This window comes from Anas acuta, chromosome Z, assembly GCF_963932015.1.
Source record: "Anas acuta chromosome Z, bAnaAcu1.1, whole genome shotgun sequence".
Lineage (NCBI taxonomy): Eukaryota > Metazoa > Chordata > Aves > Anseriformes > Anatidae > Anas > Anas acuta.
Window position 1 is genome coordinate 57703919 of NC_089017.1, and position 71716 is coordinate 57775634.

The 71716-nt window shown below is 41.7% G+C and overlaps 2 protein-coding genes and 1 long non-coding RNA gene across 3 annotated transcripts; 1 reads left to right on the forward strand and 2 right to left on the reverse strand.

The window, feature by feature from the left end:
• Positions 1 to 6360: 6360 nt before the first annotated feature.
• Positions 6361 to 22075, reverse strand: FEM1C (fem-1 homolog C). Its single transcript, XM_068666294.1, has 3 exons — positions 21966 to 22075; positions 21012 to 21709; positions 6361 to 11452 (listed from the first exon to the last, which is right to left on the reverse strand). Exons 2-3 carry the CDS (start codon positions 21553 to 21555, stop codon positions 10143 to 10145), a joined length of 1854 nt encoding a protein of 617 aa, XP_068522395.1. The 5' UTR covers positions 21556 to 21709; positions 21966 to 22075; the 3' UTR covers positions 6361 to 10142.
• Positions 22076 to 25336: 3261 nt separating this feature from the next.
• LOC137848395 (uncharacterized) lies at positions 25337 to 31899 on the reverse strand. The gene is made up of 3 exons (XR_011091326.1): positions 31612 to 31899; positions 30743 to 31277; positions 25337 to 30561 (listed from the first exon to the last, which is right to left on the reverse strand). It is a non-coding gene; the product is annotated as an uncharacterized lncRNA (long non-coding RNA).
• Positions 31900 to 41610: 9711 nt separating this feature from the next.
• On the forward strand, positions 41611 to 58233 carry ALDH7A1 (aldehyde dehydrogenase 7 family member A1). Its single transcript, XM_068666770.1, has 18 exons — positions 41611 to 41838; positions 41941 to 41994; positions 42263 to 42328; positions 44004 to 44084; positions 46928 to 47051; positions 47636 to 47768; positions 48359 to 48403; positions 49420 to 49497; positions 50111 to 50208; positions 51213 to 51254; positions 52689 to 52783; positions 53719 to 53803; positions 54106 to 54212; positions 54943 to 55059; positions 55505 to 55602; positions 55767 to 55840; positions 56794 to 56869; positions 57724 to 58233. Exons 1-18 carry the CDS (start codon positions 41665 to 41667, stop codon positions 57776 to 57778), a joined length of 1602 nt encoding a protein of 533 aa, XP_068522871.1. The 5' UTR covers positions 41611 to 41664; the 3' UTR covers positions 57779 to 58233.
• The last annotated feature ends 13483 nt before the right edge of the window (positions 58234 to 71716 follow it).

Consider the following 71716-nt stretch of genomic DNA (forward strand, 5'->3'; position numbering starts at 1 on the left):
CACGCCTTGGGAGGAAACACGTGCAGTGTCACATGCCTAGTGTTAGCACATCTTTCCACAGCACAGGAGGGTAAAACAGGTTCATGAAGCAGCGACCTGGTGGATAAAATAGTGGGACGCAGAGACTGAGAGTGACACATTTTTAAGGCAGCTTTTCAGAAGCCACAAACTGCAAAATCAGCAAGTTTGTAAGTGTAGGACCTCATGTTTAATCAGGGGCAGAGTTTTACATACCTTCTGCATGGGAATAAATCCAACATGACTGACTTTATGACAAGATTTGCTTACAGAATCGCCACAGCTTACGCCAGCAACAAACCCATCCACAGCCTCACGTGAGACAAAATATACCATGTGCAGCGATTTTCAGAGCCCAAATCTCACATTGTGGAGGAGACCAAGCAGCCACATAGCAGCCTTACCTCCCTTGAAGAGCTGGGCCTGGCGGGGACCTGCTGCTTACGGCCTGGCAAGGGCCAAACCTTCCCAGGTGCTCCCCATTTCAACACAGGCTGTAGGCAGCAGAGGGTGAGCAGGGTGCAGGAGCCTCCCTGGAGCAGGAAACAACCATGGAAAAGGGTCATGAGGGATGGAGTGAGAGCAGAACAAGTGTTTTTGGACAGGCACTGCGGCTCAGGCTCACCACCAGGCCTCCCCGGGCATTGCTGGCAGAGGGGACGCAGTTTTGGCCACCAGTGCCAGCCGCATTGGGCGAGGAGCCACTGTTGGAAGAGCCTGGCTGAGCAAAGGGAGCCCAGCAGAGCTGGGAAGCTGACCCCAGGCTCATACAGAGCTGGGAATCTCAGCAGGACTGGGAAAAAAAAATCCTGCCAGAGACACAGGACAGAGCAGACCTTAGAGGGTAACATTTCACAAGCGCCAGATCCATTTTCCCACAGAACAGCTTTCCAGCAGATTCACATTTCCTTCTCCAGTATTCATTCCGCGTAGCGTTAAGCTTTCTGAAACAATAGTTACCATCTTGAAATGCAGGGTTTTGCAAGAGCGCGATTGTGCAGCCTGGCCCTGCTCGTAACACGCACCAAGGTCACAGAAACCAGGAGGCGAACAAGGCCAGCACCCCTGCAGCCGAAACTGGAGTCGCTGCTTCCCCCAGCCCTCCTGGCAGGCAATGACAACCTCTCAACAGAGCTAATTGCAAACAGATTTGGCATGTAGGCAACGCTGATTTGATTTAGTGAAACAACCAGTATGCAGCCAGAGATGGCCCTAGGATTCTCGTTTCGTGCACCTTAGTCTGTTTTCCTGTATATTCTGTGCCACAACGAAGTTACTGCTAACTGTAAGGGCTCAGGATGTTGAGTGATGAGGGAGATTAAACTAAAAAACAGGACAATCCATCAGTCAAATGCTACCACCTTGATGGGCAGGTGGAAGAACTGTATGATATATGACATAATAAATGTGTTATATGTCCTGACTAGCTGCTGGAGCTGCTGCTGGCTAACAAAGCATGGGATGTGATTGAGCTCTTTTTCCATGGTCACAAGTAACCTAACCCCATGCGGACTGCCTCACACGTAGTAAGAGGCAAGCTCATGCTGATCCCTCTACTTCAGTGGAAATTGCTATTAGAGTCCCTGCCTTCTGCCCAGTCTGCTGAGAAAACTACAGAAAAGCATCACCTCCAAGACTGCTTTATTTCTGCTGGATGTATTAAACCAGCCAACATGGTCAGAAATTACTGTGTAAGGACAGACACATACAGTATGGCTGTGCACCACCATCAGCCTCATTACCCTAAGAAAGAATCACAGAATCACAGAATTTCTAGATTGGAAGAGACCTCAAGATCATCGAGTCCAACTCTAACCTAACACTAACAGTCCCCACTAAACCATATCCCTAAGCTCTACACCTAAACGTCTTTTAAAGACTTCCAGGGATGGTGACTCCACCACTTCCCTGGGCAGCCTGTTCCAATGCCTCACAACCCTTTCGGTAAAGAAGTTCTTCCTAACATCCAACCTAAAACTCCCCTGGCGCAACTTTAGCCCATTCCCCCTCGTCCTGTCACCAGGCACGTGGGAGAACAGGCCAACCCCCACCTCACTACAGCCTCCTTTAAGGTATCTGTAGAGAGCAATAAGGTCACCCCTGAGCCTCCTTTTCTCCAGGCTGAACAAGCCCAGCTCCCTCAGCCGCTCCTCATAGGACTTGTTCTCCAGGCCCCTCACCAGCTTCGTCGCCCTTCTCTGGACCCGCTCAAGCACCTCGATGTCCTTCTTGTAGCGAGGGGCCCAAAACTGAACACAGTACTCGAGGTGCGGCCTCACCAGAGCCGAGTACAGGGGGACGATCACCTCCCTAGCCCTGCTGGTCACACTGTTTCGGATACAAGCCAGGATGCCGTTGGCCTTCTTGGCCACCTGAGCACACTGCTGGCTCATATTCAGCCGACTGTCCACCATCACTCCCAGGTCCTTCTCTGCCAGGCAGCTCTCCAACCACTCATCTCCCAGCCTGTAGCTCTGCTTGGGGTTATTGTGCCCCAGGTGCAGGACCCGGCCCTTGGCCTTGTTGAACTTCATGCAGGAAGCTATAGAAACAGAATAAATTTTTGGTGGCATTTTCCTAAAGCAGACTCTTTACATATGAAATTACCAAGGTCACAGTATACTGGGAGCAAAGAGTCTCAAAATCAGCATCCCTGGAGCCAGATGACCTGAGCCCTGCTCCTTGCTATAGCACAAGCTTACCGAGGTTGCTCTGAGAGGGCACTGAGCCTGTGCCTTGGTTTCTGTGTTTCAGTAATGGAGCAAATATATCTTTACATCAGAATGGCAGCAGTACTAAGGTCAGTCCTGCTGTCAGGAGGAAGTACCAGGGACACGTAGAGCACAGCTGATTCATTTTCCAGCAGCTAATTATGTGGTAGATCCACCTTAGCAATCAGGTACATTATCTCATTTTCATTTTCCAGCTCAAAGCATAACGCAAATTGCGGGGTGTTACTTTGGAGAGGCAGTAACCACTTACGTGGAAGAGGGAAAAAAAAAAAAAACACACAGCGTGTGTCATCGCACGTTTAACACAGGAAGGGAAACAAAACTGTGGCCACATCTAACCGGGAAGGAGCAGATCTTTAGAGCAGAGTAGTTGGTGCCAAGGACTGAGTCTGTACTGCACACATTTGGGGTAAAGGAGTGGAAAAGAAGAGGGGAAAAGGGTTTATTTCATAATAACTTTTAATTTAGTCCCGTGAAATGAACACCCATTAGTGGCCAGAGCCTGTTACGTGAGCTTTTGAAGAGCATCTTTCAGCTCAGTTTCATTCAAAAGGAATCCAGGTCAGGGACTGAGACAACTCCGTGATATGAACCAAAACACACCAAGTGAGGACAGTCAGGAGACTCACTTCAAAAGCATGCTCCCAACCTGAGCCATGGCACCAGCGCTGGTCCCAGCGCGATGTGGGGTGTGCTGTGGTTCGGCTCTAAGCTTAGCGCGAGGCAGGTCTGAAATAAGCCATGTGCACTCCCAGTTTAGTGACTCACTGAGCATCTTTCTCAGAGGATGTTTTTTTTATTTGACAGTAGGTCCTGATTTATTTATTTTTTTTCAGCTCCCTGGAATTCACACATTAAGTGTGAAGAAAAAAAGCATGGTAAGTAAGGCTGTCTATTTCCCTTAATGAAAAAACAGAGAACAGCACTTAGTCCCAGAGAGCTCAGTCTTACAGGTTGGCAAAAAGTAAGATTTACCAGATTACAGCTAACAAAGCTGCAAGAAATTTAAAATAAATAGTGAAGCCTGCTAGCCATGAGCAAGAAGAAAGAGAAGGAAAACAGCAATAATCCACGTGGATCATCCACCATTTTGCTTCACTTTTTAAGTTAGGATAATGTTTTATGTCAAGCAAACAAGCAAAATAGTTTCTAACAAAAACTGGAACAGGACAATATAATTTGATTTTTTTTCAAGAGAAAATGGTTTTCTATGTTTACCATAAAAGAGGAAAGACTTGGCAAGTTAAATTTCATGCTCAGTTGCATTTTTTTTTTAAGTATACATACAATATACAATCAAGGGAAGGGAAAAGGAAGAACTAAACCATTAAAAGATTGGCTTAGTCGACTAAATTACTTTCTGTTGTTCAGTCATCCCTCATCCTTACAGTTAAGAAAGCTTGGTTTTGTGTATGTGTCTTTTTTTCCTTTTTTGCCTTATCACCTGAAGGTTGAGAGGATAATTGTATACGTATGAAGGACAAAAAAGTGCTGAAACTATTAAAGGATCAAGCATACAAAGCTGAAAATATTGAATGGGAATTAAGTTCATCATTATTGAAGGACTGGAGTTCCAAATAAACTTCTAAAGAGAAATTTGGCCAGGAACTTACAACTTGATAAATCTTCAGATGTGACAGAAGGAACCCTTTGAACTTCAGAGAGGAACCAGCATTTCTTACAGCCTTGTGGGAGATGTGGTTTCCATTAACATCACAGCCTCACACTTCTGGCAGGCACTCGCAGGGGTCAGAAAGTAATTCTTTCTTCTCCTCCTGCATGCGTAACATCTTTGTCCATAACTTTCTGTGTCCACTCCCATCAACTCTGCCTCCCCTTTCTTTTCTGAATGTCAGAGAGCAACAGCAAGGTAAGTGAGTTTTTTGGGGGTGGTAGTGGTGGTAAGGGATTCTTGTTTTCCACTGTGCATAGTGTATAGTCCTCTGAATATTATGTGGGGGAAAAAAAAACACAAATACATTGCTTTTGGCAGAGTAATATCCCATATGCTTGGCCTCTTTTGCCCTGTTTCTGTGCTGCTTTGTACCATGAACCCTGGTCTTTCACTGACAGCCATCATACATTACTGACAACAAGCATTTTGTATGGGTATAGAGCTTAGGAGTGGTGCTGGCCACCTTGATGAAGCATTTAGCATCATCTGCAACTGCAGAGGGATGAATAACAACATGAATGATCCTTTCTGGTTCTCCCCCTTTCTAGTTAAGAGCATCTATATTCAACTCATTAAGCCATCTGTGAAACAAGTGTGTTACTGAGAGAGCTCCAGATCAGCTTTTCTGATCCAGATCATTTTTGTGGTGGTGTTTGTTACTGACTAGGCCTAAAACTAAAGTTTCGGCTCTCTGAAATGAAGCGTACAATGTCTTTAAGAATAGGATTACAACAACTGTGCCGACAGAGACCTTTTGAAATTACAACGGCAGTGCTCTTCAAAGTCCTCCATTCTTTATTTCCTCTTAATAAGGATCTTCTCATAGAGTACTCCAAGGGTGAGAACACTATTTCTCTATTTTTTTTTTTTTTTTAAATGGTGCAAGCAATAGGGAAGACACTTCACAAGCTTGAATAAAATCAATTTGTTCAACTTTCTTGAAAATGTGTCTGTTGTTCATTTATTACAAAGTCTGGCAAGTTACTATTATGCTATAAGCTAACACTACCATTTTCATGGGAGTTAATAGCATGACTAACTGCATTTTCTAGCAACTGGCCTAGATAATTTCTACAGATATACAGAATGTATGTGTCATTCAGTTTAAGCCTTTTCCTCACCACGACCAATTACCAGAACTTCAAGGTTTGGGTGGATCACCATTTCACAGTAAGAAAGAGAATTAAACAATTCTCTCATAAGAGAATTAAAATTTTGCGTTAGGTATAATTCCTAATGATGTGACAACTGAAGTCTAAAGCTGCAGCATTGACATTTAATTTTTCATACTCAACACAAAAAAGCTTATCAGCCAGTACTGGGTAACCCTAAAGAAAACAGATGTATAGACTCAGACAGGTGTTCTCCAAAACATTTTAATATAATCTGCATTTGGAGCCTAAATGGAGTATGAGCAGAGAAATGTGTTTGTTATTCCTTTTTAACATTACTGTTAAAGCTAAATTACTTCACGTGAAAAATTAACTGCAATATTTCCATACATGGAGCTAGCCCTGCACAGGAAATTTGTGGTAGAATGAAACACAAAATTAGTTAAAACCAAACGAACAGTAACTTTTCATTCTGCCCTCACTGAGGGTTCAATAACTACATTCATGCCCAAACCCAACAGTTAAGGACAGTCTAATAGGTCTCCCATTAATTTCCTCAAAATTACTTTGAAATATTAAATACCACTTGACTTTATTGCAGTCAAAAAATATTGAAATTAGTGTTAATTTTATGTAGTCATATTTGTGAACATTTTAGAGCATAGCATGCATTTCACTTGGTGTATTTCAAAGCGTGTGGAAGCTCTTTCAACATATCTTGCCACTATCACCTTGCAGTTGATATAAAACTGAGGAGAGGCATGTTTTTCCTAAAAAGGTTCTTACCCTTTTTAAAAAAATTTGTAAGGATTTTGCTATGGCATTCTTTTTTTTTTTTTTTAGTGATTTCTGTGGCTTTTTTTTTTAGTGTCTTGTAAAAATGGAGAGTTTAATTTTAACCAGTTGCAAAACATTTGTTAAAAGAGAACTTTTTGAGAACTACAGAAATGTACAAAATTACTTCATAACCAGGGACTGCTGTGAAGTATATATGGAAAAGGAACCACGCTGTTGCCTTGCAATTCAGAAAGTGCCATTACACCACACTTAACAAACAGAACAGATACAAGAGGCAACTCGAACCTTGTTACCAGAGTAAGTGATAAAAAAAAAAAAAACAGGAAGAGAACTTTAGGATTTGGTAGGAACAGCATTTATTTTTTATTAGAGTATTCTTCATCTACCTGGCTGAAGTATTTCAGTTGAAGTCCAAGATGATTGGACAAAAAAAATGAGTATTTTTATCCCCATACCCTCCTTCCAATCCCCAAATGCACCTTAAGAGGTCTCAACAAGCAAGGAGGTATCATTGTATTTAGGGAACCACACTTGTAAACTGTTTAATCAATTTTAAAACCTGTTTCACCTCTGCAGGCCACACATTTTTTTCCACAGTGTTCTCAATGTGTTCATGCGTTGGTAGCTCAGAAACAGTGCTTTCATCACAGAAAAGCCCAAATACAAAGAAAAGAAAGTTAAAAGTGACAAAGATAATATTTGTGTTCCGAGTGCTTTTTAGTTCCTTGTCCTGACCACAGTGAGTTCAGCTAGCAGTACTACTGTATTTAACATCAGCATGTTTCACTGAAAACATTTTAACAGCCATCTCTGAACAAGTAACAAGACTAAAAGTAAAACAAACAAAATACCTGGTCCATGACATTGTTATCTACTACTGCAGTGGAGACAACACTGGGCTGAAACAAGGGCTGTGGGGGCAAATCTGTTACTACCCATTAGCACTGGCCACAGGGCATCTCAGACAGGGGCTGCTGTCCTGACCCACCTTCCTAATCAGCAAATCCTGAACTAATCCCCTGCATATTACCAACACAGGCTCTGTACTGATCTCTTTTAAAATAAAGTAAGAAGTTAAAGAGTAACATAAGCACACCAGGCTATGGAAATGGAATTAAATGCATGAACTCATCCACCTGGAGACCTAAGTCTGCACATCTGACAAAACCGCAACTTAAGAGTTCAGCAAACAGCCTCAAGACTGTGAAAAATTAACTTCTAAATGGATGTGATACACCACAAGATTGATGCATGCTGGTAGATACTTAGACAGTACTACGTACAATAAATCAGTACTTCTATTATGTGTTAGTTCTTAGAAAGAAGAAAAGCAAACAGTTAACAGAATAGGCCCTCCCTGTAAGACTTAACATTTCTCACTAGATTTATGTATTTTCAATAGTGATATGCTTTCTCCTGGAAATGTCTTCCATTCAAAGATTTGCTAACAATTAATTTTTAGGTTATATTTCTGGACTCAACATCCAAGTAACTAATTTTAAACAGGATATTAGACTGTTACAAAGACAGAAATTTAAACTAAAACCATTAAGGAGCAGACAGATTCCAGAGTATAAAACTCTGAAGATCTAAGAATTCCTTTTTCTTTGACCTATAGAAAGAGAAGTATTTTTGAGAACTGCTTTGATGTGGACCACTTCTACTGTGGTGTGATTTCTTAACTACCCCTGCTTACAAAGTAATAGATAAGCATAGGAAATCAGAAAATAAGGAATACAAAAATCAAACTACTGTTCTCACAAGTGACAACTTGAGTGGCATGTGTTTTAATTGTACGGAATCAGAAAGATCCAGCCAATTGAATAGAAACTTACTGCTGCGTATTTGCAAGAGGAACAGGATTTCCTCATTCTCAGAATTTCATAGGATGTACACATGGCATGGGACACACAGGTGAAAGATGCTTCAAAATACGGAGTCTAAAAGTGGCAATACATCAACAGCACTTTCAACATAGCTTTGTTTAAAACCATCCTAGCATGTTCCTCAAGAATGGCTAAACTAACAGGAGCACTAATAGGAACCCTGAAATAGCCAAAAAACAAGGAAGAACTATTCTCAGATGCACTCAAGATATACTCCTCCTCAACCTAATTCACGAAAGACAAAAATGTTCCAACATCAAATCAGAAGTAAAAATTGAAAATGGCCCTCCTAAAACAGCTTCACCTTTATCTAATTAATTTGGCTTTTAAATATCTATATAAAACTGACAAAAGCCTAAATCAACTTGCTGAATTTCTGGAGCAAGAAACCCATAGGTATGCTTACGACCTACCACTGAGATGACACCTCAAGTCAACAATATCCAATATGCTAGGCCACTAACCTCGCAAGTAAACTGTATTCTACTCAACAGAACTGAATTTAAGACATTTGCAGGGCTAATGTGCCATTATATATTCTGCTATTAATCAACAGTAAAGTGCTGAATTGTATGAATTACCTGAATTGCACTCACATTTATGATCTTCAGTTATAGATTTCTTATCAAGTCAAAAGAGCCCTTTCTGTTGTAAAAGCTAAGCTGTTGTGCAAATATTATAAAAATAGGTACTTTAATCAGGAGCTATATACACAACAGAACTTCAGCTTTTCTTTAAGTACAGCTGACACAGTAGAGATGTAAAATTCATGCAAATATTTATAAAGATATTTAAAAATGAAGAAAAAGGGACACTTCTATAGAACTTCCAATACCCTGGCATACAGCCACTTACTATGTTATAATTATATTAGATGATGTCTAGATCTGGACTGAAAAGCATCATGCCACCAACATGCTTTAGTTTCTTTTGTAGCTAAAGTTGATTTGTAAATTTAAACTACAGCATACATTTGATCTACTTCTCATTAAAGTGTATCATTAAGTTTGAGGTTTAACTTTGAGCAAACTTCACATCTAGTCACATAACCAGCACAAGCAAGACAGTAGTGCAAAGGGGAAGGCGTCAGTTGTACACAGCGAGGACCCTTCCCCTAACTGCACGATGCAACAGAACAATTTTCAGACTTAAAATTCAAGTGGGTTACCATGAGAAAATGGGATTTTTTTCTCCCAAATTTAGTACAAATTCCAGAGGATCGAGAGGAAAGCAACCTCAGTAACAGCACTCAAAAAAGTCAAACCCAAGTTTGGAGAACTGGTAAGTAGCTCCAAAATTTGTCATGCTATGAAGACAGCATTCTCAAAAAGAGGTCCAAACAAACTGCAAAACAAAACTGACATTTAGGTCAAAATTGGCCAACTGCTGCATAGAAATATGCTCACACACAACAGTCATGATTAAGCCAGTGCATAGAGAAGATAAAAGCACTTATGGTAGTTGCAAATGTTAACAAGTCCATCCAACTTCAACAGTTTAGCAATGAGTCCATAGAAAAAGAATAGAGTAGAGTAGAAACGCTCAAGCAAAACCAAAAAAAGATGACCTTCCAACTGTATAAAATCCACATTAACAGTTATAGTATAAAGACATCAGTGGAAAATACTCAACCCAGTCCCAAACACCCAACAGGCAAATAAGACCAGAATAGACAAGCCTTTGGCAGACAATTTTAAGAGTCTAAATATGGCATTACATTTCTAATTAACCCACAAAATATATTATATGGCATATATTAAATACTGGGTAACCAACTCTGCAGATCTGATGCTAACAACACTTTAGCCAATGAAAGCAAGATGGAGCAAGCTAAGGGAACGCTGGTGTACCACAACAGTGCTCAAGGAAAACACAGTCACCAAATCGTGCTTCAAAAACAGTACTCTGGGGCTCCGTGCTATCATCTGTGGAGCAAAACAAAGTCCTCTAGTTTTTCAGGGATGTGGCCTGTGTAGTATATGTTATGATTCGCTATAACACGAGCAGCCAGGCACTGCAACGTAGTATGATTTATGGGCTGGATTAAATTCTTTGCTATTTCCTTCTCATCCAGCAAATCGCTAGCAGTTTGTTTATGTGAGTTTGTGGCATCGAAGTGTGAACCTGACTTGATGAGAAGATTCATGATGTCTGGATGGTTGTTCAGTGCAGCAATGTGTAACGGACTGTTGTTATCAGAGTCTCTGACATTTACATCAGCACCACATTCCACCAGGATAGCAGTAACTTGTAGAGAAGGGAATTTACAAACTGGGTAGCGACCCACACATGTAGTATTATTGTCAACAGCAAGGTGAAGCGGACTGAAGTTATTTTTCCCTCTAGGCTGAAGCTTAAGAAACCTGTAAATAGTCTGTTTCTTAAAATACTCCTGTTCTGAGCTGCAAGGTACTTTCTCCAACAAGCAGATTAAATGCAAAATAATGGATAGGGCTTTGTTCAACTGTATTGGATCAGGAGGACACTGGGTTTGTTTCATGGCCCGCTCTATTTCTAGGACACTTTTGCACAGTATGCCCATCAGATCATCAAAGGTAACAGTAGTGCCCAGTAGGCCTTTCGCCCTATCCTGCAGCATGAAGGAGAAAAGCTCAGCAAATGACAGCAAACTGCTGGCCGTCATAGGGCTCAGCGGATCTAAGTTGTTCTGCTGCATGTCCAAAGCGTATTTCCATAAGTTGATGCAACGCTTAAAGTTTCCAGAGTCTGCATAGACAGCACCTCTGTATCTAATGTAGTAGGATGTATCTGGGTGAGAAGGGCCAAGAATACGTTCTCTAATCAATAGTGCCTGCATTCTCATTTCGTCAGGATCTGCAATAAGATTTTCTAGCTCTTCTGAGCTGTTTACCTCTTTAGCATAATCATAGGCCATAATTAGTGTTTGTGGCACAGGTTTGCTCAGGATATTAGTCCTGTCACTGTATCTCATCTCCATAGCTCGCTTCCAGTATTTCAAAGCACCAAGCAGATCTCTCTTTTTGTCCACAAACGTTGCTCCTAGAAGTTCCAGGGCATTTATGCATTCAGCCTTACTGGTCTGTACGTGCTGGGTCAGAAAGTCCACGATATTTGTGTGGCCTGTCACACTAGCTGACAGCAGGGGAGTCATTCCATAACCATCCTTTTCCATTTTAGCACAATACTTGAGAAGCATCTTCATGATCTCCAAACTTCCAGATTCTGCACAATCGTGTAATGCGGTGTTTCCTAGTAAGAGAAAAAAATCAATTACACAAACAATTAAATTATAGCCTAAATCCAGCAACGTTAAGTGTTAAAAAAAATACTTTGACATCTATGGTCTATGAAAGGCTTAAATGAAAAGTTAAATATTTAAGATTGACTAAAATACCAAGGCTACAGGGAAGTTAAACAAATCAAAATGTTTGATATTTTATTGCCTGAAAGATTTAAACAGGTCTTAAGATCCTTTGTCTCATTACTCAAAAAAAAAAAACACCAAAAAAAAAAACACAACAAAACAGAGTAAAAACAGAGTCCTCCCTTACATACGAGATTTTTTTAAATCTGCTTTCAAATATGAAACAGAAAACTAAGCTTGCTAATCTCCATGTTGTTGTATTTTTCCTTCTCCCCTCATCAAGTTTCCTTCCTCCGTATCTCTAGACATAATTAAAAATGTGATCTGCATGAAAATTAAAGCTGGGCTAACTCAACACGAAGAAAAAAATGTCTTCAGCACAACATGCAGCCATCTATCTTGTGTCTTATCATTTACATTCAGATTATTCTTCTTAAGCCTGTCATTGCATATTCTCTAATTTAAAGGCACTCCAGTACTAACAGTGTGTTGAGATTTCTTGCAAGCACTAAAGCCACTTCACTGAAAATCACGTACACAGCAAATCAGAAAGAAAACATCAGGCACAACAGTTAAATATTTAGCTATTATGATTCAAATAGATGAAAATTTTGCTCCGTTTCAAATATGAGCACTTCACTGGAAGAGAAGGGAAGACGACGGATGACAAGCTCTCCCGATCCTCTCCCAACATAAAGCCTCATGCCACTGGTTGTTCTTAAACCACACAATTGAAACCCACCTTGTTCTTTATACATATTGTATGTACTACAGATTCAGGCTTACCAACTTTTCAACCTCCCACTAAATCAACAAGAAATAATTTACAGAAGGCTCATGTAACTACCCACCACCCCCTCCATTAATTTTTCTTATATATCAGCACTGCAAAATCCTAGTTAACTGGTTATCAGACCATCCATTTCTGTTACACTGTCAGCAAGTTTCTGTAGTCTCAAGTGAGACCTTATCCAAAGGCTGTCTGTCCATTTATAGTCATCGATTTTTGCCTTTAAAAACTGAAAGAAAGGTTTCCTAAAACTTCCTTATTTGAATTTTTCGCAGGCTTTTTTATGCCAAAAAGACAGTGATTTGCAGTCAGCTTTGCTGTTTCTGGAAAACAACAAACAAAATAATGTAACATTAATTCATACAGTGAACTTGACTTGCAATATATTATTTTCCTGATAAATTTTGCAATAGCTGCCAATTATTTTATTATCACTTCTTAAAAAGTAAACAGAGGATGACACCCAACACAAAGTGGCACCTGAAATTATCTATTAGATCAAGACTCGTGAAACTAAATCCAGGTCATACAGCGGCAAGTGATTTTCAAATGTTAATACCTTAGGCAATTATTGTCAGTAATGGAGAGTTTGAAGTCAGGACTGGTTTGCTCACACTACAGCCTCTACCAAGACTAACAAAGATTTCAACCACAAGAACATATTTTTCCAAATTCAGATAGGTTAGAAGTTTGGCACATGTAGTTTATCAAATGTAATCCCCTCTCTCTGTACCTCGGTATTGACAGGCATGAGACCTTCAAATTCCCAAGATGGAATGAGGTCACAGGCAGACAAACACACAAGAGGAACTTGCCAAAATATACACGTTATGCAATTCTTCTTGCTGTGCTGGGGAAATCCAGTTAAAACGCAACTACAGCACCCAAAGTGCTGCTCCCTGTGCCATCGGCACTTCAGTGTTTTGTGATAGCAGCAAAGCCAGACGAGTCTGGGTGCCGGCTGAGCCGTCAGCTAATGCAGCCGTTTGAGGGGGTGTTCAAGTCCACATCCCATCCTTCACAGCAGAGCTCCACAACACTGGAATCAGCACCTGCTTTCTCCCTTCAGGTCAACGTTTTTAGGAAATTAAAAGAAGTCATAACACAGAAGTATGTTAACAACAAATCACGCAAAATACCAGAGCATCATCAGAGTTCTTTCAATGCTTTGACAATTAATTCACTTTGCTGGCTTTGACAATTGAATCCATGGTAGCTATTCATACCACACACTGCAGATCCATCACCATATAATGCTGCTCTTGAAACTCTTATCAGTTGCCAGGCTTATATCCTATGACACAATAATACTTATACCACACTCTAAGCTTAGCCACTGCCTGGGTAAATTCAGGTCCAATCCAACAACTTAGAATGTCACTAACTTATGGCACAGCCTTGCAGGACATGTGGGAGTATGCCTAGAACCCCAAGAACTTGACTAATCTTTCCAATCAGACTGTCCTTTGTTAGAAAAAAGATAATGTTAGTATTACAATTGACTTAAACAGTAGTTACTGACAGCATTATCAGAATATCAGGGTATTTTTTTCTAGCTCCCTACACTGCAGTAGCCCTTGGTGACCAGAGCTATTTCTAACAATGGGCAGACTGAAAAAGGAAGACCATCACCACTAACTTTCAGCCACTGCACCTCACTTAATTTGACTGGATGGTGTAAGTACTGCAGTAGAAAGGAAATACTGCAGTACTTGAGAGATGTGGCAGTGGCCTTACAGCTACTATGTCTACATTCCACATACTGCCCAGGAGTTGAACAGTTGAAATAAATGAACCATTATTATGAATTTAAAAATTTCATCCATTTCAGAAACACTATCTGGTTTACAGTTACAGGAATAAACAGTGGCTAAACATTATCTATCCATTTCAGAAGCCAATCGGTCTTTTTGTAATGTATCTACTGCTGTATTAAAAAGGAAATAGATTGAAAGTAAGGAAGTTTTTTGAAAGTCATTCTCTGATAAGCATTTTTCTAAAGGACAAATAACTTGAATTTGACCAACGTCTTTGTTACGTGGCTTTGTTGTGGGTTTTCTTTATTGTTGTTAGTTGCTTTTTAATTGTGCATGAATAATTCAAAAAAGAATTCATTAGATTTTGTTAAACTACTTTCCATTCTGAAATAATCTGCGGGAATTTGATCACATATAGAAGACTGAGCCTTTCATGCTGCTTAATAATCAGCATCATTCTTGCATAGGAATGAAATTGGACTGGCAATGTTACAGTAGGCATAGTACTTCTCTGCTAGGAATTGAATGCCAGGATACTGCATTGCTAATACTGCTTATAAGCTGTTTCTGTCTGTATAAAAAAAAAAAAATAATCACTATTCACATTACCTAATAACTTCCTCTAATTAAAAAGAACAACAAAATAAAAAGGGAATAACCATCATCTTCAGTCCTCCTAAATCTTGCAAGAACAGATAAGGGAAAAAGTTAGGGTCAGTTGACATCGTAGCTGCACATTTCATTCTTTTGTCACAGTCCTTCTTTAAAAGTATTATGAATATTACACAATCACTACTATGTAACCCAGATTTAATTACCTAATTTTCCAGTATTACAAAAAGCTAATTGGGGTGGGGACTCAAATTTACAACGAGGTTGTGTCTTTCTGTGTCAAAACAAATAATTCCCAAAACAGACTGGTAGCTTGTGACACAGCAATGAAAGAAAAACAACAATGACACAAAGTGATTTGACTTGATTTGCAAACAATATCAAGTACCTCCACTTCTTTATTACATTTTTAATATATAGAATATTACTTCCTTATTTAATAAATAAATAAATAATGCCTGATCAGATTTCTGGGTAGTAAAATTTATTATCAGTCTGATTTCATATCCGGGATCTGTTCCTGAAAATAAACACAGAGCTGTTCAACATTAGATAGAGGAGAGAAAAGATTTGATTGACTGACCAGCGTGTAAAACCAGCCAGATACATCTATTTTTGCAGCCTTACAGATAAAATTAATCACTCTTTTAAAAGTGAAGCTGTTCATGTAACACTGATTTTCAACACTGCACTGGAAGCAATTAAATCCTTCAGCAGCTGTACTTTTTAAAAAAAAAATACGTATTGATATATACTTACAAATGTGGACAGTGCACACAAATCCCTTTACATCTTTACACTCAGTAAGCATAACAAAGAAAAGCTAAAGGCATGTCTTCCCTTCGAGAAGAAATCTAGTAAAAATTGCAAAGCATTGCTAACCTCAACAAGTTTTAATCTACTTTCTACATTCTGTAAAAGAATAATTGCTCCCCTTGCTCACAAAATTATTTCAGGATAACTTGTATCATCAAAATTCACAGCACAAATCTCATTTTTAACCATTTAATTTCAACATAATCTCCTTTTTAGTTGAAATAAAAAAGAAATATTTGTTTAAACTCTTTCCTTATTTAATCTTCCTTATTTTATTTACAGACATTTGTACTGAAGTTTTCACATACCATCACACACAAAATATCAACAAAATGCAGTGCACTGTGTCATGCAATATTAACCAAAAAAGGAAAAAAAAACAACCCAACCAAAATAATAACTAAAAAAAAGGCACAGGACACTTTTAGAGCAAGGCCTTTACTCACAGGGGAAAAAAAAAAAATCTTTGTTTAGCTTTTGTTTCCCCAAAAAAATGAATCTTGGCAAGTATACAAGACAAAAAAAAAAAAAGAGAACAAACCTGTCAGCCTCCTTAATGTTTACTGCAAGGGAAAATTAATTATTTTTAATGCATACTAAACCACTCTGATCATAGAGGAAAAAGTGGGAATCTACCTAATCCCTGTATTTCTTAGCCTAATTCTGTAAAAGATTTTCTCCTTCCCAAGAGGTTTGAGCATTATGCCTCCCAGTCTCCCACACAAACAATAACACGGAAACAGCAGTAGCCCTTGTCACAGCACCGCTGTGTGTATAACCTTGATAAACTACCTGCAGTGACTGAGGTCCGTACGCTTCTGGAGCTCCCAAACTGAGCAAGCAAAGTGAACAAGCCTCATCCTTTGTGCTATGTTATAAAGCTATTCTAAAATATGCTAATATGAGCTGTATGTAGTATAACTTTACAAGATTTTGAATTACAGTGTTGTTTTTCATTTTCAGAATGCATGCCTTCCTCTGACTGCTATGGTATGGTGGTACAGAGGACCATAAATGACAAAAACTGTGCTTTCAACTGAGCATTCCTGTGCAGATCTCAAGAGGATCCTAAAGGAATGCCTTGTCCAGCAGTTCTTACAGCATTTTCTAATACTTCAGAGGGGGAAAAACTAGTCTTGTAGCTAGCAGATGTGTCTGCTAACAACAGGAGGGGGACTGGGTTAGTGAAGACCATCAGTAAAACACAGGAATATGACGCTGAAGACAGAGACCACATTCCAAGCGGCTGAGCAATGGAAAGAGTTAGAAGCCATGTTCAGAAAAAAAAAAAAAAAAGCAACACCTCCCTTTCAAGAAGATACTCTGGAAAAAAAGAATCCTTATTCCCCATGCCATTAAGACCATCCAGGCTATCACTGCTTGTGTACCTTATCTATTATTCAACTTCTTAATTGCAGAAAAGGAAGGAACAAATCTACATTATTGCAGAAGGACTGGAAGAAGAGGATGAAGAATAATGCAGATTATCAAAACGTGCATAGCCCACACTCATAAAGCAAGACCTACGTGTTTTGTCTGGAGTCAGAAGTACAAGATCTCTTTTAAATGGTCTGCAAGCAAAGTAGTTTTTTGGGGCAATTACAAAATAATTTAAATATAAAATCCAGTTCTGACAAACATGACCCGATGTGTATCAACAAGAACGCTCAAATCTGTAGTCTGAAGGCATGGCCAAGACTGCTACCACCTGAATTACAACAGCAAGCATTTTCCTCCCTGTGCTGACCTGCTGGTCTCAAGGCGACTGTGCACAGAAATACGTCAGTGAAACTGTATTGAGGAATCCAGAGGACTGTTCCAATGCTGTCAGACAGCATTTAACTTACAGATTGCTGGCAAGATTGGCCATGCAGACGAACAGAAAACCGCACGCAGCCACAACGCAGAAGCTTCCCTCCTCAGGGGAAAGGGCCACCTCTTGGGTTCCAACTCCTCAGGAGAAAAACTCAGGTTTCTGCTACTGTAGCATTTATTACCCACCCTGTTCCTCCTAAGTAAGAACTTTAGGATGTAAGAGTTGTTTGTTTTTTAAAATAATAATTAGCTATTTTAGACGTTTTATACCATTAAAACTTATTAAGATTTGTTACTTTTAGTTTGTAGCTTCTCCAAGCAGGAGTAACATCTCTGAGAAGCCTCTGAAATTGGAAGATTAAGCCGAATTAACTCACTTGAGAAGCGTTGCTTTGGCTGTTTTTGCTTTTACTAAAAAATAAGAAAAATAAAAGATACCTGCAGGTATCTCTGTTATTTCCCATAGCTCTACTAGGAAAAAAAACACCCTTCATAACACACTTATGACTTTCCCCCCCTCGCTTATGTGGTTTGTGTAACCTAATTTTTCTTAGTCTTTTGTTTTCATTTTTGTTGCCTACATTCCTCACAGAACTTTCGGGCAACTGTGAGAGTCAGATCTGCACAAAATCAGATGAAAGCCAACAAAATGCTTGTATTTTAAATACAGAACTACAGCCCATTTTTCCCAGTACTGCACTTACATACCCCAAACAACCTGTTATTGCCTTCTTCAACACCTTCTCCTGAGAGACAGTGCCAGACCTACACCTCACCTCACTGTAGCCTGTTACCTGACTCAGACTCTGAAGTTTTTATGGATGCCCTAATCACGCCCTAGATGTACTTTTGCACTTCCCTAACTCTCCTTCAAGAGCCTTTGTGTTCTGAGTTTCAGTAGTCCTAAACACTGTTGCAGGATTTTACCCATATTTGAGAATTAGAATTTCACTACATTTTTCAGCTGCTCTTTTACACCCTGCCTCAGCAGTCATCCAGATTTTTAGTAATCTGTGACCATACCAATTTTTTCATCTGAACGTATTTTGAAGTTTCCCTGGAACTACCAACATAAACATCTTTATACCTTTCCCAGCCCTAGAATTTCCCAGTTACGAAAATGTGAATAAAATCCTACCTTACAATATCAAATTCCAGCGTAAAAAAAAACACAATGGGTGGTTCAAACCCTTTCCTGGTTTTGAGAATAACTGGAAAACAATCTGTAATTACCTCCCACAACAGCACTTTTCCAAAGGTACCTCTATGAAAGCTCCATAGCTTTGTTTCTGTGAAGAGGTTTGTAATTCTAATTGCTGAAAAAATTTCTATTAGGTAAAGCTTTTACTTCTTTCACAGAAAAGGGCTTCCCCCTGAATGGCCCAGGAGACAGACCGTCTGAAGTTCAGATACAGGGACTGCAACAAGTTTTCCTACTCCAAAGCAGACCACTCAAGTTCTTTTTACCTCCTTACTACACCACCCCTATTCTTTGTCTGTTCTTTAATGAACAGCTGGGTAAAGCAAAAAAATGAAAATAACTTTCATTTGAGACTTTGAGACCAGAGACTTTGAGGGGGAATGTGATAGTGTAGAATAAATCCTGTTGGAAACACTCATTTTGAAACTAGCTGCTACTGAGCATTTTTTGCAAAACAAAGTTCAGAAGGTGAGCTGTCGAGCCTCAGCCACCACAACACCCATACCGCTGTAAAATTTAAGGCTACCCAGTTTGGCTCAGTTCTTCGTCTTTCCGCAGCTGACATTCACTTTCAGGTTTTACAGTAGTTACTTTCTCTCTTCCTCTACCTTGTCACTGCTTATTTAATAAGTTCAGAGATCAGACAGGCTTAAGACATCAAAAAGAAGAACACTCCTGTCACATGAGAGAGGATTTCCAAACACAAAAAGGCAAACCATACCTGACCAATAGGTAACATTTACACACATCCATTTGTACGCTCTGCAGTTCAAAGTATAAAATTAATTTTAGTGATCTAAAACATATCCAATCCAACTTCTTTATTTTTAATCAGTAAAGATCTGTTATACCTTGGGAACTTTTGGTTAAGTGCTCAAGATGCGAGTCACACCAGAAACTAAAAGAAGCATAGAGAGGAAGGAATTAAGATAATAAAGAAACTGAGAGTGATGAGAAAATCCTTAGGAAAGCACATCTGCCTTCAAGTATTTAAGCAAAGGAACAAAAAAAAAAAAAACTAATGCAGTAGAAAAGTAAATAAGAAGGACGAATAAATTAAAGCCTACTCTACTGACACAAAATGAAAGAAGAGCCACAGATTTTTTCTTTCCCTGTTACATCAGAGGCTTAACAGCTCTGTTCTACCCATACCTTTCATATGAAGGAATATGTTCAAAAAAAGGACGCACATTTTATGCTTAGCTTGTTATTCCACTAACCCTGTCTAGAAAAAAAATGACATTTTTGTCCTATCACAAGTCCATGATGATTCATAAGCAAACTTAAATCCTTACAAAGGAAGATTTATTTTGCTCTGCCCACCTCTATGACAAATCGGTAGTTTATCTTGCTTTACATTAACCCCGCATATCTGATGATTTGCTGAAAGAACGCATACTTAGCTGAGCAGCTTTTTCAAAGAGATCACCCTCACATTTGGTATTTAACAGTATCGTATAATAATCTAAACACAAAGTAAATTTTGACATAAATTAACTGTATAGTATCCTGTTACACATATAATTTAGCCTTAAACAGACAAAGTATTTTGTTACAGTAATAACTAGTAACATAACATAAAAAACAAACTGCTGAAACACAATCCTGCCTCAGTGAGTTAAAAATTAACTGTAACCTGAAATACTTGGCATGCTTTTTAGGCCAGTATCACATTCACCTAAGAGTCCAACTTGTGAAGAAAAAAAAAAAAAGTGGTTAAACCAAGGAGCCCACAAAACTACAATCACAACCAAGTGAGAGAAACTGTCACTTTGACAGAATAATTGCAAAACAGGGGCAGAGACACGTCCTTAGTGATCTGTGCAACCCTGGAAGTCCTTCTGTTGCAGTCATAGTCACCTGAAGCCTCATTTCTTTAATCCTAATACATGTTTTTGTTTTGACGTGGAAAAGGAAGGGCCCAAACGGATTCAAGAATTTGAAGGGAGAGGTGGGTGAAGAGCAAAGTAGTTACTCATTTCCAAAGTAGAAAATATTTTTTCTTCTTTGTGAGTCTTTCCCCACTATAGTCTTAGTGGCATAAGCCAGTTTTAAGTACAGCCTGTTTGTTTGTTTGAAGAAACAGCATGAAAACAAATATATGCTTGGACCGTACTACTACACAAACAGCCAAGTGTTTACACAGCTTTACACAAAAAAAATTACACAGTTTACACAAAGTTTATTAGCTTTTCCCATGTTTGTATGACTTTAAGAATTTGAAGCTTAAAATTAATCAATTTAGAAAGAAGTTACACAGTCACTGTTAACAAGGAAGTATGCTGAAAAAAAAAAACCAACACAGTAGAAACACGGCTAAATATGCTTCATCTCTTACTCATCCGTACGATGAGACTGGAAGAATATTTCTGGGTGCCTGCAGCCTCCTAAAGGAGGAGGAGGAGGGAGTTCTACCCCTCTTTACCACAAGGAAAATAAAGCCATTGACTTACCCTTAACGCTTTTCCTGTTGACATCAGCTCCCTTCTCGAGCAGATACTGGGCGATCTCCTTGTGGCCTTTGTAGCAGGAGATCATCAGGCAGGTGTGCCCGTGGCGGTTCGACACCTCCAGGTCCGCCTTGTGCTCCACCAGGTACTTCACGATCTCCAGGTGCCCGTCGAAGCAGGCGGCCCGCAGCGGGGTCGAGTTGGTCAGGGTGGTGTTGTTGACCGAGGCGCCGTGGTCCAGCAGGCACTGGACCACCTTCAGGTGGCCGGCAGCCGAGGCCGCCCAGAGCGGCGGGGCCCCCTCGATGGTCTCGCCATCGAAGTTGACCGAGCCGCCGACCTCGATGGAGGCGGCGCAGTGCTCCAGCAGGTACTCCACCATCTCAAGGTGACCGTAGCGGGCCGCCATCAGCAGCGGCGTGGCCCCGTTGGTCTTCTCCGACACCAGCACCGCCACCTCCTCCCGCGTCTTGCTGGCCAGCAGCTTGGAGAGCAGCCGCAGCTTGCCATCGCGGGCCGCGTTGAACACGGCCGTCTTCAGATCCATCGGGCCCCGCTCCGCCGCCGCTCTGCCCCCTCACTGGCGGCACCACCGCCGCCCGCCGCCTCCTCGCGCCTGGGACATGGGTTGGGGACGACAGGGACACAACGACGACGACGACAGCGACGACGACAACAGCACCCAGCGGCCTGCCGGCGACCTGCGGAGCACGCAGACGAGTCGCGACCGGCGAGTCGCGACAGACACCGCCCCCCCCCCCCCTCAGAGCCCCCCTCAGAGCCCCCCGAGATGGCGGCGGGGCGCGCACCCCCCCGCTCCCCTTCGGCTCCCAACCGCCGCCCAAGCCCAGCACCCGCCCCCCATAACCCCCCACAGCCCCCCAGAGCCCCCCGTAACCCCCCACAGCCCCCCCGGCCCCACCGAGCCCCGTGAGGCGCCCCCGCAGCCGCCGTTACCTCCCCGCGCCTCAGAGCGCAGCGCCCCGCCGCGCCGCCATGACAGCCCGAGCGCCAGCCGCGGCCCTGCCAGCGGGCGCAGCGCAGCCCGAGGAAGTGCGGGGGGGGCCGGCCCGCCGCAGCCAATGAGAGAGAGGCGCGGGCGCCCGACAGCCAATGGAAAAAGGGAGGGGGCGGGACTAGGCGCGGCGGGAGGGAGGGCTGCCCCGAATGGCGGCGGGCGGGGCCGGGAGGGGAGGGGCGGGGAGGGGCGGGGAGGGGCGGGGACGGGAGCGGGGCCGCCATGGCGGGGCGCTCGCCTCAGGGCAGCGCCCGCAGGGGGCGGCAGGACGGGCGCCTCGCCTCACGCCCGTGGAGCTAGGGGGCTGCCCGGCTCCAGGAGGCATCAGGGGGCTGCCCGGCTGGAGCACAGCCCGGCAGGGCTCTGCCCTCCTGCCCCGCTCGCTCACAGCCCCGTGGCGGACATTTTGCGGCTGTATCCGCAGCCCTGGCTCCAAGGGTGTGAGGGAGAACACGGGGGGCACCGCACAACGCCTGATTTTTTCCTCTTTTTTTTTTTTTTTTTTTTTTTTTTTTCATACAGAGTTTGTACAAACTCCCATTGAAACCATTCTGGGACTCGCATTAGGTTTCCAGTCAGGGCGCCTGTTGTAAAGCACTAAATCACTTCACATTATCCATCCAGGTCTTTGTGTCCCAAAAGGGCAGAGGAGGACGAGTGCAGAGCTGTAGGTTCCCTTCTCTTCACATCAGGCCGCGCAAAGGAATGAACCAAAGAAAAACCTAACCCACACCTCAGCTCTTAGCTTAGGCACTGAAACCAACGCGTCTGTATTAACGTGGAAATTTCTGCAAATTTTTGACCTTTCTTTTCATCGCGGCCCAGGGGCACCCGCAGCATGGCTATACTTCTGCTAACACATCTCCATGATGCATATTGCAAGGAGCCATGCTCCAGGTGCTCTGTGTAGCTCATGTCCTGCCTCGGCTGTACCCAGTCCCCTACACCAGCCTGGCTGAGGGTGAAATCGGGAACTGTGTCCTCAGGCTGGAGCAAGGGCTGATGAGGGTGGACACACACTGAGCGGGAGAGGTCTGGTCCCCAAGTACCTCATTTCAACAGGGAAATGAGCATCTCTGCCCGTGTGCCCAGGAGAGTAAGGATATCACATTGTTTCCAGAGATGTCAGCTGAGCTGAGCTTTTACCTCCATAACCTCCTTGAAAACCATTCCAATATTTTGCATGCTGATTTTCTGTAGTCATACTGAGAACTTGGAGAGAGAAATAAGAAAATGATAATCCATTTAGTTCTAATTCTCAAAAATACTTGCACAGATCATGCCAATTTTCTATGCTATTAAACTATATATATATGCACACATGCATGTATGTGTATATAATGGAGATGGTTTATAGGTTAACTTCCCTAAAATATGTACAGTGGTTTAGTGATGGAAATATACTACAGGGAACAGGTGCTGTACCACGTGTTATGGGTATTTCTGAAAGGTACAAACAAGGCAAGCTTGCAGATGGCCTCATATGCGTGCTTTTTAACAGCCTGAAGTGTCTGCTGAAATATTTCCTCTTCTCTCTCTCCATGGTCTCTGGTGCTAATTCAAGGGCCTGAAAGTACATTTACAGAAGTTGCAGTTCCCAGGGATTCTGACATCTCTGCTGTTAACAGTGGTGGCAGATGTGCACCTTGCTTTAGGTCAGCATTTGCCGAGCTTGTCAAAACAGAATTTCCCTCTAAGAAAGCAAACTCAATTTTCTTCCTCTGCTGGAAACCTGTGAGGAGAAGCTGAACTAGCTGTTATTGTTCAGCCCGGAGGAAAGAAGACTTGGGAGGTGAAAGGAGATGTGGGGCTCTTTCCAGTGGCGCCCAGTGCCAGCACAAGAGGCACTGGGCACCAGCTGGGCACAGGAGGCTCCCTCTGAACACCAGGAGTGCCACTTTGCTGTGCAGGTGACCGAGCACTGTCACAGGCTGCCCAGAGGCTGTGGGGTCCCTCCTTGGGGATCTCCAAAAGCCCCCTGGACGTGGTGCTGGGCACCCTGCTCTGGGTAGCCCTGCTGGAGCAGGGGTTGGAGCAGTGGAGGTCCCCAACGACCTCAGCCCTGTTGTGACTGTGTGTTTCTGTGTCCTCCTAACATGCATTGTGAATGACCTGCACGCCTGAATTCGTGCATCCATTCATACACTCCAGCTAGCCTGTGTGTGACCATATGTTGCCTCTCTGATGACAGTATTCTGGCTTTTTGGGAGAGGCTGTGGTAGGCTGCGTAGCAGATCTGAAGCAGCAAAACCTGTAAATTTAACACAGCAGAAGTTGAACGTAACAAAAGCAACTGCCAAAAAGAAATTATCTCCCAGAGCAACATTTGCCACTTGCAAAATATTCTCATATTCATCAGTATGGTTGTTTCAAGTCATCAGTTGGCTAAGCTGTAGGTAGCAAACGGGTTAAAAATTAGCCTGCTGTGCCCTTACCATGCCATTATTAGACAGAGCCGGTGATACTCATGCTGCTAGACCAGGAGTGAACCATGCTCTGCTGTGGTGGGATCCTCCACCTAAGCAACACTGGGCATGCACAGTGGCTTCACATACAGGTGATTGGTGACACTAAACCTTTGCTCTGTTAAAATCTGGGTCGTGTCCCTGTGACACCAAGGCCTCTCGTGTCCCACAGGCTATACCTGTTCTGGTATGTTACACAAGTGAAACCCCAGAGGAGGCTGCCCACCGTCTCTGCGCTGCCCTCCTTTACCCCATCAGTGTTGTCCTCCTGCTCTTTTCCCTCCTTTGTGCCCAGGCCAAGGCAAGGACAGGCCTGACAGCGCTGGTGAAGACACACAGAACTGTAGTTAATAAACTCACGAGATTTCGACAGTGGGTGGAATAGAAAATACATAACATCCTCTGCTTTCTAAATATAGAACAGACATTTCACCCACCATGAAGCCTACCAGGCTAGAGGTGGCATTTGGCAACACGCATATTCAGCTCCCTCAGCTCATCAGAGCAGCCCCCTCCACTAATTCCCCCGAATACTTCCAGAAAAAGAAGGGAGCTGAGGCAGGCTCTGGGGAGTCCCAAGCGTTGGAAGCAAGCATCTCTGCGGTAAAGCTACTTCCCCGCAAGTAGGTGTCAGCAGAAGGGGTAAACCAGAGAAATGCTGCCTTTACCGAAAGCAATGAGGGACAAAAAAAAAAAAATAGAGCACCAGGCAGCGGCCACGATTGCGACACGGGTGTGTGGTGGTTTCTGCAGGAGCTGCGGGGTGGCTGGGAGCACCCTGAGCATGCTGCTGCTACGCCAGCCCCGGACCTTGGCTGTAAGTGCCAGCGGTGCCCCTGCCTTTTAGCTGTCCCCAGCTGCCACCAGCAGTCAGCAGCAGCATCTTGCAGCTTGGACAAGGCTGGTGACAAGGGCCACCAGCACACAGCGGTTTCTGGCTGTGTGGGTGTGTGCAGGAGTGGGTTTCTTCTCTTGTTTTCTGCCTTCGGACCATGTACGCCAGCAGCGGGTCAGACACAAGCCTGCAGCCTCTCAACCCTGTGAGTCGCTTCCTATTAGACCACAAACAGTGACTTTTCCGTGCATCTGCCTCTGACTGCAAGCTCCAGGTCACTGCAGGAGAAGCAGAGGGCGTGGGCCAGTTGGAAAGCCATTTCCAAGCCCGGCTTTGCTCTAGGTTAGGAGGCAGCGGGTTTTTTTTTTTTTGTGTGACTTGGGGCTCAGCCATTGACTTTCTCAGTTCTCTTGTGCAGGGGTGTCTCCTCCACCTGTCTGTGTGGTCTGCTAAGAAAGACCGGTGACATTTCCAGGGCGGTTCTTCTCTTGGAGCTGCTGCTGGCCACAGTGAGCCCCAGACACCCAACCTGCCTGACCTAAACCCTCAGGACCCGCAGCAGCGTGCCAGAATGGTGCAGGCTGGAAGGGACCTCTGAGGATCATCCAGTCCAATCCCTTAGCCAGGGGGTTTGCATTTTTGAGCCAGTCTGCAGCAGACACCCCTGTAGATAGTTCCCTGCACATCTAGGCGGCCTGTTCTATTCCTCCAGCATATGAGCATCCACTCTTTTTTATTTTATTTTATTTTTTATTTTTTTTTCTCCTGCAGATTAGGTTACCAAAACACATTTTACTAGGGCTTCTTGCAAACATGCCTCGGAAGACACACTTGGAGCAGATTGGAGCTGCTTGCTTGCTTTTTAACAGTAACAGCACTGAGCTTATTAAACATCTTCTCCACAGATGGCCTTGGTTCATTTAGGAGTTATAGATTTCTTGGATTTGAGCCACTAGTACCTTGAGTACACAGCCACAGTCCTTCCCTTAGGTACCCCCAACTCTGGCTGTCAGCCAGGGAGCTCAGGCAAACCATCCCCAGCACTGAAAAATGAGGAGAAGGTGTGGGAAGGGTGAGGAGCTGTATCTCAGTGAGGTTTTTTTTCCCCTTCTAGTGGTTATGCCAAATGAAAATGGCAATTTTCCGAGAAGAAGAGCTTCTAGTTTTACCCTGCCCTTTCTCTGCGGGATGAATGCAGGGCGGGGTGACGTGGCAGCTAGGTTTCACATTTGCCAAGTAGATTGGGAAGCATCTGAGACCTGTGCCAGAGATTTTGCAACATGAATGTACATTAAAGAGAGGAAAAACAGCAAATGGCTTATTCCACTTAATAAGTCCTGGCAAATAAAACACAGGTGGCGACGTAAGGATCTGTGTCCCTGCTTAGCAGCTGCAGATAGCAGGACACAGAGGTTGCTGCTGAGCTTTCAGAGCTCTTTGAGCACCACTGGGGTGGAAGGGATGCAGCAGAGAAACTTTCCAATGTGCTTCCTGTGCTGTTCAGCACCCGCACACCAAGCAAGGTGTCTCCTCATGTGAGCCACCCAGTAAGAGGTGGGTCAAACCAGGGGGTCTCTGCAGCCCCCCTGTCCCATGCTGCAGCGACAGGAGCCCTTCACAATGCTCAGCTTCCCCAGGATCTGTCCCAGTCTCTCACCTCTGCCAGGTCAGGGCGTACAGAGGGGACAGGTGGTGGTGTGGTGGTATCTGGGACCTCCAGAGGGAGGAGGTGGTGCAAAGGCTGCTGACTGCAGCCTGCTCTGATGCAGGCGGGAGTCTGAAAATGCTATAGTCATGGCAACAGCGCTCCAGATTCTCCCGGAGAGAGGTAATTCAGCTTCGGGCTTAATTCCATGCATCTGGTGTGTTGTGCAGTGCTGTTCACCCAGCAGCATGCTCACGACTCTTTTACCATAGTGTAGGTGGGGTGGGGTGACCCAGCTAGCCTCTCCATCAGTCGCATCCACAGGAGTGAGACAGGGGCAGGTCACAGCGGGACGACACAGGCATTCCTTCATCATTTTTAGTGCAGGATCCAAACTTCCTCCTTTTGCCACAGTATCCCTGCATGCCCTTTTAACACTGGGAATTAAATAATCTGGGAACTTTGCGGGTAGCAGGAACGCAGACACTTGCAGGAGGCACAGGCGAGCAGAGGGTACAGCCCAAAATGAGTGACAGGATCTTCATCTGGCTGGAGTCTGTAACTCCCCGGCAGGCTCTCAATGGCCAGGCAGTTGTGCCCCGAGCTGGGCAGCACACCCAAAATCCTGGTAAGTCCACCAGGAGGGCTGGACACAGGCACACCTCAGGTTATGGGAAAGGTAAAATTTTCAGAAATCGAGGTTGGGTGCAGCAGCAGTAACATAGCGTGCAGTGGCAGCATGCAGTGGTGTGAGCAGACAGTAACACTTCACAGGAACAACTTTCATTTGAAATAGCTGCTGAAGGAGAACAGCATCAAAATGTGAATGACCTGGGGACTTCTGCCCCCAAACATTGCCTGGGAGCTCCATGGTAGGATATCGCCTGCAAGTTTGGGCTTCTCCCCGGCAAAGCAACTGGTGCCTCCTGGGAGCAGCCTGAAGAGATGGTTTTACAGAGGTTGAATGATTTCACAGAGGTGGAAACAACAGCTGACAGCAAGGTACTGACTTGGTAGCTCAAGAACAGAAGTCTTGGGGTTGCTGAGGTTTGCTCTGAGCCCAAGAATGAGCTTCCCTTTTTGGAAACATTTGGCTGCATAACAGCCCAGGGCAGACCACTCTTCCTCCTGTTTCTCTGAGACTTTTTCCAGTTCTCCTTTCCTTCTGCCTTCTATGCATAATCCTCCCACCAGTATGGTTTATATGCCGTACAGCATAGATGTGCAGTTACATTTACCATTTCAAACATCAAAGAAAACGTCAATTTACACCAGGGAGAAAAAAAAATAAAATACCGTAAGCAGCACTTACATGAATCAGCACTGGCAGAGGAACTCAGAAACCCTCCCACAGCTGAAACCCTCCTTGTGGCTTTGCTCCAGGAGCTCTGGTGGCTCAGCGACTGCCACTGTAATGGAAAGGCTTGGGAGTGCAGCACATCACCCCCCTGACCATGGCCTCTGGCAGCTGCCTGTCACCAGTGGGCATTGCACCCAGCACCAGGAGCAGTAGGGGTGGCTGCTTGAAAGCCCCCTCCCTGCTCAGGGCATGGCGGGGCCAGGAGACTGCAGGCATGCAGCATCCCCCTGGATGCAAGCGTTTGCTTCCCTGTGGCATAGGGGTATGACCCACAGGTGGATGAAGCAGGCAATGTATCTGTAACTGATTCTCACCCTGAAGTTCTGAGGCTGAGATTCGCAGATGTTATTCTACTTGCTTGCAAAATAGGGAACAGAGGCAGAATGCAAGACACCGTGTCCAGTCATGCTGCATGCAAGCAGCGGCACAGCTACCATGCCAGCTGCCTCCCCACTGGTACGGCATTGACGCCAGTCCTGACACCAGAGCCCCTTTCATTGTCTTTTCTCTTCAGCAAAGCACAAATTGTTTTAGTCTGAGCTGACTCTCCTCACATTCAGAACAGGCATTTTTCACTCACTCAGGAAAAAAAAAAAAACACAACCAAACAAAATAACAACAAACTGCCATGTTCTAATTGCATTTCCACCAGGAAAAAAAAAAAAAAAAAAAAAGGCAAAGATTTCCAATGCTCTTTTAGTAATTACATTCCACACCAGCAATACAAAACTATACTTAAATCTAATGTAAGGTGGCTTACTAAATCACAAAGAGCAGACTTATCAAACACAGCAGGAAAAAAGCACCTTTGACGATCCATCTTAAATGTATTCATACCGGCTTAGAAGCTAGGATATTTGGAAAGCAATTCAAAATACAAGTGATTCAAAAAGATGCAGTTTCTGTCACTCTTTGCCTTTTCCAACTTCAGCTTAGAACAGTTACCTTGAAGAAAAACACAGTCTCCCTCGTTATTTCCAATATAATTGTCTATTTTTTTCCTCTGAAAATGTACCAAAAAAAAAAAGTTCAGTCAAAATAACCCAAGATGTTTTTTTACTGAAATTACAAAACACATCTCAAAATGTGTTTTTCTATATAAAAAATCACAAATGTAGCAAAACCAAAAAACATCTACATGCCTGTTCCTCAAAGCAGCAGCATTCTGCAGGGAGTGCCTTTCATAACGTATAGTTTTCATAAAGGACTAATACTGCTTCTTTATTTACATTTTCCAGTATCAAATACAGGATGTGAAGAGCTGTAGATTTTTAATAGAAAACCATGCATTTCTGACACAACACAAAAGACAAAGACAAAAATAGCTAGGGACTAGGGTTGTCAGCCCTGTAAGAAGGCCCAGTGAGAGTCATGCCTTGATATACGATGTGTGTTCAGTGGTACTTTATTAACGTGCCATGGCAGAGAATTTTACCATTAATTTTATCAAAGAGAAGAGTTTGCTTTCCTTTATTAAGCAAGATAAAAGAATACCACTTCTGCTTTATTCTGAACATGGTCTGCCTTCACAGTTATTTCACCATAAATGCTTTAGTTTCTCTCTCATCCTTTCCTACCTCCATCTCTCTCTCTCTGTTGCCTACCTGTAGACTCTTAGAAAAATTTCCGTACTTGTTTTGCAAAGCCTGGACCATCTCTTTCAGTGTATCAGTAGCCTGCAAAGCAAAAGGGGTCTTCTCACAGGACAGGAAGTTATTCATCTGCCTTGCATGTATCAGGGAGTAGTAATTGATCCTGTTTGCTAAGAGCATTGACAAAGGAGGTGTAAGACTGAAGTGCATACAGATGTCCACTCAGATTTTCTGCCAGTAGCATAATAGCTATGCTTTGCCATTCACAGCATCACTTCATTTTTCCAGGATTTGTTTACTACACGGCATCCCTGCAAAGTTTGGTCCATGTTTAACACCAGGTTTGTTCTGCAGCAAGTTCTGGATTCAGATTTTTCTATATCACCTTAGAGTGCAGAGTCACAATAGAAAACAGCCTCAATATTCTCATTACCACTGCAAAATGTTGGAGCTGTGCTTGCAGGCTCACAGATTTTGGCAGATTGGCCGTGCAGCTCATTAATTAGCTTGAGGTCTCTGAGTTGTAATCAGGTTGATAGGCTCTCGCTGCTGCTGTTTGGGGTTAGAACTGCCTGTCATGACAAGCACACGCACCTGGGAGTGATTTGCTGACATGACTAGCATCTGTTCTCTCCTTTCTAAAAGAGGAAAAAATGGAAAGAGAAATAAAAAGCAAAAAATCTACAAGGAATTAAGGCAATATGAAAGAAGAAAACTTAATAGTTCTTTGCTCAGTTTGAGCTAAACATAAAGGAGCATCCTCTGTGCAAAGAAGCTGGAGGAGCTGAGGTTTTTAATACTGGTAATACCCTTTACAACCTGAGTACATCCACAGGGCTGAGTGGGGCAGGCCTGTGGGTGGGACCACAGGCGTTCGGCCCTCTCTTGGTGGAGAGGCTTCTGTGGCACAGCATCCCGCGGCTGAGGAGGGCTGGACTGAGTGCTCTCCCAGCCATTCCTTCCCCAAGCAGTCCATCATGGGTGCCCCCAGCCACGCCTCGGGCTGACCCACAGCTCTCCCTTCTTTGTTTGTGAAGTTAGGCCCGTACGAACCCACTCATGTTTCAGCGTGAGGCCTGTGGCAAGAGTCACCTACTGCTTCTTGCTGTCTCCACAGTGCTAACACCTTTCAGTGCTGCACAGACTGGCTGGGCCTGGTTTCTTCTTCTTCCATCATTAAAATGTTGGCACTGTCTGACCCTAGAGCCTTGGGTGCTCTCCAGCCGTGGGTGAAGCGCCAGCTTCTCTAATTGAAGATCTGCCCTCACACGGTGTTTTCACCTCACCATGCCCATGGTTTGGGCAGGAGGACTTGCTGTCCCCAGGGGCAGGGCCCGGAACACTGCAGCTCCTGCTGGGGTAGAAATAAATTCTGTGTTAAAACCAACCAAATTACTTTTGTTTCCAAAACAGCTTCAGCCCAGGTCCAGTCAATGGATATTGGGATAAGCATGTCTTTAAGGATTTGCGGTGACCTGGCCATGTAGGCCTGCACATAAAGAGGGTAGCTCTGGAAATTACAGGATTGGTAGATTTGAGAGAAAATGCTGCCTGCTGCAGAGCAGGACAGTGGTTTATCAGTCACACGGTCTGCAGTAAGAAGGTGACAGCCTGAACAACGAAGATCCCTACCATTTTGAAAGAAAGCCGTAGCACAGCTTTACACACCTCTTTTGTTCATTACTCACTGTTAGTCCCTGGCAAGCTGCAGGAGTGGGAGCGCAGAGAGAAGGGATCTGTGCCTTCCACACAGAGTCCCCAGAGCAGCCTCTGGTGTTTGTTTGATCATGCTTCCATAGCGCAGGGCTGGTTTTCTAATGAGTCAGCAAAACTTTGGGCCGATTTCTTTTGTTTGAAAGTGCACACGGAGAAAAGAGAACAAACTGAAGGCTTGATTTTGTAGTGAGAATGAATTAGCAGTAGCTAAGTGCTTTGAGCAGTAATTACAGTACAACACAGACACCGCTCCTGTACTAATGACCCTTTGAAAAAAATCCCATGTGACCTACCATGGGGCAGGCATGCGGTTACCATGCCTGTTTGCTGCCCTCTCTTGGAAGCAAAGACCAACCTCCAGGAAAGGAAAAGCAGAATAAAGGTTGTCAAGAGGACAAGCAGCAAATACTCTCACTCCAAGAGGGTGAAAGAAAAATTTAAAATAAAATAAAATAAAATAAAATAAAATAAAATAAAATAAAATAAAATAAAATAAAATAAAATAAAATAAAATAAAATAAAATAAAATAAAATAAAATAAAATAAAATAAAATAAAATAAAATAAAATAAAATAAAATAAAATAAAATAAAAATATAGATAGTAATACCAAATATGCCATACACCATATATATATATACACCAAATAATACCAATAATACAAAACAAACAAACAAACAAATTTTCCCTGCATTGAAAAAAAAAAAAATGAAATGCTTCTAAATATCTGCTTTCTTTTCTTACGCAAGGTCTGAGAGAGAGATGATCTCAGTGATGAGACTGTATGTCACAGAAAAACATGTGCTTTTATTTTTAAAGGTATACGAAGTAAAATTTAAAATACATAATGTGACAAAACAACAACAAAGCAAACAAAAATATACTCAGCCCTCTTTAAAGACTGTACCACCTTCCTCTAGGATAACTTTTTTTAGCCAGCTTGAAGCACATCACTATTTAAAATGTTCAATAAACATAGCCAAGCAGCCTGAACTCCACTTGGGTCTCAGTCTTCGAAAGAAAATATATAAAATAGCTGATGCCTCATTTTAATTCTGATTGGAGATCATCTGCCAGGGATCTTTATTGAAACTTCCATGGAAGGCTGTGGAAGTCCATCCATTCCTCATCACCTTTCTGTATAGTGGAGGCTTCAACCTTAAGAACTACCTGCATCAACCCCAAAGTCTGTTTAAGTGTGTGAGCAGGAAGCTGTGGATGCTTGTCACTTTTGAATGAAAGGTATTTCCTTCAGTGCCTAAGTGTGGAACTCCAGAAGCCTCATTTCAATCAATTTTTTAAATTTTAATCTTATCCCTCACCTGAGAACAGTGTTATCACCAATGGTACTCTCCTTGCTTCCCAGGGGATTACTGTGCACACACGCACGTACAGGCACATTCATTTATCTCAAGGAGATTTGCCCAATTCAGCCCTGCGTCTGAGACAGAAACAACTGCATCACCATTAACCTCAGGCTGATGTAAACTTGGAATCCTAAGAACAACAATTTCATTGTCAAACAGCTCCGTAAGTGAAACAAAAAAAGGACCAAAAACGAGTTTAGTCTACATTTCCCTCTAGTGAATGCCACTTAGGGAAACTTGTGCTTTTCTTTCCAGATGGATTCTTCATTTGGCTGTAAATTACATTTGGGAACAGGCAATTTTTGTTAGAGCACTGATTCACGTGCAGGAGTAGAGCTGTGTTGTGCTATGCAGTTGCTACATCTCGAGCGACCTCTGTTGTCAGAGAAATGAGATGACAGAGAAGGATACCTGATTTGCCCTGGAAGTCTGTAAGAAATGATAGAAAAAAATGGTAGAGAAGAGCCTTAGAGACTGCCTGGAAGAAGACAGCTCTTCACCCTGCCTGTCTGCCCTCTGCTTTAGACAGGCCTGCTCGGCGTTGCTTCCCTCCTTTGAGGAGACTATTCCACAGACTTACCCGGGATATAAAGTGACACTCCAGTGTTAACAAGGTCCTGCTGTCAGGTTCTGTTGAACCAGATGAATAGCTTTAGAGGAGGAAAAAAAAAAAAATGAACTCACCAGATATCAGCAATAAAACCCACTGGAGGTAAAGGAAGCTCCCATATGAGATGTGCTTGGACAAACCTGGACTAGGAAAGAAGTAATGAAGGAGAAGATGGAGAGACACCGAATAAATTTCTGTTTTTATTTGAGATTTGAGATTAATAAAGCAGAGGAAGCAGCCACGGTTTTACCCTAATGGCTGAAGAAGGAAACAAACATTTCACCACTGGTGGTGCCCACCAGGTTCTTGTTTTGGGCTAGATCAACTTCTTCTACCTCTAAAATTTTGTTCACTGATGGAATCAGAGTGAGCATGGGCAATGTTTTCCCATACACCTAGCGTACTCATTTACCCTATATACTCTTTCTGCTGGGCTATAACTACCTCCATTTCTAGATAAGGCCATACCTCAGGACACTCTGCTGATTTCCATTTCAATTCCCTTGACATTTCCCAGTCTGTTGAAACTGTGATGAAAATTTCTTCCCTAATAATTGTGCTGATCAGTCATTGTAGTATTATGGTGTGTTGGTTTACATCATACATTGATCAGTGGAATTTTACTGGGGACTTTGGTGTTGTATGTGCTTAAGCAAGCAAACTGAAGGACATCAGCTCATTGCAAGGTCAGCCCCAGAGATACAGGCCTAGCTACTTGGATGGCCAGAGAAGTAGCCTTGCAGGCAAAACAACCAGGATAACGCTCACATCCTAGCCACCTCTCACATATCCTTGAAATCCAGCCCCCTCACCCCACAGTGTCCGGTGTCATAGATAAGTAACTAGTACAAAACTGAATGCAGGGATGGCTGAAGTAATAGGTAAGTTGCTTTGTTAAGTTTTACTGTGATTGGTAGTCAGTAGCATGTGTTAATTAGCGATTGGACAACTTATATTGTACCTGTATGCCTGAAAGGTATAAAACCCTATGTACTAACACTCATGTACATGAATACTTACCCTAGTAACTCTGTACTCTGTCCTAGCCACTCTCCTCAATCAGCTGTGAATTTTCATGACCAAATAACACTGCAGACAACTTTATCAGACATTTATACTTGCTTTAGCCTTTTCATTTTAAACTATGTTTTGCAGCCACAGAATGATAGCCAAGCATTTTAAGAGAATATTCCTTTCAAAGCCACATCTAGAGAACTGATCATGTGCAATAAAGCATGACTTTTGGTCATCATACAAAGTACTCTCTTGGGACAACTTGCACACAGCAAGGAGGACAGCTTTTTAGCCGTGCTCCATGCTAAGATACTGCACAAGCCTGCATGTTTTCTCCCTGTGCTGTTTGCCTCTGCACCTGTCCATGCATGTGTCTGTTTTATCTTCACAGCACTGTTCGTGTCTGGCTTCTGGGCTGGCTGCAAAAGATCAGTTAATGACTTTTGAGTTAAGTAAGTTGGTAATGCATTTTCACTGAATGTGAGCTGGGGCTTTTCAGTGCCTACTGGCAGTCTGATCTTTGATCTACAACTGGAGGGTAATTTGTCTGAAACAGCCCACCTGAGCTTTAGTCTCACTCAGATCAGCTGATCGACACCTGAAAAGAATCGATATCTGAAAAGAAAAGTCTTGGAAAAGGAGTGATGTGTATCCAGCAGGGTCCTCATTGGTCCTCTTGCTAAATGCTATGTGCACATGCCAGCTCTTGGGCAAGGTGTGATCCAGCTGAGGAAGCCATCTCCACAACTCCCTGACTCAATGAAAAGGGAAGTGGGAAGGTGTCCCAGGCTCTCGTGTGACTCCTTCATGGGCTGACTGTCCATGCATGTCCATGCTCCTCAGTGCTCACCAGTGAGTGACCTGGGCCATCTAGAAGTGAATGCAAATCCCCTTCACAGGTGTGTGCATGTTCATATATTGAGCTTAAAGGAAGTAATTCTGGAAATCAATGGGATTTTTGGAGCGTTGTTTTTCTACACAGTTGGGAAGAGCTCTCCCAGATCTGGGGAGAGCAGACTTCAGACTGCTCAGGGAACTAATTAGTAATGTGTCCTGGGAAAATGCTTTAAAGGCATTGATTTTGATCAATCAGGCTGATTGGTTTGTGAGCACTCAGTGTGTGGATGCCATTGCAGGACCTCTCTCTATTAACAGTTTAACTGTCTTGGGAAACTGGAGAGGTCCCAGTCGATCAGAAGCTGGCAAATGTGATCCCAATTTTCAAGAAGGGTAAGAAAGAAGATCCTGGCAATTACAGGCCTGTCAGCCTCACTTCAGTGCATGGTAAAATTATGGAGAAAATAATTCTTATTGTAAAACACCTACAGGACAACACAGTCATTGGTCAGAGCCAACATGGATTCCCTAGGGGAAAGTCATGTCTAACAAATTTAATTTCCTTCTATGATAATATCACCCTTCTAGATGACCAAAGGAAGCCAGGCAACGTAATCTCTCTGGATTTCAGTAAAGCTTTTGATACTCTCTCTCACAGTATCCTTCTGAACAAAATTACCAGAATACGGTTCGATAAAAGCATAGCAAGAGAGGTGAACAACAGGCTGATGGGTCAGGCCCAGAGGGTTCTTGTAAAAGTAGTTAGTTATATCAACCTGTCCCTAGTGGGGTTCCCCAGAGCTCCATTTTAGAACCTCTTCAATGTTTCATAACCAATTTGGATGAAGGACTTGAAGATTTTTTAAACAAGTTTGCAGATGATACTAAAATGAGTGGAGCTGTTGAGTCTGTCAAGGGTGGTGAGGCCTTGCAGAGAGACCTTGAAAAATTAGAGAGCTGGGCAACCACCAACATTATGAAGTTTAACAAGAGCAAGTGTTGGACTCTGGAGCTGGGAGACGGCAACCCTGGTAATACATACAGAGTGAGGGAGGAGATGCTGGAGAGCAGCCCCACAGAAAGGGATCTGGGGGTCTTGATCAACAATAAGCTGAACATGATGCAGCAGTGTACTTTGGTCAGGAGGGCCAACTGTTTCCTGGGGTGCATCAAGAATTGTCCCGCTCTACTCTGCGCTGGAGCAGTCTCACCTTGAACACTGTCTGCAGTTTTGGATGCCAAGGTGTAAGAAAGATATAAAACAACTAGAGAGTATTCAAAGGAGGGCTACAAAGATGATGAGGGGTCTGGAGGGGAAGATGGATGCTGAAGGGTCTGGTGGGGAAGACATATGAGGAGCAGCTTGAGGGCCATTGGTTTGCTCAGCCCCGAGCAGAGCAGGCTGAGGGGAGGCCTCATGGCGGCCTGCAGCTCCCTCACGAGGGGAGCGGAGGGGCAGGCGCTGAGCTCTGCTCTCTGGGGACAGCGACAGGACCCGAGGGAATGGCATGGAGCTGGGACAGGAGAGGGTCAGGCTGGGGGTTAGGGAAAGGCTCTGCACCCAGAGGGTGGATGGGCACTGGGACAGGCTCCCCAGAGCAGTGGTCACGGCACTGAGTCTGCCAGAGGTCAAGGAGCATTTGGACAATGCTCTCAGATACATGGTCTAATTTTTGGGTGGTCCTCTGGGGACCCAGGAGTTAGACACGATGATTCTTGTGGGTCCCTTCTAACTCAGGATGTTTATGATTCTACCGTTAATATCGGTTTATGCTTTGAAAATAAACTATATAGGCGTTTTTAATGCAGTTACAAACTGTATGAAAGCTGCACATCTGTAACATAAGGGTGCATTGACAGCGATAAAGCAGCAGTGCCTCAGGGCTGAAGCACTAGGCTGAACACAAATTTTAAATTCCCCCATTAGCTTATGAAGTGACTTCTATGGATTGCCAGTTCCACAGTGGTATAATGTTTCCAATGATGGTTGTGTTACAAAGTGTTTTCTGCAGGTGGAACAGGCTGTGTAAGGGGTAGGTGACCTGGTGGCACGAGTCCTCAAGCTGCATCCAAAGAAACTATAGTTTACTTGATTGTTTGCATAGTCCAAAGAGGACCTCTATATTAGCAGCTTTAAATCAGGAAAACTGTGTTTCTTTGGGGATGGTCTTTACTTTATAAGGTATCTGTTACCTGTGAACCAGTTTAATTCCATGGTCATCGCAGTATGTAGAGCATGGAAAGGACACATTACAGTGCAGAGGTTGTTGCTGAACAAGCTTCCTTTCTGGGCTCAGATCTCAGTGGTCTGCTCTTCGTTTCTTGTATTATATCCTTATGATTGAAGACAGTGCTTGATGGTTGTCAGTAAAAGACTGTTGCCTGTTGCACTATTGCTTGGGGCTACATCTGTGAAGTTTTAGGGGTTTTGCATGCATGCTAAAGCCCACGTTTTATTGTTTGCATGACAAACTATTTTCAGTTTGTTTGTCAATATTTCAAAGAATTTTCTGCCTTTATGGCCTATACAATATGCCTATTGTTTATCATTCAATTGATTCATAAATAGTATTATTTTCTGTTCAGAGTAAATAGCTAACTTGAAAATATAACTGACAAAATACAAAAGTGAAAGCCACTGGGTTGAAATACATCAGAAGAAAAACACCGTGGTTCAATTTTTCCCTTGTAACTTCAGCTCAGTGCTTAGCGAACAAGAATTGCCCAAAGTTCTTCCATTTTCTAATATATTACCACAAAACAAAATACATAGTTCCTTCTGAGAATGAACTGAGAAAACTGTCATGACAGAGTGGTCTGCAGTTCTGGGTGAGGCTGCGTCCTCCTGCAAGTGTGTGAAGGAAAGATTCAGGTGTGTTTTTGGAAGCTTTAACCCTTTCCATTTCCCTCCCCACTGTCTGAAGTCCTTGTACTAGGATGAAGCAGCTCTAACTTCACATCAGTTTGAGAACTCTTCTATCTCCTCATTTTAACATAAACACTCAACCTTCACTCTCATGTTATCCAAGCAGATAGTGTTTCACAGATATAACACTCTTATAAATTGGGAACAATCTTGTACCTGTTTCAACAGATGACAAAATGAAGCACAAAGAAAGAAAGGGCTACATCTGGAAAACACTGTACTGAATCCAGAACCCAAGAGCATGTGTTCACAGAATCCATATTTTCCATACCTACGACTGAGGAAGCGCCTGCCAAGCTGCCTCCTCTCCAGCCTTCTTCCACTGTCATGCTGCTTTCCTTCAGCCAGAGCCAAGTGCTTCTGAGTGTGCTCAGCTGATTCAACTCATGAATTGATTTGCAAATAAGGGAACTTTGATGAACAAGAAAAGGACATATTCTTACTGACTTTCCACAAGTATCCCTGAAATGGATCATTTTATATCCATTTGACAGCTTTGGCAGCAGTGATTATTTTATCAACACTAATTACATCATTACAGCAGAATAATATTTCATGGCCACTTTTAAATCTCACATACTTAAAGTTATGCCTTCACAAGTGGATACAACACATCCAAATCAAGAGGGCTGCAAATTGCATTAGCATGATCATGCTAGAAAATAGGCTTACCGTAGATAAGTAATTTTGTGCTGAAATTCACCTTAAAGATTTTAATATCAAGCTCAATATGATCATGCAGAGCAAGTAGAAAAAAAATATACTGTGATCAGAGAGAGCCTTTTTCTCTCTCATACAGCTCCCTGCTGCACAGTCTTTATATATCCTCTAAACACTCTTGCTCTGCAGGCATGGAACAGTAGCACATGGTGTATCTATGCTGCATGTCAGTCACTGGCTTGAATTCACACTTCTATTGCACTTGTAGCTTTTAGAGGCATACCTGGATTTAGATGTGGATTTCAGCATGACAGGAAAAAAAGCTTGGGACCTACGTTAAACTTTCATGCAGGTCTAATCACATCTTCACTACATCAGATAGTTCAAAAACAATGTGGCTCACACTGCTAGCTTTGCATATCTGTTCACTGGCCAATATGATACAGACAAGTTAGCTCAGTATCCCTCCTAGAAGGACTTTGGCACCCACTGTTACGCTGACAGTTTGAACTGCTTGGACACCCTTTAGCAAAAAGATGAACAGAGCCAAGAGAGGCACAGTGCCAGGGTTTCAATTTTCTTTCTGGCTTGACCAATAGCTACTTTACCAATAGTCGTGGCTTGGAGAAGCCACTTATGGTGACACAGAAAGCAGAGGAGCTAGAAACTGAAACCATGTTGCTTGAATATCTAGCCTCAGCTACCCAGGCTAGATATTTAAGTCCTATTTTTATTTTTTATTTTTTCCTAGAATCCAGTCCATGGCCTGCAGACATCTTGAAGCTAGGTCATTTTGAAATATCCCTTCACACATGATATGCCAAAAAAAAGAAAAAAGGTGAAAGTCTGCACAAGGTTACAAAATGCTTTAGAAATTTCCACCTCTCAAAGACCTTAGTACAAAACCAGTCCTCACTCAGCAAGGGCTGGTGGCTCCCTGGGGGCAGAGAGCCAAAGGCAACAGTGCAGCCAGCTGGATAGGGACTTATGACCCAAAGTCATGGTGAAGACCATATTACAGGGGCAATACAGGTCTGAGGTCAAGCCAGCCTGCTGCTCAGGACCAAGCTAGCAGTGGACTGTCAGACCCACCATGACAGGCTGAGGTCAGCAGCCTCCAGCCCAGAGTCTATCTCATGAAGTCCATGGTAGGGCCAGGACTCCTCCAGTATAGCTCAGAGAGGAAGATACCAAAGGTTGCGCTCAAATAAATGCCTGCTCCCATGGTCTGGATGTGGTAGTGAGGGCTGGAGGCCTCAGATGATGCTGGTTATTAAGGCCTATTAATGCCTTCAGGACCCAGACTGTGTTGAGGCAATGTGTTTACAATGTTGTTATTAAATACTAAAAGAAAGTTTGTGTCCTTGTGCTAGTCTCTCTCTCCAGTCTCTTTATTGTTGTCCCTCCGGGAGGCATCAATGCCAGACTTTGTGAGGGTCATCTCTGGAAAGTTTCAGTAGCAGAAGCAGAGTTTGTGGTTTCCACAAGGCTTCTTGCCAACTTCAAACACAAAGCTGGGGGCTTCTGTTCTGCTGGTGATTTATCGTGCTGGGTGAACAATATGCAAGGACAGTTATGTCCACAAAGGCCTCTCAATTAAATGAATTGGGAACTCTTTCAAAAGCCTGTTCTTCTCTGAGGCACATGAGGTGTTGCTGAAGTTCCAGCTTTGCCAGGTGCTTTATGCTGTTCAGAGGGCTGGAACCCATTTCATCTATGTATTTGATCTATAGTAAATTAACCTTCTGAGAGGAAGGTTTGCTCTGTGACTAACAGCCATCAGGAGACAGAACAGCTCTAGGGATGCTTTACACCTCCGGGTCACTAGATCAAAACAAACTCACTCCAGGTCAGGTACGAGACTGAAGCTTATCTGCCAGGTTTCGGTGGGCCATGTGAACAGAGTGGATGGTGTTGTTGCAGCTCCGGCAAGATATAGGCTCTGCAGGTAAGACAGTGAACAAACAGCTCTGGGGACTGATCTACTGTACCATCCGTAGGGTAGTTCCTGGAGGTCAAGTTTTTAAAAGCACGATGTCAAGGCAGCGGCAGAGAGCAGGCACGGCTGTTCTCTTGGCTGTGCTCCTTCTCCGGACATATGTAAGATTTCATCCTCCTCCCAGAGAAGAGTTTTATCTTTCAGATGCACCGCTTTCCCTTTCAAGCGGCTTTGTTTGGGATTCTTTATATATTCCCTTCAGAGCTGAAGGGACTACTGACTGTTTGCTACAAGTTTTATGGTATCCAAACCCACTTTCCCAGTGAAAATTTGACTGTGTACGCAGCGAAGACAATGGCATATAGGGGTTTTGAACCTTGCAAGCCTGCTTTATAGCCATGCTTTGTTTACATCACCGAAATATGATTTTCACTTGAAAACAAGGGAACCAAAAGCTCCCAGAGGAGGCCCGGGGGCCGGGCTGGGCTCTCCGGCTCCCCGGGCGGGCCGTGGGCAGGCTGGGGGCCGGCAGAGGGAGCCGGGGGAGAGCCGGGAGGTGTCAGGGGGGGGGAACCGGGAGGTGCCGGGGGGCGCCGCCGGTCCTCGCCAATCGCCGCCGGTATCCGTGGGGGCGGCTCGGAGGCGGGGCGGGCCGGGGCCCATTGCGGCGGCGATGCTGGGGCTGCGCCACGCTGCCGCCTCCCTGCCGCTGCTGCTGCCGCTGCGGGCGGCGGCCGCCATGTCAACCCTGCTGGTGAGCCAACCGCGCTACGCCTGGCTGCGGGAGCTGGGCCTGCAGGAGGAGAACCCGGGCGTCTACAACGGGCGCTGGGGAGGCAGCGGGCAGGTGAGGCGGGGGGAGCGGGCGAGAAGCGGGGGGGAGGCGGTGGTGGCGGTGGTGGTGGTGCCGTGCCAGTGACCGCCCGCCTTGCGCTCCTTTCTGCTCTAGGTGGTGACGACCTACTGCCCGGCCAACAACGAGCCCATCGCCAGCGTCAGACAGGTAGGGCTGCCCCAAACACCGCCCCGGGGTCGGGGGCTGCCCTAAAGGCTCGCCCCCAGCCCTCCCTGCCCGCTAGGGACCGGCCCGTGGTTCATCCTTCCTCTCCCGAGGGGCTGCTGGCCCCTCTGTGAAGCCTTATCCACTAGAAATGTCCCGTGCTTGAGTTGGATGCTCAATCTTTTATTTTTTATTTTTTTATTTTTTTTGGGGGGGTGGGTGGGGAGCAAATCACTAACTTTGTCTTTGATCTGCTTCTCTGCCTACGTAGGCGAGTTTGGAGGACTATGAAGAAACAGTAAAGAAGGCTAAAGAGGCATGGAAAGTCTGGGCTGATGTAAGGGAACAGAATTATCTTTTACGGTGTTTATCTTTGAACGCGTGTCTCTGGCATTTAAAGGCCTATTTAAGTTGACCTGCTGGTTGAGGGTGTAAAAACATGTTCATGTTCTATACGTTGCATTGAAGCAAAAATTTGTAACGAGGACCAAGAAACAAAGCCAGACAACTTGCATTCATTACATTAAGGTACAAAGATGAGGACATTGACTTTGCGCACTGTTTGCTTTGAAAAGCCTGGCATCTTTACGCAGGCTTGTGCCTGTAAGCCATCGCCAGCAGGTCTGCTGAAGTTCAGGAACCTTGTAAGCGAGCACGTTATTGCTCCGGGCATATTTAACTTCATGTTGCAGCATGCTTTCTCCTGCGAGAGTTTCGCAGAATATTTGGCTATCTAACTCCTGGTGATAGTCTTGCTTTCAAGGGGTAAGGAAGTCTGATAGTTTTGACTGCACTTTTTTGACCACCAGTCAAATCTTGATATTTCACAAAAGAGCTATGTTATTCCAAAGCGTTAGTGTTATGTTGCTATATCAGGTTAGAGCTAAGCTCTGTCTCCTTAGGAAGCTGTAGTTCTCAGTGTCCCAGTACAAGCTATTTCCAGGCATCATCCGTTCTCTTGCTGGCCATACAAAGCTTGTTTTTACAGATACCTGACATTTCTTTGATGAATTTTGTAAGGTATCATGCATTCTGTGTACTTGATCCAGCAAAGTAGGTTGCCTTATCTAAAGAGAACAAAGTTTAGGACAAACACAACAGCTTTCTTAGGATATGTTAAAACATGCTCTTTTGTTACAACTTCTGAATATGTTAGTGAGTGGATGCCAGCTCATAATGTGTTTGGAGATAATTTGAAAGCAGTCTACAATAAAAAAGAATCAACAGATCTAATGCTATAAAATCTCATCTAAAAGCTGTTTGGTTTTAGTTTGTGATTTTTTTTGGGCTTAATGAGCTTGTCCAAAAGATTTTTACTGTGAAGACATATGTTGGTATCATTTATGCATTCCTCACTTCTCTTCCCAGCTACCTGCTCTTTAGCAGTTTTTAATCCTGTAAGTGTTGTATGTGTTTTATGAAAATGGCTTATTATTGATTCTAGCCATAGATTCTTATTTAACATACTGGTACCACATCAAAAAATGTATTAATATTTGGTATGTGGGTTTAACTTTTCTAAGAATTGAGGCTTCTGTCTGTCTCAGCATCTGCTAACAAAATAAATGTCAGTAGCCATTGTTAAATTGAAAACAAAGTTTGAAAATATATTAAGTACACTGCAGAAGCTCAGAAACCTTTAAGAATGCTTTAAAAAATGCTTGTTTCCGAACTCCAGATGATTCTTCTGGGGCCTTGTGAGTGGTGTAGCTGAACACAAGTATTAGAACTAAGAACTTGAAATCTGGCTTCTTCTGTCAGTATTCAGTGGAATTGAAACTTTGAACAGGCATAAATATGTGCAGTGTTACTAGTCACTGCAAGGTAGGAGTTTGTTGTAAAGCAGATAAAAATGAATGCATGATTAGGAGGAGAAGGGGGGGAAGAATTACAGCAACCAGTGATCTCTTGCTACAGGGGTAGCAAATGAGCATAATGTTTGCAGCAGAAGTCAGAGATGTTCAATCTCAAATGCATTCTTATGTTTTCTTTTTTTTTTTTTTTTTGACTAGATCCCTGCACCAAAACGTGGAGAAATAGTACGACAGATTGGCGATGCCCTGAGACAAAAAATCAAAGTTCTAGGAAGCTTGGTAAGGTGTTTTAAGGAGCAGCCTGACTTTAGAGGGGGAAAAAAAAGGTCAAAACTGTTTTGCTCTTGTTTTAATGTACTACTCTGCAATACTAACCTTAATAACAATTAAAGTGCTGTTGGTTCTGTTAACTTGCATAAAGAACTTTAGATTAAAAAAAAAAGTATTATAGCATTCTGACACCCTACACTGAAAATGGTATTTCTTGTTGGGGGAACCAAGTGTAATTTGTTCTGAGCCTGTAAACTGAAGAGAGTTACAACTGCTGCCATGCTGTTTTCCCACTTGCCTGCCAGATAGAGCACCATCGTATACTTAAGATATCCTGAAAAAGATCTTTCTCTAACATAGAGCTTTTAACCTTGAGCCCTTTTCTGGTGTTCTGCAGGGTTTTGAGAATTGACATGTGGAGGTATAAGGCTTCAGAAGGTGAGATGGTCTTAATGAGATCTTCTTGCAGTGCTGTGTAGGATGTAAAGGTTGAAGGACCATTCCTTTAAAATGCTCACTAGTTACTAGGGAAGAAAAGGGGACAAGTGGGGAGCTTGCCACTTTCCTTTTACAAGACTTGCCAGTATGTGCTGCTATTCAGAAACAGCTATCCTTGAATAACTCCATGTGTAGTCAAACCCATACTGTTAACCTACAAAACTTTGCTCTGCTGGTTCCATAGATGCTGGCTCCCTGTGAGAGTTTCTGTGGTACAGAAGTACATTTGTATTCAAAAACGTTATAGCTTCCCAGTGTGTGGACAGACAGCAGTTTGTATGTTCCTTAGAGAAACCTTGTTGTGTGTTTGTAGTTTTCCCGAATAGATAATGAGCTCTTCCAGGATAGGGGCTGAATCTCAGGGTGAAAGCTGTGTAGTAGGTGTCCAGGTATTCAGACTTCTCTTGGCTGTAGATTTTGAAACTGACACATGTAAAAGTGAGCAGTATGGCAACTCACCTTTACATGTTCAATTGAGACTTTACAGCCTAGCCTCAGAATGTCCTTGCCAATTGTTCAGATGTATTTCTAATACTTCCACAGGCTCAACAATTTGTTTCTGATGCCTCTTGATAGCTGTCCACAGGGGTTTTTCCTTCTGCCTTGAGATGGCCAGGCATCCTGTTTGCTGAGTGTCGTGCTCAGATTCTAAATGATTTGTTCCCAACAAATAATGTGTTACATAAAACCTTTATATTCTGGTCTCTCCCTTCTCAAATGTCTTCCCTTTCTTTAGGATGAAGCAGAAATCAGATGTGCAGTTTTCCTGTGAGCAGAGTAGCCTAGCAAGGATTTGGAACCACAGGCATCATAGCAATACCTAGAGATGTATTTAGTCAGCTTTATTTTAATCTCTGCATGGAGAATAAAACCTTATGGCAAGCATTGAACCCGACTCCTCGCTTAACAGCTTTTTAAAAGTGCAATCCTCAGCCTAAAGTGGTGGGTGATACTTGCATAAAGTTACCTGTAGATATCATAGCATCCCTCCAAAATTAAGTAGGAGTAAATGGGTAAGTTTCCAGTTCCTAGGTCAGTAAATTTCCTTACTTATGGAGGAAAATATCTTCAAGTATCAACTTACTCTCATCGGCAAACAGTATGTCTGGTGTGTATGCATACATGCTTCTAATAGAATAGAAAGCTATAGCTTAGGACTGACTTCTGAAGAAAAGGGAATAAAAAACTTGTTACTAAACACCTCACCTGGGTCACTAAAGGACTGAAAATGAGCAGTTGTTTTCTTCAATGTTTGAAAATTGTAACTCTCAAACTCACTTTGAGATGTTATAAAATTAGTAGTTTTCTTAAGAAAAAATCTAAATTACTTATGTGGCCAAAAGGGCTAATGGGATCCTGGCGTGCATTAAAAGGAGCGTGGCCAGTAGGTCAAGGGTCCTCCCCTTCTACTCTGCCCTGGTCAGGCCTCACCTGGAGTGGTGTCCAGTTCTGGGCTCCACGGTACAAGAAAGACAGTAAAAAGACTTCTCTGGAAAGAGTCCAGTGGAGGGCCACAAAGATGATACGGGGCCTGGAGCATCTTCCTTATGAGGAAGGGCTGAGAGACCTGGGTCTGTTCATCCTGGAGAAGAGAAGACTGAGAGGGGATCTCCTCAATGTATATAAATATCTGAGGGGTGGGGGACAGAAGGATGTAGCCAACCTCTTCTCAGTGGTTTGTGGGGATAGGACAAGGGGCAGTGGCTGCAAGTTAGAGCACAGGAAGTTCCTCACTGACATGCGAAAGAACTTCTTCACGGTGAGGGTGACGGAGCATTGGAACAGGCTGCCCAGGGAGGTTGTGGAGTCTCCTTCTCTGGAGATATTCAAGGCCTGTCTGGATGCCTACCTGGGCAGCCTGCTCTGAGGAACCTGCTTTGGCAGGAGGGTTGGACCCAATGGTCTTTCGAGGTTCCTTCCAACCCCTACAGTTCTGTGATTCTGTGATTTTCTTTTGCTGGAGTAGAGGAATCCCTCCTTTCCAATTTATTTCACACCTGATCCAAAGTGTATGCGAATGACCTGACAAAAATGTTCTTTGAGCCAAAGCTGTGAATCTCATTGTTGGATACGTCTTTAAATATATTAATTACCTCTGCTGATTAATTTCCTATATTAATTTCCTTCTATTGTATGGGAATGTGACTCTTAATCTGGTTGTCTATTGTTTTTTTTTTTCTTTAAGCTGTGAATATTTTAGGATAGGTGAATCTCTTCTATTGAAAAAATCTGCGTTGAATCTTACTTGGTGTACAGATAAACCTAATAATAGTAGGAGACAAAAAGTACTGGAAACGAGTATGAATTACAAAAAAAAAAAAAAAAGAATTGTGTCTTGTACTTAATGTTTTCAGGTCTCATTGGAAATGGGAAAGATTTATGTCGAGGGTGTTGGGGAAGTACAGGAGTATGTTGATGTCTGTGATTACGCTGTTGGTTTGTCCCGAATGATTGGTGGACCTATTTTGCCTTCAGAAAGTAAGTATGTGTGCAAATTTTTTTTTTTTTTGTATTACTGAAGGAATGGGGTTGTAATATCCTAAATATATAGTGACATATCTCAACAAAAACTCTGTGCTATGAGTTATTTATGGAGCATGTTGTCTAGGAACAGATGTGCTGTTAGGCAGTAACACCACTGCCAGAAGTGTCTGTCCTATGACTTGTATCAAGTGAGGCAAGAGATTTCTCCTCTGCTCTCTGAAGCATTAGATTCTCTTTGCCATATCAGTAGTGAAGGCGGTAGAGGAAAGTATGTAAAAAGTTTGTCGGTGTGCTTAGATCTGAGAGGCCTTTTGTTGGTTATTGATTAGTAAGCAACCAGCATTCAGTTAACTGAAGAGTTAAAGTAGAAAAAGTTCACGCTGCCACGTTACTATTTTTTTTTAAAGTCTAGTTAATCGTGTTCCAGTAGGCTGAGCTTGCAATACAGCTCTCCACAAGCTAACGCTCTGATGAACAGAGGAGTGCTGCGAAGTCCCTTGTTCACAGGGCTTTGTGATTTCCTTTTTGAAAAACGTTCAGGGGTTGCGGATTGTGGTGTGTTGTGTCTTTGCCTCCAGGACCTGGCCATGCACTTATAGAGCAGTGGAATCCTGTTGGCTTAGTTGGAATCATCACGGCCTTCAACTTCCCTGTCGCAGTTTATGGGTGGAACAGTGCAATTGCAATGATCTGTGGAAATGCTTGCCTCTGGTAAGATGCAGCTCTCCTATGTGCTAACAGTATTTTAAAACTGCAGAGCTATTATCTCAGACATGTACTTGTTATCAAACATCACTTGTATCTGTGTGTTTGATTCCATTTATGTAGGCTTAATTTATTTGTATTCTTAATGTTCACTTGTAGTCAAAAAAAATTTCTTTTATGGTAACCTCAGTAACATTTATTAAATGTTGAGATCCAGACCTGCACAGGGCTCAGGCAGATGGCAAATTAGTGAAGAAACAAGGTTTAGGTCTTGCAGCACTGATATTAACAACAGAAAGAAAAACACTTTCACAATTGGTACAGTTCAAATTAAAAATTTAAATTATTGTATTGTCAATTAAGTAATTGACTTTACTTTCTCTCTACACTCCAGCTTCACTGCCATTTAACTGCTTCACTTAAATGTCTGACCTTGCTCTTGTTCATGCTGAGCTCAGTAGGAGGTCTGAATGCTCAGCTGTGGACAGAAACACATGAATTGTCTTAACATATATCTGATAACCAGCCTAAGTTTGCTGTATTTGACATACCATGAAATTGCATATTTAAATTATTATTTTTTTTTCCCCTTTTAGGAAAGGTGCTCCTACAACATCCCTCATCAGTGTTGCTGTTACAAAGTGAGTTCTGGTTTCTTTGCTTTCTGTCTTACATTTTAAACAACTTGTTTTCTGTCTGAGATAGTGCTCAGTGGTAAGAAATGCTTTCTCTTGTTACATAAAACGTATACAGTATATATAGCATGTTACCTGTACCATTACCATCTTTTCTGGGACCAGTTCTGTGCTTCTCCTGAAAAAGGTGTAGCTCTGTGTCTTGCTTCCCTGTAAAAGATGAATTGCTCACGAAATTCACCTACCCATAATCACACACTCATGTTTCAGAATAATCTGTTTATTTGGGAGTCTCAGGCCCACATCAGCACTATTTTTTTTTTTGTTTGGTTGGTTGGTTGGTTTTGGCAAATTCTTCTGTCTGTGAAGATGTGTCTCCTGAAGATGTGTTCACACAGTCCTTATTATCCAAAACTAGTAACATCACAACATACCTTTCCAGGGTTCAAAACCCATTCCTGATACAGAGAACTCTGAAGCATAGTGTCATAGTGGTACATATTCTAGGTTTATTGCTACTTTGTTTTACTTTATTAGCATTTTAAATACTTACCTACTGCAAGCTAAAAATAAGATTTATTTTTATATTCTAAATATAAACAGTCCCTTCAAAATAACTAACTAGTATGTCTTGTAGCTTTAAAATGGGCCTCAAAACATGGCCGCAAGCTACCTGTAAGTATTTTAAGTAACCTCATGAAGTTATATGTCTCTTTCTAATGATGAAAGACTACATATGGCCAGAAAGACTACATACGGCCACTGATGTATGTTTCTCTGTGCCAGTTGTGTGGATACATAGGGGATATAATTTTGAGTCTTACTTCTGCCTGAGCAGTGATTATAACACCAAGGTCCTTGAATGGAGAAGCGTGCACATTTTTTACAAGCTTTTTAACTGCAAGACATTTTTTTTTAAATCTGATTCTTCTTCATTTGCATGGTCAGATAGTTTTAATGGCTCATTGCCTTTTATGTGCACCTGTCAGAAATCTCTGAAATTTTTGCATCTTTGATTCTAGGATAATTGCCAAAGTCTTGGAGGATAACAAAATACCTGGAGCAATTTGTTCTCTGGTCTGTGGTGGAGCAGACATTGGGTAGGTAACATTTCTTGTGTTTTGTGAATGTGGATAGAGGACAAATATTATTATTGAAGGGACTCCTGGTTTTAAAATTAATCCGATCTCCAGGAGTTGCCTGTACAGGCATGTACAACATAAAATTCCACTAATCATATACTTTTTTCACTTTCTTGCCTGTTAGCCTTTCAGACCACTTGTAGAGGAGAATACTTCGCCATTTGCCATGCTCACGTAGGGACTGTGCACTTGCATATAAGTGCAAAATGAGTAAAAGTGTTCCATGTGATTATTGCAATGTGAAAATTCCTAATACAAATACATACTTTTGAGAGTTTCAGGAGGAGAAGTGAAAAAAATAAATATGGTAACCATTAAAAATCATAGGTGTGCTTTTCTTCTTAGGGAACACAACAATGGGAACTGATCTCACTGTGTAGCTTGGGCTGAATTGCAAAGTTAATACAGGTGATGAACTTACAGTTTGGCGGGAAGCAGTTGTTCCTCTTTTCTGAGTGAGAAGCTTTCCTGATGTCTGCTCAGTCACTTAATTATGTTTGGTGTATGTGAAAGGTGTGAGTGTCTTTTCCAGCTGTTTGCTCTTCTAATAAATGTATGTCTTGTTGTGCAGGACAGCAATGGCAAGAGATGAGAGAATGGACCTGTTGTCCTTCACTGGCAGCACAAAAGTGGGCAAACAAGTAGCGCTTATGGTTCAGGAGAGATTTGGTGAGTGTCAGGGATGGGATCTTTTCTTGTTTTGTTTCCATGGTTGCAAAAGGTAGGACAATCCCATATTATTTTAAAATTACATCTTATTTCACTTACCTCCTTTGTTATCTTTTTTTCAGCTTGATGGGAGTAGGATGAGGAAACAGCTCAGAACTAGCTGTTACATTTTTCATTTAGTTCAGTCACAATATCAGGATTTTTTTTCCCAAGATGTCCACAAATCCGTGGTCCTGCAGTTAATTTGGAGGTTTCTGTAGCTGTATTGTATGGAGATTTACAAATGGACAGATGGGGCCTATGGTCTTTTGGCAACTCCTTTCATGGAAAAACACTCCTTTGGCTTCTACTCCTTATAAATGCGGGAGAAAAGTTAGGACCTTTGAGGTACCATATTTGTTTCAGATAATTCAAGGATGCATAGCTGTGAGTCCATGCACAGCTGCTGGATTCTAACTTTTTAGTTAGAAGTTTCATCGTGAGCAAGACTTCCTTATTTTGCATATTTGAAGTTTGTTAGTGTTGAAAAATTCAGAACACCTTGCAAAGGTTCACCTAGATGTAGATTGTGATTCTTTCTCTTAGATTTGAGATAAAACAGGTGCCGTAGAAATACACAAGCCTGCTTAAGTGTTATTTTTTAATTTATATATTTCAGTCTGAATAGTAACTCCTCCTCTTCTTCATCTGCCTCATACCATTTATCGTGCAGTTTGTTTTGCGTTCTTCTTTTTCTTTTCCAGTGCTATTTTCACCTATTTTTTAAAAAAAGCTTTTTTTTTTGCTCTAGCTGTTCTCCAGGTATTTTTCTTCACACTATGTGATAGATGTAGTATTCAGTGTAATTTTCTACGTTAACTAGTGCAATTAGTTGACTACACTGTCTATACAGAAGAATACATGTAATGAAACCTAGCTTTAATTAGAGATGATTTTACTGAAATGTACTAAAATGTGCAATAAACACATGTGCAATTGATATAATTTTTGTGTGTTTTTATTAGGCCGGAGTCTGCTGGAACTGGGAGGAAACAACGCCATTATTGGTAATATGCAGTGTAGAAATTTAGTCCCATAGATGTTATTTGAAAGTTAGTATATAAATGTTCATTGCATTTTTATTTATTTATTTATTTTTACACTGGGGGGTTTAAAAAGTCCTTAGTGGAATGTGTTTGTATTTTTTTTTCTCTTTCTGTCTTCGGTGTTCTTGAGGGGTAGTGCTTTAGGATGAAAATGAGAATTCAAATTCACATTATTACTTTTGATTTGAAAAATGGAATTGGCGAAGCAGTGGGCATCAGTAATGTGATGTGGACAATGCTGCTAATGAAATTTGGATCTACTCTGAATGTGACAGTTTTAGCATTTTAGAGTATAAGTACATCTACATATATATGTAGGCATACATGTATATATATGACACCTAAGATAGTATTTTACTTGAAAGTAAATCATGTAGGTATTCATTTCAGTAGCCTGTTTTACAGGTTCATGTAGTTTAGGGCACGTTCTGATTCCCAGATAAGCATGACACAAGTTCTGTAACACTGAGTGGTATGACAGAAAGAAAACATAGACCAACTAAATACCTAAGCTGCTGTTCTAAGAAGACCATGTTACAGCCTTCTTTTTCAGCTTTGCTGTGAATTGAACAAATGTTGTTGCCTATCTAGAATATTGAGCACTTTTGAAAATCTGGTATGATCAGTTTCTTTTTTCTTGCCTGTGCTGTTTGGCACAAAGTAGCGTAAACTTGTTTTGTCGTAAGAGAAATGTTTCCTTTTTCATATAAAAGTCCTGCTTTTTCTGAAATTGACTTTGAATGATTACATGAAAATTGCTTGCTTGGACTTATTTCCAGATTTAGTAATAGTTTTGGACACTTAGGGAATTCTGTGGGGCTGGTTAAGCGGAATGATATATTGGGGGTCTTCTGAGGCTTATACATACAGGCTTTGATACAAGATTCTGATGTCTTCTAGACACATGAATTTGTTCAGCTCATTTGTGTTTTACACTACTGTGAACCTGTGCCTTACAGCTACCTTTTTTTTTTATGCTATCAAGATATCCTTTACCATTGTTTCTTTATGCAACTAGACTTCTTCTCATGGAGGGAAGGTGAAGAAGTAGCAATAAATTGCTTGTAATTTTTTGGATTAAAATGAAGCTGAGCTACTTTGCAAATTCTATCATGATAGGCTCTTTAGTTCAAACTCTTAGGTTCAAAGCTATGTTTATGTCCAGTTGCAGGTGTCTAATTCCAGGTACAATGGGAGTTTTGAAGTGTTTTTGTGTATCTTAGTGTACTATGCTAGTGCTGCCATTCCTAATGCTTCTTGAGCAACATATCAGAGTTTATTATGTTCTGTCTAGTGTTTTTGGTTTTGTAAGTTTAGAGAACCTTCAGCACATAAACATCAGTTTTCATCTTGTCTGTTTTTTTTTAAATAACATTGCGATGTTTAACTTTTAAGTGTTTGAAGACGCAGATCTGAACCTAGTCATCCCATCTGCTCTATTTGCTGCTGTGGGAACAGCAGGTCAGAGGTGCACAACTGCCAGAAGACTGGTAAGTAACAGTGTCTGAACTTGTTTGGGTAGCTCTGACTTTAAAATTAATTCCAAATTTGTTCAGAAAATGCTTATCAATTACTAATATTGTGGAGAACAACAAACAGTATTTTTTAGACGTTTTCATTCTGACTAAAATCAATATGATAGGAAAATATGACGGCAGTTTTTCTGGCAGATGAATTATAGTTTGTCACTATAATTCTAATTCCAGAGAGTTTTTTTTTTTAATTTGTTTCTCACATGGTCCTAAAACTTTAAAATTAAAACTCATCATAATTCCTGTATTTCTCTTCTGTTGCATTGCAAGAACTCATTCCTGTGTGCCTGCTTCAAATTATGGTTTGTGGAGTTTAAATTTCAGCCGTGCAAGGGTGCATGTGTTGCTTGCATGTTTTTTCCTTCTTTGTTTTTTTTTTTACCAATCACTGAGCAAATTTAAATGTATCACATGTGTTTTTGTATTTTTTTTTCCTGAATTGGGTTGATTGGGTAAATTTTTGTAAATAAAGATGTGGTTTAACTTTGTGCAGATAGGAGGGATGGTAATTCCTCAAATTACAGCAAGTATTCGATAATACTCAATAATACTCAATATACTTGAGTATTCGTACTAAAATGCTTAGCTTAAGAGTTTACAAAATGTGTGGGTATCATTGATCTGTAATGCGGTTAAATTAAAATGTATTTTTTTTCTTTGATTCTTTTAAATCTTCATGATTTGCTTTCATGGTGGTGCTAGCTATATTTATATATCAGGCTTTGCTCTTGTGTTTATTTTCACATATGGTATTTGCTGAATAAGAGTAATAATACTCATATTATTATTTTCTTTACTTTACTTTACTTTACTGCACTTTCTTCATCAGTACATCAGGCTTAGTGGCACAGGCTTCATTGTCTTACAGCCTTCTTACCATGTTTTGTTTTTAGTTCCTCCATGAAAGCATCCATGATGTGGTGGTGGAAAAGCTTGCAAAAGCCTATGCCCAGGTCCGCATTGGTGATCCATGGGATTGTAAGTAGCTCTTTCCAACTCATGGCCTTAGGAGACACATTTCTGTTTGCATCTTTTTGTTTAAGTTCCAAAATGATTATAGATCAAAGATACCTAATTTTAGCAGTTTACTGGGGAATGGTTATAGCTAGTTTAATTCAGAATACAAACCCTGAAATGGAGAATCCAGCTACTACTGTTACTGTTCATCTTGGACAGGTTAAATAGTTACTCTCAAAATGCTATGATAAAGAATGTTATAAAAAGTTGTCCTGAAAGATTTTTTTTGTGTGTGTGTTTTGTTTTTTCTTTGTTTGTTTTAGCTGACACTCTGTATGGGCCTCTTCATACCAAAGAAGCAGTGAAAATGTTTCTTGATGCAGTAGAACAAGCAAAACAACAAGGTGGCTCTGTGGTCTGTGGTGGAAAGGTGACTTACTTTTATTCTCCCTGCTGCAGTTAGTCTTCTAGGAAAGAAATACAGCAACATGATAGCTTAGGCCAAGATTTTGGTTTGTCATGTCATCCATTACAGGATGTTATGTTAATCAGTCAAAGAATGTCCGAATTGCAATCCTGTGCTTAGGGTAAAGATAGCTCTACTTAGCTCTACTCCAAGAAATGGCAATGAGCCTTTGTCCATTCAGTCACGTGATGAAAATACAAATGACAATGTAACAAAGAAAAAATACTGTTCTGTGACTGGATTCACAATGTCAAACTTCAAGAAACATTAGAGATTCAAAAAGTCACTTGGTCATCTTCATCATATGTGATGCTTAACTCTCCTGGACATAACGACCTGAGAATTCTTGTTTTTACAGGCATCTTTATTCCTAGTGCCTTTAAAATTCTAATCAGCTTAGAAGTAGGAGAAAGGAACTTGTGTGTTTTTTTGTTTTTTTTTTTTTTTTTAACAGCTGGTAGACTTTGAGATTTGGTTATCTGTTTAGTAGACTAAGTAATACCTCTATATGTTAAACTTGTAAGCAAGAGTAAAATTCAAGTTACCTGCTCAGATGGTCTGACCTCCGATGTCTGATTGATAGGTACAGCTGTAGTAACCAAAATATGAATGATTCCCTTCCTTCAATGGTATCAAGCAGGATACTGGTTTGGCTGAAGTTAGTCAGTTGTTTCTTCTTTTATATATTTTGAAGGTTATAAATCGCCCTGGAAACTACGTTGAACCAACCATTGTGACTGGCCTTCCGCATAATGCACCCATTGTACACACTGAGACATTTGCTCCCATACTGTATGTGCTGAAATTTAAGGTAAAATAGCAATGTAAAAATAGTCTTGTGTCAGGGATCAGGGATTTCAGGAGAGCAATTTCTGATGTGTCATGTTCATGCAATTGTCCTGACAGTTCAAAAAGCACTAACCATAGGTGTGTACTGTGGGACATGAACTGTAATAGCTTACCTCACTGTGTAGCTATATTTATATATTTTCTGTGAAGAACACTGCAGTTAAGATGAGAGTCCGTACAGGAATAGATTCTTGTTGCTCATGTCTGCCTCCTCTAGAGTAGGTTATGTTTTTCAGTGCAGTCAGGGGGAATATTCTATCTCTGACTTGCTGCATGTGTATGTGCCGAGTGGTACTTAGTGTATTTGTATTCTGGTTGTAACATTCTGGAGTTTTCCTGACAGAGCTTCTTTTTAACTGCTTTGCTTTGAGAAGGTGTGGTTTAGCTATTGACATGCTTCTTTATAGGAGGAAGAGGAGGTTTTTGCCTGGAATAATGAAGTAAAACAAGGTCTTTCCAGCAGTATCTTTACCAAGGATTTGGGAAGGATTTTCCGATGGCTTGGGTATAATTAAAATTATTTTTCTACATTCTTGAAATATAAGATTGTTGTATTTTGTGTCTTTTTATGTCTGTACATACTGCTAGTTGAACACTTTACAGCCCTCATTTTAGGGAAGGAGCCTTTCCTGATCCGCAGCAGTAATTGTGTCCTATCTCTTTTCATAGGCCAAAGGGATCTGACTGTGGCATTGTGAATGTCAATATCCCAACCAGTGGGGCAGAGATTGGTGGTGCTTTTGGTATGTTACTTGCACTGTATGCTTTCTCCTTTCCTTTAAACAATGCAATTCACTGGTACCATTTCTACAGAGTTGGTATTATTCTTAAGGTTTCTTTCTTTTAATGCTGAGTGGATTTTTTAACTAATGACTGTATGAGCTTTTCATGCAAAGAAAAGCTTCAGGTGGAAGTCAAAGCATTGTTACCGTAAAGTTAGTGTAGCTTAGATGTCATCTTATTTTTCAAGACTTTAATCAGTCCATTTAAATGACTAAATCTGAAGAAATGAATGAAGTTATTTTCAAATCACACTGCTGTAGCAGAAAACAGAAAAATGACTGGAGGTAGTTGGGTTTCATCTTTTAAAAATATATGGAATACTTAAAAATCAAAGACTGGTGTCATTTTGGTTCCTCCATTAAGGTAATGTAACTCAGAATTATGTTCTGAACTTTTTTAGAGGTATGTCTGAGTGGAAAAATGTTTAAAATGGAGTTTTAATTAAAGCAGTCTTGAACATACTTGTTATATATACTTGTGTATGTTTACAAAAAAGTACAGCATAAAGTACTGATGCGAGAGTCTCGCAAGATTTTTGCCTTTCTTTTTTTATATACAAAAGAAAATGGGATAGGAAAGAAGAAATATTCATCTGATCATTTAAACAGTATAAGAACCAGCACATTCTTGTACAGTTGTCTCACATTAAAATATGATTAAAACAGCATTCTCTGGTGCCAGTGTGGTGAGACTTTCAACTTTGGACAGATGGTTTTTAGATTGAGAACAGGGAGAGAGCTAGCTATGTGAGCTGTACGTAGCAGTATTCTGGTAATTTATTTCAGGTTTAGAACAAGGAAGAGGGAATAGTTTACCCCATGAGCTTTTACAAATGTCTCACCTCCTGAAGTTAGTCCATATTTCCATGCTCCAGCAAATTTTCATGTTTTCATTTATAACCTTTCTCCTACAGGTGGTGAAAAGCACACTGGTGGGGGAAGAGAATCTGGAAGCGATTCATGGAAACTTTATATGAGACGGTCAACTTGGTAAGGCAGACATTTTTAATTGCATATAAGTGTAAATTACAGATAGATTTGCTAAAGTCCAAAATATATAAATCTGTGGCTACAGGAGGTTATCTACACTAAGTGTGAGATAATCATGTAAAAGTGTAGTTTTTCTTTTTCATCATGTAAGAATTTACAACTGTGTTCCTAATAGAAGATGATTTCTTTAAAGACCTATGTTTATTCACCATTCCTCAAAGGGAACACCTCTTCCTACAGAATAGGGCAATTTGTAAGAGCTGGAAAAAGAGTTTATTCTTTAAACATGGTTTATTTATTTAATATTTTTTTTATTTTTTGTTTCCCCTCTTGCCTAATCTTAAACCAAGCTAGAAATTAGATTACTGGAAACTTTCAGGAAATACGTGAAGTGGCACCCACAGAGAGGGGGCCATTATTGCCAATGGGATGATAATTTGTTGAAGTGTTGGGTATCTTTCCATGAGTCTGATGATGGTTAGCCTCTAGCAGTTATCTTTCCCATTCCCTCCCTGGCATTTTCCTTTGCTAACTTGGTTACTGTGTGAAGACATATGAATGTGAGAAATCACACCTTGATTTCCTATATGGATGTTCTGTTGTTAAGAGATGAAATAAGGGATTATGCTTCAATCTACAAAGGAAGAGAGCACAGGGAATGTGGTCTTTCCCTTTACGTGGATACTGTTCTGGAAACTGAACTAAAGACAGCTGATGACTTTCAACAGACAAACCATTCCCAGAAGTCTTTCATATCTATTTAACAGCAGTCAGAAGCAATATACTTGGGAAGTGGGCTGCATAATCTGTCCCAGTGATTGAGCTTCATCTCTAAATACTTGTTTCTCTTCCAGTACAATCAACTACAGCAAGGATTTACCTTTGGCTCAAGGAATCAAGTTTCAATAACAACGTTATGAATGGTCATGCCATGAACTCCTAACATTTCAGAACCATGCACCTTCTAAGCCCCATGGCGAAGAAAATTAATTGCCTAAAACTTGGCTGCATCAATGATGATTCTGTCAAAAATCAGATACTCTAAAATTGCTTAACTTTTAATGTATGAAATTACTATTTCTGTCTTCAACTGAGAAATCCGTGGTCTTTGGGAAGAAGGGAAGGTAACCAAAATTAGCAAACTAGGATTGAGGTCGCCTGGATAGTCTTCTGTTGCCTTATCGTTGTACTTCAATATCATCATTGTCTGTATCTCTTTCCTCCTTACAATTTGCTAATTATTTCCATCCAGTGGGTCTATACTTCAAACTACATGTTGAGTTTCCTACGGTTACCTGGTGCTATGGGGGGTGGGCAGTGCAGCGCTATTTTTCAATGCATAAATAAACGTACCTTTTGTGAAATTTCTTAGGCTTCTAGGTTTTTTTGCTCACTATTTTGAAGCAGAAACTTTGAGCAGTCCATCCATTTCCTCTCATTGAGCTGACAGCTGGGAGGAACGTAATTCAGCTAAATGAACCACTTCAGTTTTCTGCATCTTTTTTGGAAAGGAAGCTTTTGCCCCATGTGTTGGGAAATAATGGGAAAGATCAAGGGTTATTGCAGGCTTGTGTAACCATCTCTTAGGCTAGAAGGTTTGAGAGCTGATTGAGGTTGCCATGGCCCTTTTCACATCCTTCAATCAAATGAGCTGAAGAACCAGATGTGCAGCCAGGCGGGAATACTTTTCTATCAGGGATTTGCTGTGGAAAGGCAAGTTGTTTATATGCAATTTCAAATTAGGTGGCATTTTCTCATGGAGACTGAAGACTACAGACACTGGGAGGTCATTTGGGAGTCTTGCTCAGAATGCAAGGCAAAAAAAGGCACAGTGCTCTTATGCTGATTTTTTCCACTGAGTAACTTCAGAGATTTTTTATGCATTACTTTTGGTAAAAAATTCTTTTCCACTAGGTCTTACATACATATCATGCTTCCACAATCTCTGAACGTGGCAGAACCGTTCATTTTGAGCTCAGATTATAGGACACAGATGTAGCTTTATATTTACCTTGATTCTAAGATTTGACATATAGCAATGTTGTCCAAACAGTGTTAGAGACCCAGCATCGTGCAACATCAGCTGTTCTTTCATCATAATTTCTAGTTTTAAAACAAATAGTGTTTTAAATTTGCATCTGTATTATGGAAAATCTTTCGAGTGGCACTTCCTAAAGAGCAAACAGTAGGCAGTTAAAGTTTTTTCATACTAGAGATCATGAGTCTCTCACATTCAGGTGAACTCTCCTGAAGTTCTTTGTGCTTGGCCATTTAACTAGGAAACAGATTTCTTGAAAGAAATTTGCACGTAGAAAGGTATTTGCACATAGAAGGAACTGAAATTCCTAAAGCAGACATATAAATCATTAGCAGATAGACCACAAAAAAAACAATCTAATTTTCGTTTTTTTTTTTTTTTTTTCTCTTTTTCCTGAAAATAGCACCAGTTATAGAAGTTCCGTTCTTTAACACCATTCTGTGTCATGGAGTGTCTTTATGAAATTGTCTTAACAATGAAAAATAAGCAAAACTTTTCTTTTTCCTATTCATACTGCTTATTAATAGTTTTTGGGTAACCTTACTATGTCACATCTGTTTTTTTTAGAACAAAAAGGCCTCCTTACTTTTTTGGAGAAAATGATTTCACAAATCCAGTGGTTTCTGTGTGCAGGAATAACGTTAGCTGTGCATTCTGGCTTTAAATATATGAACTCAAGCCATGGTGGAATAGAATAAAAATGGATGGTGACAAGTATGAATGGAAAAAAAAAATACAGGAATGTTGTTGTGAGGGTGACTGAGCTTTACAGCAAATCTACTAAGTTATTTTTGAAGTTTATTTTGAAATTTTGATGTATAACAATCCCTTCTTCAACACAAACTTGAGTAGTCTTGTAGAAGACTCTCAACTTCAAATACTTTTGTAACTACCTCTGTGAATAGGCACATCAGATGCACTTTGATTACAATTTGATCCTGACTTTTGCTGAATGTATAAAATACTATTGCAAAGATGATGTTACCTGCATTGTTATGACTTCTAGTATGGCATTGCAAGTGATAATCACATTTCATCTGTTTTCCAGACAACTCTGGATTCCTTATATGATATTTCCAATCTTGCTTCTCTCCACCCCTTTATTTAGTCACTTCTTCTTGAAGAATGTTACCTGAATTGACTAGCTGTCTTCCAGTGAGGGAGGTGTAGGGAAACTGCCTAAAAGAGAGGCTCCAGTTGCAGAGAGTAATAGGTTTGGGAAGGGATTTAGATGCTTATGAACAGTCATGATTATGACGAAGTAATAAAGTCAAGTAAGCTTACAGATAACGTAAACACCCTGTTACTGAATTTTTGCTTTAGTTAGGAAAGTCCATTCGGGAGATTTTAAGCTGCATTATCTGTCATTGGCTTATCTCACTGAAGAAAAACATTTTGAGTGTTCATAAATACATCTTGGAGCTTCTGGTATATGCAGCATGGTGGAACTTGCAGTTACAATACAAACTCTACCAGCAGCTTCCACTGTTGCATAAACTTAATTACCCCTGACTGTGTAACACCAGTGAATAACAAGTGTTAAATGACACATGATCAATAATTCATTTATTAGCACAGTATTGCTTACTGTGAAATGACCTTGACGGGAACAGTCTCGCAAGTAACTTACTTTCTTTTGGACATGTTAATTTTAGCCAAAGTAAAATGCTAATTCTGCTGTTTTAATTTTTACTTATAAACAAGCACAGCAGTTAATTTTTTAATGAATGGTGAAAAATCAAAACTGCAGGCTGTGAACTGCTGCTACTCTTCCATTTTACTGCATCTTATCACAGTTTCTAATAGCACAGAAAATAGCAGGCTATTGTTACAGGAGCTGTTTTCAGGAGCCAGGTAATATGACTTGTCAATAGCAGGATTCAACTTGAATTTTTGCAAATAGCAGCCCTGCAATGCTATAATTAAAACAATTGGAAAAGTGCTCATTGTTGTCTTTCAGTATTTTCGGTTTTCTGCTAGACAAGGAAATCTTCCATCCAGGGCAGGCACGCAGTAGAGCAGTGTTTGTTTTGTTATGCAGGACCCTGGATCCTTGTTTCACTCAGCAACATCTGCTAGTAATGAAAAACAAAATGAATTAGTGCAATTATTTCAGAGGTCTCTTGGCACAAAATGGATGACACAAGCTTAAACCTGCAGAAACCCTAACAACAGAATTGCATTACTCATATTCTCAATGGTCACTTTTATTCCTCTTGCAGGGCCAAGGAAAATCAAAGTGAACTTTAGGTATGAGGCAGTAGAAAGAAACACATTACTCCAGCATCCCTTGAGGATGGTTATAAACTGACTTCCCCCGCAGGGCTAGTGCAGCGTTGTAGAACTACTCTCCAAACCTTACTCCATGTAACTCACACCTTGCTGTCTCTTTATGGCAACATCCCTGTCATGTGCACCAAACGTCTGACCCAAGAATTCCCCTGCTAAATCCAGGGAAGAACCGAGGCCACTGTTTTGGATAGCCCTAATAGCCCTAGTTGCCTAAACTGGTTTCGATGCCACCTCCTCTCTGTGCTACGGATCTTTCCTCTTGTGTTAGCACCACCAAGCCCAATTACATCTGGGGTCCTGTGTCCAGTTTGGTCTCCCCAGAGCAGGACTGCCATTGACTCCATGGAACAGGATGCAACAGAGATGGGCCATCTACTATAATACAGGACATCTGAAATGGAGAGAGAGGCTTTTGTTCACCCTGGAGACTAGAAGGGAAAGGAGAGCTCTTGTGGTTATCCTCAGCTTCTTTGGGGCGGGGGAACAGGAAGGATGGATCCAGGCTCTTTGGAGGTACACAGAAACAGCACCAACTACAGACCAAAGGAGTCCCTTCTTTCCTAGGAAGATACTTGGCCTAGGAAGAGAGACCCCTCGGGGTCCTCATCTTGGATACGTCTATTAGATATTCTTTGTAAAACTAGGCTCCACAGATTTACACTGATTTCAGAAGTTAGGAAGAGACTCCTAATGTGTTCTATCCAAACAAATTGGCAGCCAGTCACCCTTGGTCTTCCCCAGAGCTCTGTCTTGTGTCCAGTTTTGTTTTAAGTTTTTATCAGTGCTTGAATGAGGGGACCAAGTTCACTCTGTGAGTTTCCAGACGTTGCCAAATGAGGCAGGAATGTCAATCTGCTTGAGGATAGGAAAGCCTTGCAGAGGAATCTGGATGGGCTAGCTCAATAAGCTGAGTCCAATCACATGGCATTCAACAAGGGTAAGTGCCAGGTCCTGGACCTGGGTCTTAACAACCCCATGTAGCTGTATATGCCTGGGCAAGAGTGGCTGGAAAGCTGCCCAGCAGAAAAGAACCTGGGGCTGGTGGTTGGCAGCTGGCTGAACAGGAAGCCCGGGTGGCCAAGAAGGCCAAGGGCATCCTGGCCTGCATCAGAAATAGCGTGGCCAGCAGGACCAGGGAGGTGACAGTCCCCTTCTGTGCAGTAGTGGTGAGACCTCAAATACAAGGAAAGGAGGTTGTAGTGAGGAGGGTTTTCTCTTTCATCATTCAAATCTGTGATGTTACTGGATTAGTTCAAAGCCATGTGGCTACCAGAACTTTTATTTTGTGGCTGCTGCTGATGTTATTGTATGAGATATTACACATTATAGGGGCAGTTCTCAATCAGTTACCCTGCTATTAATCCATTCAAGTCTCTGCATTAATCTTACCAGGAGCTATGTAAAAATGTGCAAATTACGGGAGAGCTTTTTCTTGTCTTCTGAATATGTTATCTGCACCAATGTGATGGGCACGTATTGCACGTGTGTATATTCTTATTTCTCTGTGTGGAAGAGGACACAATTTTAAGACTTGTATATGGGATTTAATCATATAGAATAAAATTTTTGATTAAAAATAATGGTGTGGAAGGGACTTCTGCAATGCATTATTTTAGCGTTATGAAATATATGTCCCTGGATGAGCAAAACGTACAGTCATATGCTATATACCTTGTGTTTGTAAACTGCTGGATTAATTGCATTTGTTTGTTTTCAAACTTCTGTTGCCAATGAAGTGTTTTTACAGCGTGGATCATTAACTCTAACCTTGCATTTTGAACGGGGTTGCCTGCAGGTACGTGTTACACTTGTTTGCAGTCTCTATTCCTTCTGCTGAAATTATCAGCATCGATATCTCATATGGCTCGCTGCTGTCTGCCAGATTACAGGGACACACTTCAGTATTTCGGAACAGGGACTTTGCCCGGTAAAGCATTGCAGAGCATTTTTTGAGCGTCGTGTTCCTCTCGGTGTCGCTGTTGGCCTGCTGGTGTGCAGCCGAGGGCACTTGCTCTTCAGTTCTCCCTCTCGTGCCTGAGGTCACCGCAGAACAGTCTTTCCATTCATTAGGCAGATGTGTAAAACACCAGCCTATTCTTCTGAACGCCTCTTATATTCCAGCACAGCTGGGAACGTTACTTCTTTTCTGGTAATTAAACCCACTTTATTCTGCAAAAGCCTCAGCTGGTTAATGCAGTTCTTATATAAAACATTAACTCCAAAATCTAAAAGATAGAGAAATAGTATTTCAACCAGGTACTCATCTCTGGGGAACTAAAAACAAACTGCTTAATACACTCGTTGCCTAGTACGTTCTCTGGCATTACAGTTCTGTTTTCCTGCAATCTGATTTCAGACATGGGTTCCAGGGAAAAGACAATGCAAGCTGGATTTCTGAACTTTAGAGGAAGACACATCCTTTTATTGTATGAAGTCTGGAAAACTGGTAGTAATTCGGTAGTAATTGTAATAACAGAGAGTAAATGCAAGCTATTTTACTTCTATTGCTTTTGTTTAATGCTCAAGGTATTACTGTGTGGTTATGGTATTTTGCTGTATGTGGGTTTTAAGAGATTACTCACTCATTCACCCATAATTTACAGTGGGGTACAATGATATAAACCCCTCAGTCCAGTGTGGTGACTGCATTTGAGCAGTGTCTTAGCAAGTGCAGCACATACTCTTCTCTGAGTTGTATTTTGTCCACGCTAATTCAAGGAGCATGTTTACAAATGATAGTGAGGTGTGCATATGCCACAGATGAAATACTGGTTTTTTTATGTTTGTTTGTTTGTTTAAATTGTAATGCATTTGTTTAGCACCAGAAGTATGCAGGACACTCATAAACTCAAGGGTATAAACCTTTTTTTAGCTCATATGTGCCTGTATTCACTTAAGACTATACATGTTCACAATTACGGATTTGAGGTACTGCTTGTTAAGTGTAAGTAAGGGATTCCTGTTTGCCCCATAAGGAGTAAATACATACATCAATATGACCATGACGGCACCTAATTTATGGTAGTGGTTTAAGGCAGAAAAAGCAATAGAGTAAAGTTAAAGCGATGTTTCTCAAAATAGTACACGTCAGTCTATCCTCCCAGGTTTTGTTATTGGTATTATATATTCGTACCTTGAAAAAAAAACACAAAACAAAACAAAACAAAACAAACAAAAAAAACACAATGCGGGGATCTTAGCTGAAGGTATGTAGTAACAAGGACTGACAGCAGAGGACACAGACTTATGGTGATAAGGAAAAAGTCAGGGATTGTGCACACAATAGAAAATATAACAATAATGTAGTCAATCATTGCTGTTCTGTGGCATTTGTAACTATACTGCTTCTGTGACCCTGCTAATTTCCTACTCCTTTTGATATTTTAGGTAATTTTTTTTGTTGTTGTTTTGTTTTTGTTTGGTTTGGTTTGGTTTTCCTGCCAATTTAATGCCGAAATGGCATCCTGCAAAGTCTGACAAGCACTAGAGATGTGCAGGGAAACCTTTAGGAAGGCAGCAACAAGCTGTTGGCTGCAGAAAAAGGAGAGGTCTTGAAAGTGAGAATAGGAAATTCAAAACCACCAGCAAAGAAGCTGGTAAAGCCATGGTGAAAGACACAGGCAGCATTGAAGAGGAGAAAGAGGACCCAGTACCAGGCTTTTAGATGCTGGTTATTACATTGGGAGCACTGAAGAAGATAACATCAGACTTGCAGTGGGAGATGGGGAAGAGTGCACAAAATAGAATAGGTTGTGAGGGCATGGTTTTACAGTATAAAGGAACAAAAGGATAAGAATTACTGGGTAAGGAGAACAGAAAAAGGAGACAGAAGGAATTTTAGTTAATACATAAGGCTGCAATCAGGGCAGATAAAGCACAGACACATATTCACGACAGAACAATATCAAAACCTTCAAATCTGCTAGAATTCACTGGTTGGAGTGTGAATCTGGCAGTAGGCCAGGCTGTCAAAACTGCCTATTATGATTAAAAACAACAAACAACAACAAAGGAAAGGAAAGGAATGGAGAACAGAATCAACTTTCTTGCTTTGATATTTGTGTTTCTTCTTTTTTTTTTTTTTTTTTTTTTGACTATATAAATGATCCCAATCCCATTCAGAACATTTTATTTAAATTGAAATAAAGTAAACTGCACCAATCCCTTTGTTCTGTGTATCTGTTGTTTTAATCCACACATTTCATATCTTGCTACATCTATATATTTGTTAGCTTTATGCTAGGCAGTATTTGCCTTAGTACTCTAGTTTGCATGTTGCTTGTATCATTTACTTTTCTGGCTGCTCATTGCCTTCTTATTTCTGAACAATAAATAGCAAGAGTTCAAGAAAAGGCTATCCTTACCAGTGGTTTATTACTCCATGTTGCGTTGTTCCAACAGGAAATGGTAAATATGAAGCATAGTTTATGCAACTCTTTGAGCCACAGATTTGCCTCTTACTGTAAGAAGTTTGTCATTCTTTGGTGTTAGCTGGTTTCTTTGTGGGTTTTTAAAACCAGGATAAGACTGGCATTTTAAAGTCTGCTGGGTCTGCAAAAATTATGATTTGTTTATCTTACAATGGTCCTCAGCTAACCAGAAAACAAGTATTTTGAGTTCTGTATTTATACTACTAAGAAAACCTTTTGGAATGTAGCTTAAAACACCAGGAAACCATGCTCTTTCATTTTTTTGCTTACAAGAGAGCAAAATCAAAATGAGTTCTGATGTAAAATTATGGTGAATATGACCCAAGTTAAAATAATTTATTTTTCCTCTAAATACCTTCAAGTGTATTTTCTGTAGTGTCTTCATGGCCTTGTGTTTGTTTTAGTCATTTACCTGATCATCATTCTGCAGCTTCACATTCCCCAGCTGAGGTGAGATTAGATGACCTTTGCTTGTGGTTCAGGAAATCAGCAGAGCAGAGCAGAAAATAATTATTCTCTTCTCATTATACTTTTTTAGCACCATTTCTGTCTCATTTCTACATAGTTACTCCAGCTGGGAGAGGAGAATCTAGAGCTGTGTGTGTCTCTAACAGGCTGTTTCATTAATCAGGACTGGAGGTGTTAATCTTTGCTTTCTTCCCACAGAGATGGGACCAGCACAGTGAGCACAGCCACGCACCAAACCTGTATTTCGTGTGTAATATATAGCCTCACCTAAGCGTGTAGATGCACCTGTGAGACTGGTCGGGCTTGGGCTGCTCCTTGTTTCGGTAGGAGCAGGTATGTGGGCACTCAGTTCAGAGTTGAGGTTCAGAGCTGCTGGAGAGCTGCACCTCTCAAGGAGACACTTGGTAGGCCTTGGAGGGCCAGGGAGGCAAGGTCACGAGCCTCAGGAAAGCAGCGTAGTGGGAGGAGGGAGTAAAGTGTCTGTTTTGCCTCCAGCCAGCATGCAAGCACGGCCGCCACCCATTTCCTCCGAACTTTCCATCCACAGAGCCAGCGCCAGGGGTCAGAGGTAGCAGAAGGCCTCGAGCCAGATGAAGCACGCCATGTGGCAGCCTGGTGCAGTGTGTCCTCTGGGGAACCACAGCGTGTGTTTGTGGCACGGCGGGGCCTGACAAAGCCACTCGCTCACTGTCCCCAGGTGGGATGGGGGAGAGAATCAGAAAGGTAAAAGTGTAAGAACCCATGGGTTGGCTCCAGCTGGCAGGGCAGCGCCAGAAGCTGAAACGTCCTTGGCTCTGTGTGAGCACTGCTCTGCAACAACTGACACATCCGTGTGTTATCAGCATTATTTTTCTCCTGAATCCAAAACAACATCATAAAGGCCTCTACAAAGAAAATTACCCCAGCCAAAACCACGACACAGGGAAATTGTTGCTCTACAGTTACCCTTTTGCATTTTCCTACAAGGTGAAAACACGGAGGTTTTGATATTAAGGCAGCTTTTATGACAGGTCATTATGAAACAGGATTTAGGCTTGTGCATTGAATCTGGGTCTGAACAAAATCTTGGTTAGACTGCTGCCCGATCCTGGTGATTTTACTGGTGATTTTCTCTGGAACCAGCCCAACCCTCTGGCCTTTAACCAGCCTTTGTCCTGCAGCCTCTTGGTGTTTGATTCAGTAGGTTTCCTCAGAGCCAGGCTGGGGAATCTCACAAAATCCAGTTGTCACTGTTGTATTTTATGACCAAGCACGTGTATGAGAGTGTGACAGTCGGATTCAAGTTCACTCCTAAATATAGATAAGTGCTGCCAAAAGGCTGTTTGATGCCCAAAGCAGTATCTTCCACCTCCACCCCTGGAAGACACATGCGTTTTTACTCTCGACAGTCCTTTGTCTACCAAATTGCTTGCCCAGCTTATCTAATCCCTTTCAGCTGGGCAGCATAGTGCTTTTTGCTCTGGGACCTTTGTGCTCTGGGAGCTGTGCACAAAATAACCTCGAGCAAATCAGGAGGTGGTTGGGAACTGCACCACAGGCATACATGTGGGGATGGAAGGCAGAAGCAGGCAGCCAGGGAGAGAGGTAGCACCAGGGAGGCAGTGCTTGTGGTCTTCAGTCCTGCTGAAGATGGTCAAAGACTGTCAAAGCCGACATCATTTAAAGGCTTAAGGGTGGTGGGCTGGAAATGTGCATATGGCTGGAGTGATTTGGGTGGCATTATGATGAAATGCATAGCAATCAGGCAAAGGTAATTTCTTTATACTCATTTTTAATCTCAGGTAAGACATGAGCCACTCACACCTGCATGGGGTATAGTAAATAATAACTGAAGCAGCTGGCCACAAACATCTTGTGAGGGATTGCTCATTGCAAGTGCTGGAGAGGTGGAGGAAAGACAAGTGGCGTGGGTTATTTGAAAAGCCCAGCACTCCTGTGGTGCAGCGCATGACGCATGTTATTGCCAATAAAATCCTAGGCTAGCAACTTCCTTTTCTCATTAACTATCCCCAGCAGAGAAATTGGCTGGTTGCATGTGATTGAGAACAAGAAGAAGTACTGATTCTGCAGCAGAGGTGTGAATGGACATTTTCTTTTGTTTTGTTCATTTGCAGCCTTTGAAATGTGCTCTCACTAGGCCAATTAGATTTTGGTAATAAAATTGGTGTTTTTTTTTTTTGTTTTTTTTTTTTTAACATCATGAAACTTATACTGAGAGTAGCAGCTTGGCAGCAACCTGCACAGAGCTTCTTCTCCGGTGTTGTCATTTGTGCTGCTGCCAACAGGCCCTGAGCCAGAAGCCACAGTTTGCTGGGACCTCTGAGCTAGTGTGTGCCCACCCACTGCAGTAAGTCACACTTAAATTGCATTATTGTATGTGTTAATATGATTGCATGCAAGGCAAAGCAGAGAGGGTGTGCCCTGGGAATCCAAACAAAGACCCTCACAACAGAGAGACTTTTGTACTTTGGACAATTCTTGATTATAAATAGATTAGAGAATCCAGGCTGATGCTATCTACTTATTACTGTGATAGGTTTTCTGGCTGCTTCCTTAACAAGGCTGCCAAAATTCCTTCTAGACTGATGACAGTTATGAGGACAAATAAGTTGGAGGAAACATCAGGACTTTACATCAACTCACAAAAGATCTGCCTTTCATTTGCTCAAATTGCACATCCTTGTTAGTCTGCAATGAAGCCAAAACTTTTGCAGCACTTTAGACTTTTAATCCTGACACTACTGTCATTAGGCTGTGGTGGCTATCCAGTGCACAAGCTTATTCACTTCTTAGGAAATTTCTTTGTCTGGTTCAACCAGAGGAGAAATAGGTCTGTTAGACCAGTGTGGGATGAGCATCCAATAGAAATACATCCCCTTATTTGTCAGCACTGGCACATAGCTTTCAGTGGTGTTGACACCAGGAGAAGTAACAACTACCAGAGGTTGTGAAATTACTGGAGATTTTTCCCCCTCAAGGGAAGGGCTGTGCCTGAGGGCAATGAGAGTGCAACTGGGGGCTGTCTCCCCCAAGCAGAGCCAGGTGATGGCTAGCTATGCAGAAGGGAAAATCTGCACAGCTCACAGCTTTCCACATTCAGGCTTCCACACAACATTTTTGGACGGTCCAGGACACCATGCAATAGCATTGTAGTGGCTAGAACAGCGTAGCTGTTACGTGAGTCACTCATCCATTGAAATTCTTGAGGTGTATCGTAACAAGTTTTTATCAGAAAGCAGTCCAGGGAGTTGGAAGTGTTTTGGATCTCTATAAGAAGGATATTAAGTTCCTGGAACACGTTCAGAGAAGAGAAATGAAGCTGCCGAAGGGACTAGAAAACAAGACCAGGAAACAGTGTAATAAAGGTTGTTAATTAAACAACGAACTGCTGTGAATTATGCTGTTTAAGAATATAAAAATGGTCACGATGGTTTGGTTATAACATCAGTCTTCAATGTCTAATGCCACAGTCAGGCAATTTTTTTAGAAAATAATAGATTAATCAAACAATAAAACATGTTTACTTGTGTCATTTCTGTGAGCATTTTGCATTAATTGTATTTAAAGTCATGAAAATATTAACACTACAATGCTATATTAAAAGTTAAATACACTGTAGGACACTAGGTAGTTCACTGTATAGTTGTTTTACATTACACCAACACAAAAAAAACCCACAATTTTTTCACAAATTGAGATGCATAAATAGAATTTCCAGAATAAGCCTGAAGAGCTTATTATAAACAATCAAACAGACCTGTGATTTTCTATATCTGTTCCTTACAGCACAGTGTTTGCTAATTCATGAGATAGAAGTAAATGAAAAAAGAAGACGTAAATACAAAAAGTAAGAGATGAAAGAGATAATTTCTGTTTGGTGTTGGTGCCTCAACACTAATTCCACTATTAAAAACATGGAGGAAAAACAATAAAGTGTGCCAGAATGTAACCTTGCTTTTGCAGAAGAAAAAGATAATATTTCACTTAGCTTACAGCCTACCTTCTCCTGAAGTGTATTTGCTATGACAGACATGCTTCCAACTTTAATATCAAGGGCTGCCACAACTTTAAAGAACTGTCAGATTTCAGTATATTGGAAATAGGAATACAGCACTCTGTATTTTGTATGCTCTGTATGGAAATAGGACTACAGGTCACTCTGCTGCCTGGGAGAACATAAACAACAACAACAAAAACATCACAGGACACATGCATTATGCTTTAGTTATCTTTGATTGCCATATATTGAGGACTTCTCCCTGATGTGAGCAGCACTCTCAGCTTGTGTAGAAGCCTAAGGAATCACTGCTGATGTTTTTGGCCCATCTCACCCATCTGTGGCAATGGCTCTTGGGGAAGCAAAAAGGTGTAGGACAGAGATACTGCCTCAGAATATTCCTGTGGTTTCTGATGTTTTTTCACCTTGCATCGAGTATAATTACAGAAAGAGATAGAAGGAAAAAGTAATGGTAGCAAATCTCCTGGAATATTACTATCAGCATTGCTCAACAGGCATTTCTTTGATACTGTGCTGTCTTACAAGATCTTCTTTGTCTTCACATATCTGTTGGAACGTTAACTACTTTTGTATGTGTTACATCAGGTAGCTCAAGAAGGAAAACTGAGGTAGAGAATGGACAATAGGCAGAGGGAAGGAATAACCAAATATGTGACTTCTGAATAGCCAACTCTGAACACTATCATTACTTTAATCCTAATACCAACCCAACACTCTTGTTTTCATTAGTTCAATTAGACCACAAACCACAGATTGCTTTCATGGGAGGTGTCACTGTGGTGGTCAAGGACTGGTTACAGAACCAGAGGGACTTGGAAAGTCAGGTGACTTGGAAGAGAAGCCTGGAAGATGTGTTCCCACAATCAAGAATTTAAAAATCTTTCAGATCGACATCTGTCTTCCAAATTGCAATTACCATCGACCGGAAAGTGTGTTTAGAAGTCTGTCCATCCATTTCCAAATTAACTAATGTAGGTGTGGTTGTTTTTGTTGATGCTTTTTTTTTTTTTTTTTTTTTTTTTTTTTTTTTTTTTTTGGCGTGCATGTTACTTGCCTCATTTAGAGCTGTTTTATGGGAAAGCATAAACAGGTGTATTTTCACACTCATATCATAAAGCTGTGTCACAAAGCATTTATTTCTCACATGATCTATCTGGGAGCGAAGGTTCATGGTTTATTACATATGTAGTGGAAAAAGGTCTTAGTACAAGCTGACTTTTTTCTCACTGTGCTCCTGCTCCAGCATGCAGTCACATGTACATATTGTCAAGTTAGCATGATGAAAGGGCTGGAAAGATTTAGAGCTGCATTTTGCCCGGCATGCCAGGTCCAGTATCTAAAGTTATAATTGAGTTACTCATTACCTTTTCTTCTTGGAAGGAAGCCTTATCTATTTATCCATAGATAGTGTGAAGAGCTGGTTTTTAATTTTGTACTTGACAGCACATTTGAATGATTTTCCTTTAATCTCCTGCTAAGTACTGCTAGCATGCCTACTCAGTGGAAAATTACCTAATCAATATCATTAAGTGAGAGCAGCAGCTGAAGAGGCCTTTATTGTAAAGTCCAGCCTACTTGCATTGCTGAAGACTAATAAATAA

Bases quoted from the DNA above. Each gene is read 5' to 3' on its own strand.
- ALDH7A1 (XM_068666770.1), top strand. From the start codon at position 41,665: ATGCTGGGGCTGCGCCACGCTGCCGCCTCCCTGCCGCTGCTGCTGCCG. The intron at 48,404-49,419 runs GTGAGTTCTGGT...CTTTGATTCTAG, and splicing joins ATCAGTGTTGCTGTTACAAA to GATAATTGCCAAAGTCTTGG. The intron at 55,603-55,766 runs GTATAATTAAAA...CTCTTTTCATAG, and splicing joins AGGATTTTCCGATGGCTTGG to GCCAAAGGGATCTGACTGTG.
- FEM1C (XM_068666294.1), bottom strand. From the start codon at position 21,555: ATGGATCTGAAGACGGCCGTGTTCAACGCGGCCCGCGATGGCAAGCTG. The intron at 11,453-21,011 runs GTAAGTCAATGG...TTCTCTTACTAG, and splicing joins CAACAGGAAAAGCGTTAAGG to GAAACACCGCATTACACGAT.